The sequence below is a fragment of the Aegilops tauschii genome, chromosome 1 (genome assembly GCF_002575655.3).
Source record: "Aegilops tauschii subsp. strangulata cultivar AL8/78 chromosome 1, Aet v6.0, whole genome shotgun sequence".
NCBI lineage: Eukaryota > Viridiplantae > Streptophyta > Magnoliopsida > Poales > Poaceae > Aegilops > Aegilops tauschii.
Genome location: NC_053035.3, coordinates 24,877,311 through 24,949,399, shown reverse-complemented (window position 1 = coordinate 24,949,399; position 72,089 = coordinate 24,877,311). Strand labels below are relative to the sequence as shown.

At 45.6% G+C, this 72,089-nt stretch overlaps 2 protein-coding genes and 1 pseudogene across 2 annotated transcripts; 1 reads left to right on the top strand and 2 right to left on the bottom strand.

Annotated features, from left to right (window-relative positions):
* Nucleotides 1–25,458: 25,458 nt before the first annotated feature.
* On the bottom strand, nucleotides 25,459–26,714 carry LOC109787349 (uncharacterized). The gene has a single exon (XM_045228847.1). The coding sequence runs from the start codon at nucleotides 26,430–26,432 to the stop codon at nucleotides 25,860–25,862; it is 573 nt and encodes a 190-aa protein (XP_045084782.1). The 5' UTR covers nucleotides 26,433–26,714; the 3' UTR covers nucleotides 25,459–25,859.
* Nucleotides 26,715–34,304: 7,590 nt separating this feature from the next.
* Nucleotides 34,305–35,614, bottom strand: LOC109787350 (uncharacterized). Its single transcript, XM_045228836.1, has one exon. The coding sequence runs from the start codon at nucleotides 35,201–35,203 to the stop codon at nucleotides 34,628–34,630; it is 576 nt and encodes a 191-aa protein (XP_045084771.1). The 5' UTR covers nucleotides 35,204–35,614; the 3' UTR covers nucleotides 34,305–34,627.
* A 270-nt stretch (nucleotides 35,615–35,884) lies between these two features.
* LOC109787352 (uncharacterized) lies at nucleotides 35,885–36,609 on the top strand (annotated as a pseudogene).
* Nucleotides 36,610–72,089: the final 35,480 nt, after the last annotated feature.

Below are 72,089 nucleotides of genomic sequence, written 5' to 3'. Positions count from 1 at the left end.
CACGGATCGTACTCGGTGCCGGCTGGCTCGCACCGCCCTTGTTATTCTTTCGTTTCCGTCCCTTCTTCCTCATCTCCTGTAATGGGATCGAGTTCTGCTCAGAGACCGCCTTCTTGAGTGTGTTGGGGCTGATAATATTCCGCACCTCGGCTATCTGAGGCTCGGTGAAGGCGGCAGCTGGAGGCGTCTCCTGAGAACTGAACGCCAGACGACGCCTGTTGCAATTGGGTTTCTCCGCGGTACCAGCTCGATCGCGGTCGTCTTTTTCAGGGTTGGGTTCTTGAGAAGGAGGCTCGAAGAATTCGTCACCGTACCCATGTTCGGCAAAGTACTTATCGACGTTGGTAAATGTACCGTCGTCGTTGTAGTCGTCGTCCGGATCCTGTGCCATATGCATGTCCGGATCCTGTGCCATAGGGATGTCCGGCATGTCCGGTAGCATTGCGGCGGTCTTGCCAAGGCTTGGCGCCGGCACGACTGGCGGTGTTGTCTGTGGGGTGGTGTCCCCCGCCCCCAAACGAATCTGGCTCTTCGGCCAAAGCAGGGGCCAGCTTACGCAGGCGCTGAGGGTCATCACATCATCTTCGTCGGCCCCAGTGGGTCGAATCGGAGGTAACAACTCATCGCAGCCTGGCAGCACCCGAACCAGTTCAACCCTATACACGGTGGGTGGCATCGGATTACCGTGGAACACGGGGTTGCCCGGTTGAACGATTCTGCCCTTGGCGAAATCGATCAACTCGCCGCCCACGAAGTGCAGGAGAGTGCATGGAACGTCGGCGGCGCCCTGCGAAAACATGTAGGGCGTCAGGGATGCCCAGTCAAAGGCAAGGAGATGAAGTCATCGGCCGAGAGGCTTAGTTACCGTGATGGCATCGAGCTCGCTAATGTCAAGGCACCGCCAACGGCGGGCGTGCAACTGACGGAGGGGCCGCTTGCTGGCGAGGTGCCGACCGGCATACACCCGGGTGCATTAAGCTCCAATGCCCGTGCCGGCCCCGGAGACACCAATACCGCCTCCGCCTGAGACACCAATGGCCCCGCCTGTGCGTTGTGCGAGTTGCTGGCCGTGAAGCTGGGAACCGGGGGCGGCCCCTATTGGCCGCCCGCAATCCACGCCTGCAGCCCCTCAATCAAGATAGGCACAATGGCGGTGAGCATCGTTCCCAGTTGTTGTTGCACTTGCTCTTGGACAATCTCCGGAATCCGCGCCACTTGTGCCTTGAGTTCTTGAACCTCGCGCGACTGGCTTTCCGAGCTGGTCTTTTTCTCCTTTCGCCCACCAGCGTTATAGTATGACGACCATTTTGTGGACAAGCCTTTGCAGGCCACACGACCAGCTGACGACGGCTTACTGAGCTTATCCTTGTTTTTCATTATGTTCAACGCCCTATTTAGAGTGCTGTCCCAAGCTGGGGAGCTCTGAGACGACCCCGCGCTACTGCTTTCAGTCTCCTGCGGAAGGAATGTGAACCATTTAGAAATTTGGCTTCATTAACTAGAATGCAACCATATTTGTAGCTAATTACGCGGGGGTGTATACCTTACCAGAACTTTCTCAAGCGCCATGGTCTTCGGATCCGTGGTAAGCTCCTTTGTTACCGGGTCCTCCTTGTACCGGGCCCTGACATAGTTCCTGGTCTGCTTCTCACGGTATTTCTCGAAGCAGGGCGGTAGGCCTTGCTCGGCACGCTCCGCGTCCTCCTTGTCCCATATAGGTTCCGCCACTCTGTAACCGCCGGGACCGAGTTTGTGGACCCCTAAGTTCAAGTCCCGCATCTCTTTCCCCCACTGACTTGATTCCTCGGATGCGCCGCTCTCGCACTTGATCTTGAACTCCTTGTAGTCATCTTCGCTTATCGAAGGATTTTTCGCCTTGATCTTCTCATAACTATCACCTTTGTTAATCATTCTCTTCACCGCGCTTCTCCAAGTAGACAGGGCCGTGCTCATCTTCGTGAGGGCGGCACTGTTCACTTTATTCCCTGAGAGGCGTGTGCTTGCAAACTCAGCGGGGAACTTGTATCGTTCGTGCAGCTTCGTGAAGAGGAGGTTGCGCAATTTCCCTCGGTCTTTATGCCTTAGGTTCTCGGTGTTGATCGAGACGGTGCTCCGGAGAATGCACCCGAGCTGAACCGAGTACCCCTTGACTAATTCTTTGGGCGCCGTTGGATCCCCGTCACAGTTCACTTCAGTAAATTCCTCCTTGACGGTGTCGAGCACGTTCGGGCGCCGGTCCTTCTGTTGCCTCTTTGGTTGGCTGCCATCTGTGCGTGCGCTGCCATCATCAGTGCTGGCATCCTCGACAGCACCATCAGTGGTGTCATCCCCGACACCACTAGGGGTTGTGTAGTCAGGATCGGTGTCTTCCGCGGCGTCCTCATAGCGGTGAGGTTCTTCCTCCATCTCCTGGGACAGCTCCCAGAATGCCTTGCCGCCCGAACCGCCGGCCTCATCGTTGTGGGCCATGTTTCGCTCTAAATAGGAAAAAAGTTTGGTCAAAAAGTTGGTTATTGTCAAGGAACAAGATCATGGTCTCATCATTTAGGGTTTGTCGACACCGAGGCATCCTAAAAGCTACGCTTTTATCATTTAGGGTTTGTCGACGCTGAGGCACCCTAAAAGCCTAAGCTTTCATCATTTAGGTTTTTATCGACACCGAGGCACCCTAAAAGCCAAGGTTTTATGGGTTTGTCGACTCTAAGTTGGGCCTAATCACTTGGCTCTATTGCCACCTATGGTTTAATGCAGCAAGAATAAAGGGGCAGTTGATCCTACTTAATTAAGTACTAAGATACCCCGGCCCATGCATTAGTCGCAAGTACCCCATATGTCCTATTTTTAGCAAAGTCATGCTAAAATTCACGGAAAATTTCAGCATGACCTTTGCTGAAAATAGGACATATGGAGTACCCGAATTTGCCGGAACGGAAGTTAATCAACATTCCGGCAAACTCAAGGGCCTCTCGGGGTACCTGCAAAATCATCTCTTCCTTTCTTTCTTCAGTTTGAAATAGTAGTGGCCATGGTGATGGACACAGAGGGCCAAATTGCCAGCCAGATTTGCCTTAAAGATATTGCTGGACACAGAGGGCCAAATAGTAGTGGCCATGGTGATGGACACAGAGGGCCAAATAGTAGTGGCCATGGTGATGAACAGTACAGGTACACCAAAAGCAGTGTTTTTGTCCCAACCAGTACAGGTTGTACTACTAGAAAACAGAAGAAATTTACAGCTATCCTAATAAAAACTTACAACCTGCAAGGAAACTAGAGATGCACACAAGTAATGGCTTCGTAAGGTGGATGCTTCATGAGGGGCACCGTTTTATAGGATCTCAACCACAGGGGAATTCTTTTTTAAAAGAAGGGTACAGTATCATGCTTATTAATTGATACTCATGGTAAGTGAACTACTCGAATGTTACATTTCAAGATATTCTTCAGTGCTATCCATCATGTGACAGAACAGTATGTAAGATTACTGAAAGTTCAGTGTGATAAGCCCACACAAAAGCTGGGTAACCAACTTACAGCTGACATGGTCAAATTTCAGTTAAGATTCAGTTAAGATACATACAGTAAAATCAAAACAAAAATGGACAGTAAACTGTAATTTGTTACACAGATTTTCCTACTGAAAATATAACTGAATGGATAGAAAAAAGGGTGAAAAGATAACTGAATGCTAGGCTAAAATGAACAGTAAACTGTAATTTGTTAACAGTTTACTGTGATTATCAGGTGTCATAATCTACTGAGTAGTCATGTCCCAGTCATGCATCCATGCATCCAGTGGCAACATCTTGCATACATGATCAGGAGTACATCAAAATCTATTGAGTAGTTCTTGTGCTCATCCAGTAGCAACATCTTTCATACATGATCAGTAGTCATGTACCAAATTTTTATTTAAACTGAATTTGCAAATCACCAAGAGCTCTACTAGTTTCAGACTAGATTTACACTAAATACACTAGAGTATTTGACCAGTAGTCATGTGAACTCTTTGAATTTGTAAACACTTCCAGACTTGAGCATTGAGAGTTCACAATTGCAAAAAATGTCCCTTGTTCCTGAACTTGTATTGTACTCCCCAATATTTGAATATGATATTCTACAGTTTTATAGAAAAACACAGTCCATGGGAAGGCTACAATCACTTGATCAAACACAGAATGTTCATGCAGAATGTTTATGCAGTACAGAGAAGTGTTGAAAATTCAGTTACCACTGTTGCCTTGTTGATCTGTTGTACTTCTTTGATCTATTGTTGCTATTTCCCCTGCTGTTAATCTGCTTCTTCACTCTCTAGTTGATGTAGTTCTTGATCTGCTGCGGAGGAACACAGGCAGGGCAGTGAGAGGAGCAACTCAGGTAGAGGAACAAGGTACTAGATCCAATTCAGGCCACGGTCGAGGGGAGCGGGGGAGGGAATGGGGAGGAAGGGGGAAGGAGGAGAGGTACCTGGGCGGTTGCGGGTTGGCGGCGGGATGGTTAGGGGCCGCGGCGGCTTGCTGCCCGGTGGGCGGCGGAGGAGCTGCAGTGGTGGGGGCGCAGGGGCGGCAGCGCACGTAGGGGCGGCGGCGTCGTGGGTCGGGGCTGCGGGGGGGGGGGGGGGGGGGAAGTGTGGCGAGGGAGGGACGAAGGGATCGGGCGAATTAGCTAGCTAGGGGGGAAGAGTACTAATGGCGCACCCCCTAGCGGTGCGCCACTAGTATGTTTTTTTTTATAGCAATGGCGCACCCCCGAGCGGTGCGCCATTAGAAATCCTTTTTTTAGATAGCAATGGCGCACCACCCAGCGGTGCGCCATAAGTAACCTTTTTTTTTGCACAGCAATGGCGCACCAGCCAGCGGTGCGCCATAAGTAATTTTTTTATTATTATTATTTTTTGTTGCATCTAATATTTTTTAGAAAATGAAAATGAAATAGTAATATTTTTTTATAAAAACAGTAATCGGCGGCGGTGGAGCGGGCCGGGGAGGGTGCGGGGGGTCGTCGGCGGCGGTGGAGCGGGGAGGGTGCGGTGCGTCGTCGGTGTTGGTGGAGCGGCGGAGGGTGCGGGGGGGATCGAGATCGAGATGGAGGGGGATGGCGATCGAGATGGAGGGGGATCGAGATCGAGATGGAGGGGGATCGAGATCGAGTGTCCTCATGAATATTCAATATTTTTTCATATTGAATATGAAAAAATATCATAAATTTTGAAAAAATATTCATGAATTCAAAAAGTGCCCATGAAATTTAAAAATATTCATGAGTTCAAAAAGTGCCCGTGAAATACAATCAAGAAATGAAGGCTACAATTTAAATACAATCGATCTGAGCTAGCTATCTGTTCACAATCTTCTTGCCCTTATTTTTCGTAAATGGAGTTCTTCTCTTGAACGGAGGTCCTTTAGGTAGGGTGGTCCTGCTTCTTTTTGTGGTGTATGCTGGTACTTCATCGTCGCCGTCATGTTCCATCTTCGGGTCGCCGTACTTGTCGAAGTCTTGCTCATTGGCGAATCCATCCATTCCGATGATCTTCCTTTTGCCTCTCCTCACGACAACACGACTGGGCTTTGACGGGTCCGTAATAAAGAAGCATTGGTCCACTTGGGAAGCCAGTACCCATGGCTCATTTTTCGGGGTGACGTTTGCGCCCGCGGTCTTGGATTTGGCTTCGGGTATAACCATGGTGGTGAAATACCGGTCTTCTTTTAGGACGCTCTTGGCCCATCTGACACGGAACATCGGGACCTTCTCTCCAGCGTAGCTCAGCTCCCAGGTCTCCTCGATCCTTGCGTAGTATCTGTCCTTGTCGTTACCGGTGTAGGATTCCATCGTTACCCCGGAGTTCTGATAACCATCGCTCTTCATGTCCTTTCCCTCGGTGTAGAATGTGTAGCCGTTGATATCGTACGCCTCATACGTCATCAGGTTGTGATCGGCGCCATGTGACAAGGCGAATATGAGTTGTTCTTCCGCGGAAGAATCCTCATGTAAAGGGTAAGACAGAAGCTTCTGCTTGAACCAACACGTGAAACATGAGTTGTGCTCTTCGATTATATCTCCGTCCGTCCTCTGTTGGCCTCGGTCATTGTACGTCTTCTCAATAAAGGTTTGGTGCTCTACCACCCAAGGATCGACCACGTCTATGTGTTGTAGTGCGACTAGGTTTGCTCTTTCAATGTCGGCGAGTCGACCTTCGAAGTCGACATGCATTTCGCGGCGACCAAAATATCTAGCTTGGAGGAGGAGGTGGAGAGAATGAAGTGGGGAAAGTGAGTGTGTAGGTGGCTATCCAAAATATCTAGCTGGTCCCAGGTTACTAATGGCGCACCACCAAAAAATGCGCCATTAGTAACCCTGGTTACTAATGGCGCACCAGCTGGCGGTGCGCCATTAGTAGTTTTGCAACAAAAAAAATGATAGTAGTGGCGCACGGGGTGACTGGTGCGCCATTACTAGTACTGCGCCCCGGTGCGCCATTAGAATTTTTGGAAAAAAGAAAAGAAAAAAATGTTAGTAGTGGCGCACCATGGTTGTGGTGCGCCATTAGTGTGATAGACACTAATGGCGCACCGCCCCACGGTGCGCCATTAGTATTTTTGGAAAAAAGAAAAAAAATGTTAGTAGTGGCGCACCATAGTTGTGGTGCGCCATTAGTGTCTATCACACTAATGGCGCACCAGCACACGGTGCGCCACTGCTATATAGTAGTGGCGCACCGCATGTCTGGTGCGCCATTAGTGTGCATATTGTCTATAGCCCTTTTCCTAGTAGTGATATTTCCACCGCCGCAACCTTCTGTACCTGTGAGATCCCATCTTGGGGCCTTTTCCGGCGCTTCGTCGGAGGGGGAATCGATCACGGAGGCCTTCTACATCAACACCATAGCCTCTCCGATGAAGTGTGAGTAGTTTATCATAGATCTTTGGGTCCATAGTTATTAGCTAGATGGCTTCTTCTCTGTCTTTGGATCTCAATACAAAGTTCTCCTCGATCTTCCTGGAGATCTATTCGATGTAATTCTTTTTGCGGTGTGTTTGTCGAGATCCGATGAATTGTGGGTTTATGATCAAGATTATCTATGAACAATATTTGAATCTCCTCTGAATTCTTTTATGTATGATTTGTTATCTTTGCAAGTCTGCTCGAATTATCAGTTTGGTTTGGCATACTAGATTTTGCAATGGGAGAAGTGCTTAGCTTTGGGTTCAATTTTGAAGGGGAGCCTGGGCGCAGTGGTAAAGCTGCTGCCTTGTGACCATGAGGTCACGGGTTCAAGTCCTGGAAACAGCCGCTTGCAGAAATGTAGGGAAAGGCTGCGTACAATAGATCCAAAATGGTCGGACCCTTCCCCAGACCCTGCGCAAGCGGGAGCTACATGCACTGGGGCTGCCCTTTCCCAGTGACAGCAGGGGCAGCAAGGCACGTATTGTATTGTTGCCATCGAGGATAAAAAGATGGGGTTTATATCATATTGCTTGAGTTTATCCCTCTACATCATGTCATCTTGCCTAATGCGTTACTCTGTTCTTATGAACTTAATACTCTAGATGCATGCTGGATAGCGGTCGATGTGTGGAGTAATAGTAGGAGATGCAGAATCGTTTCGATCTACTTGTCGCGGACGTGATGCCTATATACATGATCATGCCTAGATATTCTCATAACTATGCACTTTTCTATCAATTGATCAACAGTAATTTGTTCACCCACCGTAATACTTATGCTATCTTGAGAGAAGTCACTAGTGAAACCTATGGCCCCCGGGTCTATTTTCCATCATATAAGTTTCTGATCTATTTTATTTTGCAATCTTTACTTTCCAATCTATATCATAAAAATACCAAAAATATTTATCTTATTATCTCTATCAGATCTCACTTTTGCAAGTGGCTGTGAAGGGATTTGAGTGTAGCCTCCTACTGGATTGATACCTTGGTTCTCAAAAACTGAGGGAAATACTTACGCTACTTTGCTGCATCACCATTTCCTCTTCAAGGGAAAACCAACGCATGCTCAAGAGGTAGCAATTACCAACAGAATGTGATATAGTTTGTATGTATATATTAAAGACGACCCGGTTACGATGATGGATGAAAAGAACTAGGTCATAGATTGGGTTACAGCCCAAATAATGACATGCATTATTAGAAGAATTTAGACGTGGTAATGCCTTGTTGCTCATAGATGTGTCTCCCATGGACTACACAATTCGAGGTGTGTATCTCATGGACTAAACAATTTAAATCATTCAAATAGATCAACCATCTCGTGATTTATAGTTTATTTGGACTATGTCTAAAAACTTCTTTATGAGGCTAGGAATCTTAATTGTATAAAAGGTAGACTATTTGGAAGTTAGAATACATGAATTTCTACCCTATCCTTAGTGAGAGACACCACGGGAAAGTGTCGATGACTATGTGGTAGACCACAAACCATTTTTTCCCTAAACTCATGTTAAGCACAATATGTTCAGCCAAGTTTTCAATATACCTGAAGCAATGGTAGACGAGCAAACATATGCTTCTTCCGATGTATGTCAGATAAGGAAAGCACCTGGCCAAGTACTACTAGAGATGTGGTATTTGATTGAACTCCACCATCAAACATCATGTTGCTACTTTGCTTCTTCCTCGGTAGGTTATTGCTTATAAGACATAATGGTTTTTTCTGGTCATGTTTTTACTTTAAATACACATAATCTTGTCATTTCAAGGTAAAGACCAATCCCACAATGCCAAGACAAACAATTTTCGGCTAAAAATAGAGTACCGGCAAGATTTGATAAATATTTTAAATTAAAATTTATTTTGAGTTGTAAGAACATACTTACCTATAAAGAAACAAATACTAAAAAAGTAAACATAGCATGTGATACGCCTCCAATGTATCTATAATTTTTTTAATTGTTTCATGCTATTATATTATCAATCATGGATGCTTTATATGCCTTTATATGCTATTCTATATCATTTTTTGGGACTAATCTATTAACCCAGTGCCTAGTGCCAGTTCCTGCTTTTTTACTGGTATTTTAATTTTGAGAAAATCAATACCAAATGACGTCCAAACATCATGAAACTTCCTATTTGCATATGCTTGAAGTTGCTTGTCTTCCTATTTGCATATGCTAAAAGTTGCTTGTCTTGATAATTTGTTTACTTATAAAATGCCTACGCATAGGTAGTATGTTAGACTTTAATGTGTTTTTCACATGCTTCCTGATGCTCTCTTTTTGTTTCAATTACTATCTTTCTTGTGAGCATCGATGAAATCTCAAGCCTATCTTAATGGGTATAAAGAAAGAGCTTGTTGGGAGGCAGCCCAATAGTTTTTTTTTTTTGCTTTTTATTTCTGTTTTGTGTTCTTACAAAATTATTTCTACTATAATGATTGCAATTTTGTGTTTTATTTATTGTTTCTCCCAAGTCAAAGCCTTTGGGATGATTTGGGTAACCGTTGACTTAGTTCTGTGACAAAACTGAAACTTTTGCTCTCAGTCCAGGAATTTCTATAAATATCTGCAATGTGCTTTTGATATGAATTGTTTTACACATGATTGATATAAAAATTGCCCACGTTTTCCAAAAAAATTAGAATTTTTAGAGTTACAGAAGTATGATGTTTATTCGGATCATTGCGGACTATTCTGTTTTAAACAGATTCTGTTTTTATTGCATAGTGTGCTTATTTTTATGACGCTATGGATTATAACGGAGGGTATACGTCATGGAGAAGTTAGAATACGATAGGTATTATGCAATAATAAATTATGAATGAGTGTACAACAGTACCTAAAGTTTATGATATGTCTATTATACTAGCGGATCTCACGAGGTTTCTGTTGAGTTTTGTGTGCTGAAGTTTCATGTTTTGGGTGAGATCATGATGGATGAAGGAATAAGGAGCAGCAAGACCCTAACCTTGGGGATGCCCAAGGCACCCCAAGGTAATATTCAAGGAATACCCAAGCGTCTAAGCTTGGGGATGCCACAGATGGCATGCCCTCTTTCGTCTACAATCTATCGGTATTACTTGAGCTATATTTTTGTTCATCACATGATATGAGTTATATTTTTATTCATCACATGATATGAGTTTTACTTCGAGCGTCTTGTGCTATAGTAGTCTTTGCTTTGGTTTTTAGTTTGCCAAAATGATTATTTGTTGGACACACTTTTTGAGATGGATACACATATATCGTGATTTGTTATAATACTCTATGTGCTTCACTTATATCTTTTGAGCTAGGAAGTTGCTATAGTGCTTCACTTATATCCATTGAGCACGGCGACGGTTATATTTTATAGAAATAATTGCACTCTCATGCTTCACTTAAATCTTTTTGAAGTCTAAAAAACAGTAATGGCAATATGCACGTGTTACAAGACTAGGCCAAAAAGGATAGGTATTGAAGGGGAATATAATTAAAAAAATCATGTAGATCACTAAATATGAAACATATGGTTTAATTGTATTGATATCGTAATAAGATAGGATATTGGTTCATGATCACTGGTTAGTAGAAATATTGGTATTAAAACTTGTATTAACTTCTTATCTAAGTGTTGGTCATAACATGGTGGGGAGGTTTGAGCATTTTTATGTCAGAAATGAAATCCTTAAGTGCTATCATAATCAGGGGTGCGTGGTCGTTAACTCCTACCAACCTCCTCCCTACGGGCATGCGAGTAGTACTTTGCTTCGAGGACTAATAGGCTTTCACAATAAGTATATGAGTTCGTTATGACTAATGCGATCCCATGGATTATACCCACTCCTACCTTTCCGCAATTTACTAGCCTCTTCGGTACCATGCATTGCCCTTTCTCACCTCGAGAGCTGGTGCAAACTTCGTCGGTGTATTAAACCCCGTGATATAATATGCTCTATCACACATAAACCTCCTTATATCTTCCTCAAAATAGCCACCATACCTACTTATTATGGTATTTCCATAGTCATTCCGAGATATATTGCCATGAAACTTCCATCATTCCGTCCCATGAGTTGTGTGTTCTTCATCATATTGCTTTGCATGATCATATAGAGCTGACATGATATCTGTGGCACAGCCACCGTTCATCATTGTTATACATGTTACGCTAGATCATTGCACATCCTAGTACACTACGAGAGGCATTCATATAGAGTCGTCTTGTATACTTTTTTCTTATCGTTGTAATATCGAGATGTAAGTAAATAAAAGTTCGATGATCATCATTATTAGACCAATGTCCAAGTGAGGAAAAGATGATGGAGACTATGATTCCCCCACAAGTCGAGATGGAACTCAGGACAAAAAACAAAAATAATATAAAAGAAGGGGGAAAAAGATGCCAAAAAGAGCACCAAAAAAGAAAAAAGGGAAAAAAGAAAATATAAAATGAGGGAAAAGAGAGAAGGGGCAATGTTACTATCATTTTACCACACTTGTGATTCAGAGTAGCACCATGTTCTTCATGAGTCTCCTATGTTATCACTTTCATATACTACTGGGAGTTTTTCATTGTAGAACTTGGCTTGTATATTTTGATGATGGGCTTCCGCAAATGCCCAAAGTCTTCATTAGCAAGTTGGATGCACACCCACTTAGTTTCAGTTTGAGCTTTCATACACATATAGCTCTTAGTGCATCCGTTACATGGCAATCCCTACTCCTCGCATTGATATCGATTGATGTGCATCTCCATAGCCCGTTGATCGTGCATCACAACTTAAATGGATCATTTATTGTTCCTTGGCACGGCCCATTAGCAGATATTTTTTTCGGTCCACTCATCATTAATCACTTTGAAGATATTAATTTTTGGATACGATATTTAATACATCAATAAAAATGCTTCATTTGATTTAAAGAAAATTTTATATTACTTGGGGGATTTGTATATGCATACTGAAAAATAGTGACGCCACTAGTGAAAAGTGATTTGCAAATTCCCACAATAAGATTCTGAATAAAAGAATTGTGTTGTACTACAATTACTTGTTCATCCTAATTTGAAAATGTTCATGTGTTGTTGCGATCTTGAGCAGCTAAAGTGAGCACATGATACAAGTTGTTGTACCACTGGCATTCTACTAGTACTTCAAAACGGGCAGGAGTCACTCACGTCAAGTGAGATGGTATAGTTCCAGCCAAAACCTTGGTTGTGTATGGGCTAAGTTCTTGATTGGGCATATTCTCTCTGTAGGTCGCCATGTTTGGATACTACAACCTCCTAATCTCAATTGTATTCCTAAAAACATTCTTGAGTAATAAATAGAGCATGTGTTTAGCCTAAAAACTTCTCCAATTTTGTGTATGGTTTTTATCATAGCCAATTTTATGGTTGGTTTTTATCGGATTCAATTTTGTGTCGCAACTCGATATTTTTTGCCTTTTTATACCTTTCTTTGGTTTTTCTTGTATTTATGTGTTTTTTCGTTCCCTTATTCATTTTTCTTACTTTTTATTTTATTTTTGTGTTTTCCTATTTTTTATATTATTTTTTCTATTTGAATAATACTCTGACATTTTCAAAAATTGTAACACATTTTCAAAATACACGTACGCACTTTAAAAATTACATAAAAAATTAATTACTCGAACATTAGTCAAATGCATGATCAACAATTTTTACCATAGACATGTTTTCAATTACACTAAAAATATGTTTTAAATACACAATGAACAACCAAAATAAAAAAAACATGAAAAGGAAAATTTTAATGAAATGTTAAATTGAAGGAAAAATAAATAAAAACATTGAAAGAAGAGGCAAATAGGGGAACAAAGCAAAACGGAAAAACAAAACAATGAAACCGGTCCCCGACCATTGTGGGCTTTTGCTACCTATCTAATGCAGTGGGCATCAGATAGGATTTATCGTTCTCTTGCTGGTTCACAACCCCCCGCCCCCCTCTCTCATCATGTTTCCTCTGTTTTCTTGTTCCTTCGCTTCACAACTGCAGTCTTCTGCTATTCCTATAGATTCTTTCAATCCTCTGTTTTCAATACCTGCAGTCCGAACGGAGCCTTAGTTTCTGCAGAAACACGTGCGGTACTGGTCTGGCCGACACGTGTTCCATGCAGGTGAGCCTTGCTTGGTACGACACGCACCAGGTAGCACATACCTGCATCCCACAACTATACCTCGCTTCATGCGAATTAGAAGTGAAAGTCCCCTCAACGGACCCTCTAAATCGGCGTTGCTTGTTGTATTGTTACATTTGTCTACGTTCATTTTCTTTTTTTTTTGTTTCTTAGCTATGCTTATAATTTTTAAATATTTTAAAACCAAAAACATAGTAAATTTGAAAAATATTCACCATGCATTTGAAATATGCTAACACAATGTAAATGCATTTGAAAAATGTTGTATTGTTACATATTAATATTGTATATGTATATGGAAAATTTCACTAACAAAACGTTTACACTGTGTTATAGTTATGAAAAATATTTACACAGTGTAAACATTTTGTTAGTGAAATTTTCCATATACATAAACAGTATTAAAAATTATTTATAAAGTTTGAAAAAAATTGTACCATTTAAAGTAAATGTAATTCTTGTATTTAGAAAATGTTAAACATGTAGAAAAAGATTTTCCTTATGTATACGAACAATATACTATGTATATGTAAAAAGTAGACATCAAAATATGTATTTGAAAAAAAAATCATGTCTTTAAAAATTGGAACTATGTATAAAAAGATGTTCCTTATGTATACGAAAAATGTAAAATGTATATGAAAAATAGAGATCAAAACTTATATTTGAGAAAAAATGTTAATCATCTGTTAATTTTTTTTTGATACATGTATAAACATAATGTTTGTTACGTTTATGAAAAATAATAAACTTATAAAAATATGTATCTGATGTATATGAAAAATATACAATGTACATGAAAAAATTAGACATAAAAGCATATATTTGATAAAATTAGACATAAAAGCATATATTTTTGTAACATATGTTTGTTACAAAAATTGTACATCATGTATAAAAAATATATATATCAAAACATATATTTCCAGAAAAAGGTAATCATTTATTTAAATATTCCAGATGTATATGGGAAATATACATTATGTATGAAATAAAGTAAAAATTAGTTGAGGAAAAAGAATAAAAATGAAGACCAACGAAAGCTAAGAGAGAAAATAAAAAACAAAAACCCAAAGGAACCGATGGATAAGAGACGAACACATTGAAAATCGGCGAAATCTAATGAAAGCCAAGAAAGAAATAAAGAAAACCGAGAAAAAAGAAAAAGAAACAAAAACCCCAAAAAGACAAAGCATGCAAAACAGTGCAACACGTTGAAAGAACAGTGCATTAGTATTGTGCCTGCCCAGTACTGTGTGGCGACCCGATAAAGCTTCACGCCAGGTTAGGGTACATCCAATGGCGTAGCCTAGGGGACGAGCAGGAGCCTCAACGACGGAGCGAACTTGGAAGTATGTCACTAGCGATCCAATCGCGGGCACACTTGTACTTGGGAGCTCCTGCGTGACACTCTTTGCATCAAAAAGTCAACAGTTCGCACAGGGCATAGCCACTCGTGAGGTGGAAAAACACGAAAAAAGCAGCGCTAGCGCTGGGGTTCTATCCCCTAACTTCAAGGCAAGGCACAAGTAGGGGTAGCCGCTACGCCACATTAGCTTTTGTGCCAAACTAGCAGCGCAATGCTAAAAGAAGTAAACCGCAGTGGTAAAACTTAAACATTCAAAAACTCCCAAAAACAAAAACACAAGTGAGAGTTTGAACAGACGACCTCCTACTACCGAACGAGGTCACTAGCAACCTTAATTCCTAGGAATCTGTGTCTAAAATCTCAAACATTGCACGAAAATGTGAACATTTTTGGGTATTTGCAAGAATGTTGAATTTGTGAACAAATTTTATAAACAGGAACATGTTTTAATAAATGCAAACATTTTTCTTCAAAATTAACAACTTTTTCAAAACACAAATATTTTATGTAATTTCCCAAACATTTTTTGAATTTGCAAACAAATTTGGAAAACGTGAACAGTTTAATAATTTGTGATTTTTTGTAAACAGGAACAATTTATGGAATCCGCGTACATTTTTTAAATTTTTGTACAAAATTAAAAATACTAACATTTTCAGATATTTTAATCTTTTTTCAATTTTCAAACGTTTTCTAAAAGAAGTGAACAGATTTTGATGTATTACAACATTTTTAGAATTTCATAACTAAATTTGGAAACAGGAACAAAGTTTAAAAAATGGACAAATTTTTAGAAATTCTAACATTTTTTAAATTCCAGATTTTGTTGAAAAATTAAATAAACATGAAAAGGGAAACTGAAAGAAACAGAAAAAGATCCATAAAACCAGTAAAAATGACAGAAGAAGAAACAGAAAAAAAATGACAGAACAGAAAAAAAAACAGAAAAAGGAAATTAGAAAGGAAAGATAAAAACCGGTTCAGGAAGTTGTAGAAGATTCCCAAAACCAGTAAAAACCGGCTGGGAATGACCTAGAAGGTTCCAAAAACCAGAACCTGCAAGTACGATACAGTTAGGCCGGCCCAAGTCACTCGCTAGGTCACCTTGTGCGAATCGCCTACTACTCCCTCCGTCACGGTTTAGAGGGCATACATTTGGAATCGCTCGGATCTAGGTGAATCCCGATTGGCCCTGTTTTCCTTTGGGCGTGACTGAAAAAAATCCATGCAGTAACACCCCGGTGCCTAATTAGTTGAGATATTAATGCGTGGTAAACTCCAGAGCCACTAAACGAGGAGTCCCTCCCGCATGCACTGGTGGAGACGTTCACACCATGCATGCATCAATTACACCCCGACCTGAGCAGCGTAGGATTCACACGGTCGCATGCATACAGTACTGGGAGTAATTGCATTGGCGCCTCAAATCTTGTCTATTTTGGAAACGCACGTAAATCTAACTGTGCCTTCTAAACCGTGACGGAGAGAGTATTTGATACAAGATGCATCAAATAGGGTAATTACTAGGGAAAACCCTATTTTCTCAATGTGTAAAAGCCATGTAACAGCCCATTTAACAACGTGGAAAATTAGCCTCCGCCCTACTCTCGTGGAAGTTGGGTTCACGTGTGATCAGGCGCGGTTGCCGCCGTCCCATGCCCTTGTCGCCAGCCTGCCTATGCTCTCCCTGTACGCGGAGCTCAACTGATTCATACGGCGAGTGAGCGATGCAGCCTAATTCGTCAGTCTAGCCAATGAACTAGCCAAGGTTAACACAGCACACACTATTAATCTCTTTCAATTTTCATCCGGTGTCGGTGTCGAAATTATACAACAGATTTTGCTTGTTTTGTTGTGTGATCTAAGATGCTATGAAGAGTTCATATCTTCTATGTGTCCCATAAATTTTCATGATAAAAATTATCTTATACGATTTCATATCTGTTTGTCATGCCAAAAATTTATATATCCAACTTGTACAATATAGCTAATTCTAAGATTGCAATTCAATAGTTATGAACAAAAAAACACCCATTTTTAATTAGCCATTATTCCACATGTGGGTTGAATTTGGATTTGAAATTTCATGACAATGGAAGTCACGTGTTGTATATCTATTTTTGAGTATGCACGCAATTGTCAGGTCAATGCTGGCTCTTCATTGTCCATTTTCTGTGGCAAAGTTCAGTTAATTTCCTGGATCAATAATTCTACGCGTATCATTGCCACCTGCTGACAGAAGTAAGCCGGATATTGATATGAGCAAAGTTTCTCCTGATCAGCTTTCAAAGGATGATGATAAGAGCCTAATGAAACTTTTTCTTTGGACGGCAGAATAATGAAACTTGCTGATCTCTACTTCTCCCTAAGAATTAGTTACTAGCTGCAACAGCCAACAACCTAATTAAGACGTCACACACTCAATTGATTAGACCATTTCAATTGCTTTCATAATCTCTTTCCCACGCATTAGAATATATTTTGTGTCGTTCTCTGCTTGAGCAGCTGCAGTTTGCTACGTATGAGCAGTATATTTTATTATATACTAATTTTATACATGCACCTGCAAGCAAGAAGAGTTGCGTTGGGATTTTGCTTCTTGATCATTTACACTTGTTTAGTAAACTTTAAAAGTTGAAGTTTTTTTAGGACACTTTAGAAGTTCAAGTTAGTAACAGTAGAACTGCTCCTTGTTGGAGATGACACAGCATGACGGAATCATTCATATCTTAAGAAGAAGAAAAAATTCAAAAAACCAGGGATGCTAATTTGCATTTGTCAACAGATCGACGTGCTCATGTTAGCCCCATAAAGCTTAATATAATCTTGTGGAGCAAGTCCTTAGTGTTGCTTCATACAGGGATGCAGGACATAATTTCTACTACGTACTCTTGATTGTGTAGTTCACATGTATGACACCCCAAGTTATAAAATTACGAGTAAGGCGACCACACTGTTTTCGATCTTATTTGTTTTCGCTACCCTCAGTTAATATGAAGGTGTTCTTTTCTTGGAGGCGGTGTGTTTCCGCTGTAAATATGGATAAATCTCGCAATTTCAATGTAAAAAAGAAATCCACATCCCACCATGTAAAGAGAAGCATGCTATTTTAGCTCATAGTGTCATCATTGCCTGATAGTGGATAGTGGAGTTAGTGGATGCCATCAGCGAGCAACAGCTGGTTCCTGAATTTCATTGCACACGGTCAAATATAGCGTCACCACGCATTAATATTTCAAAATTACCACTACTAATTAATTGGAACAGTTTGACAAAACTGGTCAATCCTTGATATGTTCCGAACATGTATCAGTTCTCGTATACACTACCTCACCTTTATTCTATTGTTGTGACAAACTATAATCAACGCTAAATGGCAGAAGATGTCTAGTCGCATAGTCCCCAGACGGTTTCAAAATAGATGTCCTTTTAGAGTTTGGCACACAACTAAGTTGAGAGAGAGAGAGAGACTCAATCTTCAATTCTTTCCATGTTGGTTTCCTTTTTTCTCACAAAGATGTTAAATTGCCTCTTTTTCCTGCAACACATGTTAAATTCCATAGCATAACAATGTTTTGTTCTATACTGTTTCTTATGTGCATGCAATTTGGACTATCTTTTGAGACCTCAAAATGCAAAATAGTGTTTAAAACCATGTTGTAATTCGTGGAAAATGGTTTCAAGAAACTTTAGTGTTTCTTGTAACTAGTACCATACTTTTCGACTCAAGTTGGGCCAAACATATTTCATGGTTCGAAGTTTAATAATTCAAGATTAAAATTGTCATGGAGAATAATACTAAAATAGGGACATGGAGAACCAACTGGAAAAAAAACTACAAACTACATATAGTTTGCACTCTGCCTAAATATTTAAATTTATTCACTTGACCAAAGGTTATTTTTCTAAATAATAACCGAAACTCTAGGTCAATTAGCTATGGTTGGTCCCCCCCCCCCCCCCCCCCCAAAAAAAAAGAAAATTTGTTATAATTATTTGTCTTGCAACTATATTCAAATGGTTTGGAACTATTAATATTTGGTTCACCTCATTATGAAATTATACATGTATTCATGTATGCATGGAATTGTTTTACTTGTTTACCATCTAACTATTACTTACTGGAATGTACTTAAGTATTATATGCTTAAGGAAGCTACTCGGGTGTCAATGGAATGCAATATACTTTGGATGCACATTGGAAAGATTACTTGGGTACGTTGATAATTGAAAGGAACTAGGTTTCTAGGTCATGGGTTAAGTTATAGCTCTAATAACGAAATGCATGATTAGAAGAGTTTAGACATGATCATGTCATATTGCTTAGAGGTGTGTGTCCCATGGATTACACAATATGAATGATTTAAATGTATCGTGCTTGTGTAGTTTGATCTGGACTCTGCCTAAAAACTTGTCTATGAGGCTAGGAAGTCTTAATTGTATAAGAGGTACACTCTTTAAAAAGTCAGTATAAGAGAATTCTTAATGTAGCCTCTTAGCGCACAGCACCATGGAAAACGCCGAAGGATAGATGGTAGACCACAAACCAGTTTTTCCTACACCCATGTTAAGCACAATATGTATTGTTAGGTGTTCAATATGTCGGAAGCGGAAGTACATGGGCAAGCATACGCAGCTTTCTGCATATCACATGCATGAAGAAGCACCTGGGCAAAATACAACTAGAGATGTGGTATTCGGTTGAACGCCGCCATCAAATGTCATGTTGCTACGCTTGCTTTTTTCTTTCATAGGTTATTCTATGCTTAATTTCAGAACATTTTTTAGGGTCATGTATCTAATTTTAAATATATAAAATCTCAAGATATCACGATAAAACTCCAATCCCATCAAAGGGAGCTTCAAGTTTCTCTAATTTACTTAAAAAGAACGTAAGGTTCCATTTTACGTCAATTTTTCTCCCTACGACCTCTTCGTACGTCCTCCCATCCACCACCAATTTTTTTGGTTTTCCATCCCGTTCTGGTTTTCATCAAATCAATCTTCTGTAAAACAATAAATCAAATCAATCTATGGTATACAATAAATTCATGGTCCATAAACAAATTATTTCTTATGCTGATACTAGTCAGACATCTTTTGTACCTAATAAATAATAGTAAATTCACATTCCATAAGCAAATAAATAGCAGATCAATCACATGCAGCTATATATTTTATCAATTTAAGCAATGGTAGGAAAATTTGCACTTTTATAATAAGAACATAATCTTATTTTGTCTACCTGGTTTGCATCAAGATTTGTCCCGTATGGTCCTCTTATTGCGTTAAAAAATATTTACCACCCCCTGTCGGTAACACGGGAGCACATACCTACTACTACTAAAAAAATAGGATACCAGCTAGATTTGATAAATATTTTAAATTTACATTTATTTTGAAGAATAAGAACTTACTAGAGAGGCAACATAGCGTGGTGCCCCAAGAGAAAAAAAATAGAAGCTCAGTATATACTGAGCTTAGATGGTTAGGTTCCTTGTGATGAAACCAGACCAACAAAGTTCCTTGACTTGGCATAGGTGGTCGCATATTTCCTGCATTTATTTCAAGTTTGTCGTCTCTTGGAGGTACTCATAAAGGTAAGGAGTGTGCGTACATTCATAGGGATGAGTTTGTATGTAAGCATCTTCGTTTGTACCGTGTTTCTTTAAAAAAAATCTTCAGTTCATTAGATTTAGTGTGTTGTGCAGAAGGGGGAGGATATGTAGAAGTAAGGAATGCTACGGGGTTTACATTTTGGGTTTACATAAGTGGACCAGGTAAAAAGCCACGGATTTGATCAATTGGGCTGGAAGGCTCAAAACTTACTTTCCTGTATGTCCTACGTCCGTGCATGCATGCAATGCGTCATACTCCCTCGTTCTTAAATATAAGTCTTTTTAGACATTTCAAATGGGCTATCACATACGGATGTATGCGGACATATTTTAGAGTGTAGATTCACTGATTTTGCTCCGTATGTAGTCACTTGTTGTAATCTTTAGAAAGACTTATATTTGGGAACGGAGGGAGTATATGCGTTACATGTATATGCTCTTTCCATGCTACTTCCTGTATGCCCAAGTTTGAATACTTTCTTTCCTTATTAATCAATTATTCTGCACAAATCATTGGTACCTGCTCTTTCTTTTTTTGCGAAAAATCATTGGTACCTGCTGACGCCATTGACAAATTGATAAGAGCAAGATACTTCTCAATCAGCTATACTTCAACGGATAATGATAACTGATAAGAGCATAATGCTATCTACTTCCCGCATATCCGTATGTTGCGTCACAAGTTATTTAATTTTCACCTGTCGCAATTGCTCACAAGTTTCTTTTCGCGATGAATATAGCCAACAACTTAACACGTTATATGTCCAATTGATTTGGGATATGTTGCAGCTTTTTCTTTCTTTCTTTCCAACAAATTAGAATATATTTTGTTTCGACCACTGCAACACTGCTTGAGCAGCTGCAGTTTGCTATGTATGGGTAGTCCGTTCGTGTATATATAATACTTCCTCCGTTTACAGTTATAAGATGTTTCACTTTTTTTCTGATTCGAATGTATATAGACACATTTTAATGTGTATATTCACTCATTTCAGTCCGTAAGTAGTTTATATTAAAATATCCAAAGCGCCTTATAATTGTGAACAGGGGGTGTACTAATTATACATGCACTTGCAAGCAAGAAGAGTTGAGTTAGAATTTTGCTTCTCGATGATCAACACTTGTTTATTTAAAGATTCGATCACTTTAGAAGCAACAGCCAGTAGTATTGCTCCTTGTTGAAACTGACGCACAGGATCACGCACGAGAGTAGTGGTAAAGCTATACGGAATCAATCATCGAGCAATATATTCGTGTGTTATTAGAAAACTAGGGGTGCTAGCTTGCATTTGTCAGTACATCGACGTGCTCTTGTTAGATTCATCAAGGTTATAGTCATGTGGGAAAATACCATTTATTGTGTATTACAAAGTTTTTACTCAGTGGTCGAGTTTTCATTTCATATATACCCAATCTTCCAAAACATTAGAACAAATATTGCCATGTCAAGGGAAGCCGTATTTTTCCTTATGTTTTACTAGGTATTAATGGTGGATACCATTGGCCAGCAACAGTTGATTCCTGAATCTCTACGCACATCGAGGCTTACAAGTTGCCAAGTCAGCCATTTTGAAACAATACAACACTGTCAAATACATTATCCTCACACATCAATATTTCAAAACTAGGCAGACAAATTTTCGAAAACATTATACCACCTCTAAAGATCCCATCACTTTACAACGGTGAAGCAACACTCCCCCCCTCCCCCCAACCCACCCACCCTCCAACGGCCTCTATGCATAGCGTCGTGAGGTTTGGGGAAGCTGACTATTTTTTGTCATTCTTTTAGGTGTGTTTTTGTTGTTCGTCTCGGCTCTGACGATGGTGATAACATCAGCTTCTCAATTGTTCTTCTTTTCCTTAGATATGGCGACCTTGCTGCTAGGCGCCGATCATGATGTGAGTTTATGTTGTGTCAATTTGAAGTTCTAGGTCACGTGTTCTGGTAAACGATGATAGTACTTTTCTTCATCTTCTTTAGGCTTGATGATCTATGGTGTGGATCCCAGTTTCCGGGAGCGGGGACATGATCCTCAAACTCGGATGATGCTCTAGAACATGTGCCCAGATTGTTTTCTTGTTCCGCCCGACTCTTCTTGTTGTGGATTTAAACGGACCTTCTGTTCTATTCCGGCTAGAATGTGAACTCAAGAAGGTTTGTTATGTTGATAATTAAGATTTCAACTTTGAAATTAGTTTCGTGTTTTTCCATGTTTGTTGTGGGTCCCCATGTGGAAATTATTTCATTGTCTTATAGACAGATGATTTTGGAGCTCTTGTAATTCTATTGCCAACCGGTGTTTTCCGCTTTATCAGTTTAAAAGAACCATAAAAGGTTTGATGAAACTAAACTAATATTCTAACTTAATTTCATCTCCTAGTTTCATAGCCTTTCTGTTTTTCTCACAATTATCAACACACTACACAAGATTGTGTTTGTTGTGATGAGCCTTAATTTGTACACCATTGTAACTTTCTAGTTGCATGGTCTATTGGTTTCGGTATAGAAGGAATTTTAGGATTGTCACAAAAACTAGGAGTGTGAGCAAGAATGTATATAATATTGCCCGTCTGTTATTTGTCGTTGGCATCAACATCTGGTGACTCCCTACCGCAGTTACAATAAGTCCTTGCCCCCCGCAATGTGGAGCTGGTACCACACGAAGTTAGGGTCATGGTTTGCCATCGGCTTGTGCTAGACAGAGACAGTCGCGAATTCCCCTTGTACTTATTTTGTACAAAATTCGTGAGGGGTGTTCTTGTAAGGTTTGCCTTTGGTAAAATATGTAGCTTTTGGACTTCGCAGAAAAAATGTTAATGGTCATCCTTTTTATCATGAAGGCAATAAGTTAGCTCTTTTATCTCTCGAAAGCAAAACCATGAAACATAACATGGGTTAAGTACATATTGTTACCTGGTGGCCACAATGACTTCAAACGCACTGTAGTATTGCATGAAAAGTACATTTAGAAGATTCAAGGACGAATTCATCTTGTGATACTAGCAATGAGTAAGATTCCATCACTATAGTACCAAGCATTTAGTCTATCCTAGGCTCATTGAGCTCTAAAATTAAAAAACTTGAAAGCACATATAAAAATATCAAAGAAATTAACAAAATATTATATTTGCATGTAGGTGTACATCTCTATGTAGAATACCATTTAGAAATGCCTTATTTTTTGGGCTTGATCTATAATAGCAAAACTGGTAGGTATATATATTATTCATCGTAACATTTCTTTCTTTGGTGCCCCCCAATAAACAATTATTAGTTCAGTTCTATTCGTGCATGGTTCGCGTATATAGTACTTACATGTTAATTTATTTTCCATATTTTTCTTTCATAAGGGTCCACAAGAGACTAAAATCCATATGGATTTTCCTGGTAATGCGTATGTACTACATCAAATTAAACAATACGTTCTTAAAGGAAGGAAATATTGATGTATTTTTTTATCATTAAAAACAATTACAGACCCGTGAATTTCTTAGATTGTCTACAGTCGAAAATAATTCTAAACATGCAATATATAATTGCACATTTTTTCAATTTACTAGTCAAAGTAAAGAAGACATCAATAACTTTGAAGCATTTTTTCCTTTAAGAACGGAGCACCAGCTTGATTTAGTATGTATATCAAACTAATATTTTTGGAAGAATAAAAATGGAGGACCAGCTATATTTAATATGTATTTCAAACTAAGATTTTTGGAAGAACAAAATAACTTTGAAGTTTTTTATTTTAAAAACGTAGCACCAAATAGATTTAATATATGTTTCAAAATAATATTTCTTCGATTGTCTGCAGTAAAAAAATCTAAACATGCAATCAGCTTTTGCATATTTCTTCAGCTCACTAGTGGGAGTAAAAAGGACCCAAGCAACTTTGAACCGTTTTTTATGTTTTAAAAATGGAGCACCAACCAGATTTAATATTTATTTCAAACTGATATTTTTGGAAGAATATAAAAATATAATAAATGATGCAACATTACATGCACCAAGTTAAAAACCATAAGCTCTATATAAACTGCACTCTAGTTAAGTAATTACATTGGGTTTGTTGTGAAAAAAATGGAAAGTGGTATAAATTTATGAATGCTACAGGATTACTATGCAGAAGACTACTTGTCATATTAATGGATGAGTTTTTATAGGCACCCAATATGTAGCATCTGATGTATTTGCTTTTTTATTGTTCAACTTTCTGAAATATTTAAGGTGTGAACCCACCCTAAATAACTAGGTTATGGTTTGCAGGGTGGTTTGTCTTCCTAAATATGGGGAATCTATATTATCTTTAATATGTAGAGAATCTATTAAATGAGAAGGTCAAAAAAAATCAACCAAGTATGATTATTTGTGTTCCATGCAAACGTATTAGAGATAATGAGTTTTTCTTGTCATTTTTCCATAACAGTATATGGTAATATATTTTTTGATGGTTTCTTAACCAGTTCATAGAATTTCCTATATAAATGGAAATTTCCACCTAATTCGGAAGACCTCAAATGCAAAGCAGTTTTAAACAAGGGTTGAGCTCATGTTAGCTGCTATCAGAGATTCCAGTGCTTAATGTCAAGAGAGCTCTAGTTTAATGTTCATGTTCAGCAATAAAATGATTTAGGGTTAAAATTGATCTTTTTCTAAAATTAGCCGAGTATAGTGGATACTCAAATTTTAGTGTTATTCCGTTAGTGATTGTTGTGAGAGAATAAGAATATACTAGAAGACAAAAGCATCAGCTTGTTTTATTACGACGGTCATGGTGTGCTACTGTCGGTTCAGGTTCGCTTCAGCTTCCTCTTTGCTGGAAATGGTTGGAGTGCTTGCCTAGGGTAGCTGGAGGGGCTTAGGGCTCTAGGAGAAAGCCTTGGTTCAATTGGGATGGAAGGATACCGGCGACGATTCTCTTGGTGCTGCCGCCGAAGGGTTCCTTCTCTCCACTAGATCATGGCTTGTTGGTTCGATAGTTGTCGTGGTGGTTATTGGTGTGGCCGAACTTTTCCCGGGGTCTGGTGGGGCTGGTGTGAGTGGCTCTCGGCGAAAGGCCTTCTTGAAGGTGTATTCGAAGAGCTCGCCCACACATCTCCGGATTGTAATCATATTTGTGGTGGAGTTCGAGTTGGCCGATGTCGTCATGGTTGTGGGGATTTTACACGATTGTCCCTTAATCAATCGCGTGGTCGGGTTTTTCTTTGGCATGGTTGTCCCTTGATCATCATACGATGTAGGTTTTCGGCCTAGTTTCCCTTACAAACTAGGCCACTCTGTTTTTTGTTTTTCTATCTTGATGAAAATTGGCAGTGCTGCTGGTTTGCACGTCAAAAAAAGAAGGAGAAAACATATCATCCTCACTTGCACCAAATTGAAAAAACCATAAGCTTCACGTGTATTTTACAATGATAAAATAATTACATTGGGCCACTTGACCAAAGGTTTTTTTCATCAATAATAACAGCAAAACCCAAGGTAATTAGTTTTGGTGGGCCTCCAAGCCACCAAATTGAGCACACTGTCATCTCAAAAGGAAATGATCTATGTGCGTCATGCCCTTCCATTAGGCACATCTACTACTACAAAATACCCCTAAAAAAGTTACTATTACAAAATCACCTTAAAAAAACTACTACTACAAAATATGGATTAATGTCTTCATCCAATCCAGGAAGAAAAAAAGAGAGAAAAGAGAACCTAAAGTAGTAGTAAGTACACACACAGATATTAATTGCTGTCCGGCAAAAACCCGGGAATAGAGGGAGAGGAGCGCTAGTAGCCGACGCAGTCCACCGCCATGGTGCCGGCATCCAAGAACTGGTGGAACGTGTACCCAGCGGCTGCGGCGTCATGGCCGCACTCGCCGTGATCGACGTCGCTGCCACACAGATCGTCACACGGCGGTTGGTTCAGGTCGAGCCACAGCCCGCGCTTGATGCCGCCTGCGCTGCCAACAACCACAACGGCGTTGCTATTGTCATTAGGGTTGTTGGTCGTTATCGCCGGCCGCACCGCCGTGACGCCATGGCCTCCAGCAACCATGGCACGGTGACGCCTCATGTGGCCGCCGAGCGCCTGGCCAACGGCGAACTCAAGGCCGCAGATGGAGCAGCCGTGCATCTTGGGCTTGAAATCGCCGTCGCCATCCAGACGTGGCTTCTTGTGGCTGGCACGGTGCCCGCCCAGCGCCTGGAACGACGGGAACACGCGGTCGCACGTCTTGCACACGAACGCGCGCTCTGGAGCGCGGTCGCCGCGCGCGGGCATCGGCATCGCCTGCTCCCGTGATACGAGCAGCAGCACGCGCGCCATCTCCCTCTCCTCGAACGCAAATCTCTTCATCATTGCACCTCACTGGATGAAAAAGAAGCAGCACAGATGGACAAATGGATGAAGAAGAAGAAGCAGAGATGGACAAATGGATGAAGAAGAAGGCATCGGACTGCATCTGAATTTATAGACAAGGAACTAAGCCATAAAGTAACCAGCCAGTAGCAAGGCAGCAGTGACTCTAACCATCTCTGCATGAGTTTCTGATTAAACAAACAGCACAAGCTACCCCTACAACAAGACCAAGAAGCATCTGCCGCCTTCTGCAAGTGCACGTAACGCGGCGCCATGGAAGTATTGAACTATGATGCACCTCTTCTTTTCTCTTGGGCTAGCTAATGGATAAATATGCAGCAGCTAGCAGTGGCAGACGATCGTGCATGATGATGATGATGCATGATGCAGGCGGCCAATTAGATTCTGGGTCAACTGTTCCCTCTTCTAGAAACATGTCCCGTTCCAGAGAAACTGAGAAAACAAATTCAGTATCCAATATGAATTTGGATAGACACCACTTGCAGATTCTTGCCAAGATTCAGTGAAGCCTGGCACAACAACAATCAAACTTCATTTCACGTAATTGCGTTTGAGCCCAGGCTCATCTGCTCCCCATGAATAGATCCTGCAGAGCTTGCTTGTGTTAGGTCCATGAGTTTGGCCGTGACTCATGAATGACTAGACCAACATCGCAATCTGGAAAGACAATTATGCTTCATGAATAATTAGTTGCTGCTTGATGAATGATGAGCTCATTCAAGAAACGCCTCATCGCTGTCCCAAGTAGCCACATGAAACAGTATCTTGAATCTGATACGTAGCTTGTGCACTCACTCAGTAACCAACAATGCTGGCTGGCAGTACGAAGAAAAGGCCTCTTCCAGTTTGTGGCTTCATCCAGCCGAAAAGCCACCTTAATTAAAACTACTGTTAAATAACCATCGGAGTAGTAGTAATACCTAGCCGGATCTATATGTATTATCTGGCCCGTACCAAGCTGCACATCTTAACCTAATTTTATGCGCTTTCCAGAAGTTGTCTGTGCTCAAAATTAACTTCTACAAGAGAGCATTTCCGTAAAAGAAATTCTACGTCAGTTTTTATTCCTGGTGAAGACTCTTTCACTGCAAATTCAGAATTTGTCCCTTCAAGTATCTGAGTTTTCCTATCCACTTAAAAAAACTCCGGAATGCTGACGAAAAAGAGACCGGATCGCTTTCAGACGTACACTTTAGGCGTTATACAGACTCTTCATGTTTTTGTATCTCGCCTTTTTATTTTTTGTTTGTGTGAGAGGACCTTATTTGGCTGTGTGCATTGTAGTTATGCAGAGGCCGGGTGTAATGCTTAAATCTTTTAAGTAATAAAGCGCCCCTTTTCAAATAAATATCTTTTTTCGAGATGCCAAGTGGTACATAAAAGGCTCGATTACTTTCATCCAGGTTTCAACGGCAAAATGACATGCATAAATGATATACTCCTTATTTCAAAATATAAGGTGTATTTTGTTCTATTACATCCTGTCAAACATACAAAAGTTTGACTTCTGAAGAAATGCATACACCATATATTTGGAAAGGTGGAGACTATATATAAACTCGCAGATTGGAGTATATTATGTAGACGCCGATATCATGTTGGCTTGAGAAGGCTGCTTTGCGATTGATTTCTAGGCTCCTCAATGCTCAGTATAAAGTACCTAAAAATAAAACTCGATCGCGAGTTCACAACTCAATGACAAGCCTGGGGATGCCCACTTCTGGGTGGGCTTACGAAACTGAAATCCGCGCCATTCTGAAATGACTCCTTTCATATCCATAGTGAACCAAAATTAATTTGGTTTTGGATGGACTTGGTTGGGATACACTCCACTTTCTAGACAATATTTACGCCTTCTCAACCTGGCGAGAAAAAAATATACGTAACTACGGCACACGCCATAAGCACTGCTCCCTGAGTAGTTCCATGAAACCTTTGCTCCATTTATACAATCTGGTCACAGGATTGCTCTAGTGCATTTAACCGTGAACAACACCAATGTAATCTTCGTCAAAACGGGGCTTTCTACACGAAATTACTCTGGCATGCCGAGAAAGTTTCCAGAGTTCTATTTCCCATGAACAAGGTTTCTTTTAAGGTACAGGTAGGGCTTTATTAGCCACCATCTTTGCATGGCATCGACGTCACTTAGTCTATTAGACAGTTCATGCATCATGCAGCATGCAGCTTTGCATTGGTTTGGTAATTGGTAGCATGTGTGATGTGTGAGCCTCTGGACCATACCCATCTCAAGCCAAACCTGCAGCTGAGTTGAGCCTGATCTAGCTCCCTTCGACGTTAGCAGCCAACAGTTTATTAATCACCTGGAGCATGCTTGAACAGCTTCAGTTTTCTGCATACGTATGTACACCACCATTATTAATCATATATATAAAGCCGCAAGGAGAGTTGCAATGCAAATTTGCTTCTTGACTAACACTTGTTTAACCTTGAGCAAGAAGGTATACTTATTTGCATGCACACATGAGAAGCACTACGTACTATGGACTAAACTAAACTAGCTAGGAAAATTCAGGCCTCAAGATTCGATCGCTTTAGTATAGTAAGTAACAGTTCTACGCGCTTCTCCTTGGTGGTGGAGTCACCAAGGCATCAATTCTTGTGTTAGAAATATTTAGGGATGCTTTGCATTTGTCAACATTTGTGTGCTCATGACAACCTCATCAAGCATTACATGATTAAGGGGAATAAGAGCTTTCTTTACTAGTACATGCAACTACCTAGCGACGGGAGAAGGGTAGGATAACTACTACACTCACCCGGTATCGAATTATTTTTAGGAATCTGTCAAACACTGTTTCATGGAATATCAATTCTTCATATCCCACAACGTGTCCATTCCTGACTAATATGGAGACAAAATGTGAGTTATCTGCCAAAATAAATAGAATAAAGTCAGAAAGTATTATTTTTTTAGAGACCAGGTCTCAACTATATATGTATACCATAGCACATTTAAAAAAAATTGCTCAACTAATGTCCACGATAAGAAAAAACTAGCGAATCATTTATTTCTTTAAACTGGTGTCATCACTGAATATTGTCTCCGTAAAATGGTGTAAAGAAATGGCCTAAGGTCAAATATATATCCTTCCACCACATATACTAATCCTACATAACTATTAATGATAATTAATTCATGAAGATTTAGCCAAATTATCTAACCATTAATATGTTTTGAACTATGTATTAACTCTCATTCACATTATTCAACATAACTTTATTCTTGAGACAAGACATGCATAAGCCATGTGTCATTGTGGAACTATCCATAGATTACCGAAAAAAGGCTTTCGCCCCGCTTTATATTATAAAGCCAACCGCACAACAAGCATCCAACAAGGTCCAACACACACACACGCACACACATACGGAGGTCCATAGGAACAAATAGTACACGAAAGGGTCAATGCTGAGGGCACAGCACAATAAGCCCTAAACCCAAAACACACACGCCACAAACCACATAACCGCCAGGCGGTCTAGTCAGGCTCAGGTGGAGGAGGCGGCAGCGGGGGAGCCACGCGGAGCGCCATCGAGCGCCATCGAGCGAAGATCGGGGGAGCCACTCGGTCCTAGGGGCGGCTAAGCGGCCGCTAAAGCTGCAGGTAACTACACAATTTGAAGATTGAGTCAGTCGCACGACGGAGGGGCACCTTCTGAATAACAAGCTTATTTCGAATGTTCCAAAGCGTCCAGGCGAGAACCCCAACGCACAGCCATCTAATATGGCGGTAGCGAGCAGGGCAGGCGTTAAGCTCGGTAAGCAGGTCGGGAAAGTTGGTATTACACCACTGTCCGCCAACCGTTTCGCGGAAGCAGGCCCAAAGGAACTGGGCAGAGTGGCACGAGAAAAAGATGTGGTTAGCATCCTCAATCGTGCCACAAATGGGGCACATCCCATCACCCGGGCCATTACGCTTGAGGACCTCAACCCCAGAGGGGAGGCGTCCACGGATCCATTGCCACAGGAAGATCCTGATCTTCAGCGGGAGACGGATGTCCCAGATCAGGCTAAAAGGTTCCGGGGCCGTCGAGGGAGCAATGGTGCCGTACAGGGACTTCGTGGAGAAACGTCCAGAGGGCTCGAGGCGCCAGGACAGAACATCCCGGTCCTCCGCCACGTCCATCGGCATAAATGCGATGTCTTGGAGGAGGGAGTCCCAGGCGGCCACCTCAAGGGGGCCAAAGGGGCGCCGGAAGGCGAGACGCCCTAAGTCAATAAGGGCCGTCTCGACAGAGACCCGAGGGTCAGCCGCAATGGCAAAAAGTTCTGGGAAACGCGCCGCCAGGGGGGCGTCCCCAAGCCAGCGGTCGAACCAAAACAAGGTCGAGGCTCCGGAGCCAACTGAGATGGATGTGCCGATGCGTAGTACGGGCAGAAGCTGGATCACGGACTGCCAGAACTGGGAACCACCCGTACGTTGGCAAAAGGCAAGAGGTTGGCCACGGAGGTACTTATTACGGATGATGGGGAGCCAGAGGCCTCCCTCCCCATTGGCAATACGCCACAGCCATCGGGTCAGGAGGGCAATGTTCATGCGTCGGGAGGACAGGATCCCAAGGCCCCCTTGGTCTTTGGGTTTGCAGATGTCGGGCCAGCTCACCATATGGTACTTCTGCTTGTCGCCCTCGCCAACCCAGAAGAACCTCGACTGGTATTTGGCCACCTCCTAATGGAGGGTCTCATGCAGGCTGTAGAAGCTCATGAGAAACCAGAGAAGGCTAGCCAGCGAGGAGTTGATTAGGATCACCCTGGCAGCCTTCGACAGCCAGCGTCCCCTCCAGGGTTCGACCCTGTGCTGCATTCTAGTCACCGTAGGGCGAAGATCCGCGACGGTGAGTCTGGAGTCACTAATGGGCACCCCAAGTAGGTGGTGGGGAAGGTGCCCAGGCGGCAGTTAAGCCGGTCCGCAATGGACAAAGCTTCGTCCGGGGGGTAGCCGAGGACCATCACTTCGCTCTTGTCGAAGTTGATGGTGAGTCCCGACATCTGTTGGAAACACAGGAGGAGGAACTTCAGGTTGGCGATGTCGGACACGGAGCCCTCCACCATGACAATGGTGTCGTCCGCATATTGGAGGAGGGAGACCCCTCCTCCGTCCACAAGGTGGGGGACAACGCCCCGGATATGGCCGCAGGCTTTGGCCTTATCAAGGATGACCGCAAGGGCATCGACAATCATGTTAAAGAGGAACGGGGAGAACGGGTCACCCTGGCGAACCCCACATAAGGTGGGTAAGTAAGGCCCGATCTCGCCGTTAATGTGGACCGCCGTCCGGCCGCAGGTGACGAGTTGCATAACCCGTGTCACCCAGCGGTCGTCGAAGCCCTTCCGAAGCAATACTTCCCGAAGGAAGGGCCAGTGGACCGTGTCGTAGGCCTTGTGAAAGTCGAGCTTAAGGAACACTGCACGGTGGTGCTTGGATCGAACTTCATGGAGGACTTCGCCGACGTCGGTGCCTCCCCCCGGATCCCCCCCGATGGACCCCCCTGGGGCGGATGCGCCGCCGCCTCCCGCCTCCCCCCCGGCTCCCTCCCCGGCCCCGGTTGACGACGCGCCGGCCCCGGATTCGCCGGCCCCGGACCCGCCCTCTCCTCAGGCGGGGTCTGGTGCCCGTATGATCCCTCTGGCGCCTGCTTCCCCGACTCGTCTGCTGCTGGTGGCCTCCGAGGAGGTGGTCACCCCCGTCGCCTCCCGCCCGCCTCGGTCGGTGCCCTACGTCAAATTGTAATCATATGTACTAGAATATCTACATGTATAATTATGTGGAGAATTCGGCTTGTAACAACAGCTGCCAAGTTAAGATATCCTTGCTACTATAACAAGCATTTCATATAGAATAATAGCTAATGGGCGCTACATCAAGATAACTTGTTAAAAGAAGGAAAAAGAACACCTAGGCAATGTTCTCATCATCAAAAACAGCTTAATATATATTTTGTTTAAATAATACAGTACCAGCTAGCTAGCCTTGATAGTGCACCAAATTTCCGTTTTGATATGCATTTCAAAGTTCAAGAAGTTTATCCTGAAACTCAAACTATGGTGCTAGGTCCAACTTGAACCTAAACTACGAAACAATACATATTACCCTAAACTTTCTAAAAATTGTTCCGTTCCAACATAACTTTGTTTGGATAGTATTTTGGCATTTTGGGGTATTCGAAAAATGTGAAAACAATTCATAAATTTAACAAATGCCACGAGATCTAGGAATTGTGAGTAGTAGTTTATCTAAAAACTATGACCATTTATGTCATGTGCAGAAACAACAAGAGATATAGATTCCTTTTATTGTATGTAGAATATGAATTTAATATTTTTTGGATGACTTTATGCATGCTCCCAATTCTTAGATTTGTCATGTTTCATGTTTTTAATTCATTTTCTTGCAAATCCTTACGTGTAACTTCTTCCAAAAATATTCCTAAAAATCCAAAGATATTTAGGATATACATAATTAATGCTAAATATGGAAACTTGGAAAACCAAACAACTAACATGATTTTTTCCCATGGAAACACACAAGATAGTAAAATTTTCTTGATTTTTTTAGATGACATAATATTCATAATTTTTTAATGAATTTTTGCAGATTATCGTGTCATACCATTTTTTTAACGTATGGAACCTACCACCCTTTTTAGAAGGCCACAAATACAATCAACTGTTCAAAATCAGGTTTGAGTTCCTGTTAATTTTTTTTAGTATCACAGGGGTTATTGTTGATAGTGTTATATATAGTTCTCGAATATGGACCACACAATAGTTTATGGTTCATAGTGGAAATTTATTCAAATCTTTTTCGTAATCATCAACACCATACTAAAAGAGGCAACTGATAAACCACAAGCCACTTTTCATAACCATGCTTTAGTTGATTTTAAACAGCTTTAGAATTTTTATTTTTTACTGTGGTTAGTTTCAGAGCTCATGGTTCATTTGACGTTTTGGACCACATGACAATTTATATTCAAAGTGGAAATTTATAAAAAAAAACAAATTAGTTTGGTAATACTGAGCACATACTAACAGAGGCAAGATAATATTGAGCCACTTGACCAAAAGTATTTTTCATTAATAATAACCGGACAAATAATAACTGGAAAACCTGAGGTAAATAGCTCTGGTGAACCTCCAAAACCACCAAATTAAGCACAAAATTAATTATCAAAAATAAATGATTTATGTGCTATGTCATGCCTCCCATTAGGCACCCATCTAGTGCTACAAAATATGGATTTATCGTGCACGAAAAAAGATTGAAACAAGTTACTACCAAAGCACACTAAATCATCATGAAAAAACAACTAATTAACTAGAAGAGATCCTAAAAGTAGAAAGGAATTTAGGGCATATAGAATTAATGCTAAAACGTAAAACATGAAAAATCAAGTAACTAGTATGATCATTTGTGTTCCATGTAAACACACAACTAAACACAATAGATAATGAAATTCTCCTGATTGCTTCACATGACATAAATAGTCATTTTTTTGGACGAATTTGTGCAGACTATCAAGTTATAGTGTTTCCCAAATATATGGAATATTTTGCCTTTCTGAAATGCCTCAAATGCAAGCCACTCTTCAATACTAGGTCTGAGTTCATGTTAAATGGTTTTAGAATTTTCTGGGTTTAATGTGGTCGACAGTTGCATAGTTCACGGCTCAATTTGGACCGAACAATAATTAATGGTTCAAAGTAGACAATTTAAAAATATCATTCTGTAGGTAATAATGAACACCTACTAAAAGAGGGAAGATGACATGGGGCACCAATTGATAAATCACAAGCTCTATATATACTTTAATACAGTTGGATAATTACATCTTGAGCCACTTGACCAAAGGTTTCTTTCTCAATAATAACCGGACAAATAATAACCGGAAAACCTGAGGGAAATAGCTCTGGTGAGCCTCCAAAGCCACCAAATTAGGCACAAAATTAATCATCTCAAAGAAATGATTTATGTGCCGTGGGATGCCTTTCACTGGGCACTCATCTACTGCTACAAAGTATGGATTTATCCATGCATGAAAAAGGAAAAGAAAAGGGGTAAAAAAAAAAGGTTACTGCCAAAGTACACACAGGAAAATATTGTACTATCCGGCAAAAACCCGGCAACGGAGTGGGAGAGATCGTGTTGCTAGACGCAGCCAACCGCCATGGTGCCGGTATCCAGGAACTGGTGGAAAGTGTACCCAGCAGCAGCTGCGTCGTGGCCGCACTCGTCGTCGCTCTCACTGCCGGCTCCGTACTCGTCGCAAGGTGGATGGTTCAAGTCGAACCACAGCCCGCGCTTCATGCCGACAACAGCGTCGTCGCCGCTTTCGCCGTGCTTCTTGATCACTGCTGTCGGTGGCGTCATGGCCATGACGCCACCGCCTCCGCCTCCGCCCGCGGCCATGGCACGGTGACGCCGCATGTGGCCACCGAGCGCCTGGCCGATGGCGAACTCCAGCCCGCAGACGGAGCATCCGTGCAGCTTAGGCTTGAGGTCGCCGCCGTTGTCCAGCCGCGGCTTCTTGTGGCTGGCCCGGTGCCCGCCCAGAGCCTGGAACGACGGGAACACACGGTCGCACGTCTTGCAGACGAACACCCGCTCCGGGGCGCGGTCACCGGGCACCGCCACCGGCATCGGCATGGGCATCGCCTGCTCGCGCGAAACGAGCAGAAGCATGCGCGCCATCTCCTTCTCCTCGAAAGCAAATCTTTTCGTCATTCCTCTGAACCCAACTGCTTGATCTCTAAAACTCTGAAGATGAAGAAGCTGATGAAGAAGAAACGCATCAAGCCGCACTTGTATTTATAGGCCATTTGCACCATAAACAAATCACCCAGTAGTAGCTAGGCAGTAGTGACACTTAATCTAGTATATGTTTCTCCGGTTAAAGAAATGCACAACTTGGCCCTAGAGATAGATGAAGAGGGAAGCAACGGCGGCGTCGAGTATCTCCTCGACGCCGCTGCTTAGATGCAACCATGCAAGTGGTTCGAGATCGAGCCGCTCTAGAGCCACACGCGACGCGTCACGAGCTCAGTGCATCCCTTGGATTAACAGAAAATATATGTAGCATGATGTTGCACGTACCTGTGCACGGCCGCTTCAGTAGTTCAGTTCAGATCAACCAGATGGGCTTATTCATGTTTGACCTGTGCACATGACTCATTAGGGCCTTTATATATTCTCAAGGTCAACAGTTTCCTCCTCTAGAGACCTGTCTGGTTTTGGAGAGGCTGAAAATTTTCAAGAGCGGTATCACTGCAACTTAAACAAAACTGTCCGCCCCCCCCCCCCCCCCCCCAAGCCCCCGCGTCGCTCCCAGGGGCGACTCAGGTGGCGAAACCCTAGCCGCCACCCAAGCCCCCTCCCTCCCCTCCCTCCCCTCGCCGCCGCCGGAGGATGCCGGCGGGCGAAGCTCACGTCGGTGCACGGCGGCGGCGGGGCCCTTGTTCGCGTGCTCGCGCACAGGTGTTGGGCGCTGGAGCGGCGGGAGCGTGCGGTGGCGCGGCAGACGGCGGTCTGCGCGCAGGGGAGGTCGAGATGGCGCGCCGCGCGCGCGGTGAAGCTGCCTGGCGACGGCTGGCCGCTGCAGCGAGCGGCAGAGCTGCAGGCACCCAGATCTGGGCCGCGCGGGCCCGCCCTAGCCCGTGTCAACCACTCTGCCCCTGCCCGCCCTAGCCCGTGTCAACCACCCTTGTCCCTCCTTCCACCCTTCCCGGCCGCCGCCAGTGGTCGCCGTTGGGTTGGTGAGCACGCGCGCGACAACTCTGACGGTTGCTGCGATGCTGTGCCCCGGCGGACCCTGGTGGCGGAGGCTGCGGGCCGGCGCAGCGGCGGCGCGATGCAGGTGACTGCTGTCGCCTACTGGACGCGCTCCCGGCGGTGGCCGGCCTGCTGGCGCTGCGCTGGTCGGTGCCCACTTCTGCGACTGTCGACGTTCCTAGGCTTCCCTCCTCCATGTGTGTCTGTCTTCTCCGGCGTTCTTTGCCATGTCCAGTCTGAATCTGCATCTGAGGTCCTTGCTCATGGGTCGGGGCGAAATCCCCGCGCGGCGATGGCCTGCGCTGTCAATGGCGACACCCGAGGGTGCCGTCACCTCCTTGGAGGCGTTGGCACGACCCTAACCGGACCTCCTCCTAGAGCACCGGGAGAAATCCTAGGTCCGGCCTCCCAGACCGGGCAGCGGCGGCGTCTCAATGCCGTTACCCTCTTGATGGCGCTGCTTTGGCTGCATGTGGAGTTTGATGCAGCAGATGGTGGCTGGTGATGCATCGCTCTGGCGTCGACGGCTGCACAGGGAGCAGGTCGCAACGTATGCCAGCGTCAGCGCTCCCCCAACGAATGTTGCGCCAGTTCCTATCGGGCCCTGCCTTTCACCCGCCGACTCCTAGGCACATGGGTGTGTGGTACGTTGGTCTGGGCAGTCCTGGAGCTGCAATCGTCCTTGGTGGTGTCTAGCAATGGCGGTGATGCTGCCCTGTTGCTCCGAGTCTCGGCGCCTCGCTGGAGGTCTGGCTGGCGAGGCCTAATGTCGTTGTGTGTTGTAGTTGAGGGCACCTCCTTACCTAGTTGTAGTCGCTTGGCGAGGACGGTCGTGTGTGTGTGTGTGTGTGTGTGTGTGTGTTTGTGTGTGTGTCCCTCCTTCCTGGAGGTTGTACCCCCGATGTCTTCCTGTTCAATGCAATGAAACGCAAACTCCTTTGCGTTTTCTCGAGAAAAAAAATTCAAGAGCAGAATCTTTGAAATGTGGTAGGAAGGATATCAAGTTATCAACAAGTGCACTGCATATCAGAAAGCAAAAAAGGATCAGTTGAGAACTGAGATGATGAGATTATGACATGGTACTTTGTGTCTACACTTATTCTTTTTTTTTTTGTGTGTGTGTAGATTATGACGGCATGGTACTTTGTGTCAACGAAGATCCCATTTTTCTTTTCTTGGGATAAATTGTGGCCCACTGAATCCTGCGGAGTTTACTTGTGTCAGTCCCATCAGTTTTGGTGATGACTAACTAGGCTGATTAGTAGGGAAACCTGGAATGACAATTAAAATAGTATCACAACGATGATCGATAAAGATCGCCTTCTTAATGATGATCTTATCAAATATCTCATGCCTGCTCCAAATGCCACATGAAACCAGATCTCTTCTTGTTTTCCTTAAAAAAATTGTGAGGGCATCTAATACCTTTCGCACTTACTTGCAACACTGGTATAGTGTCACAGATGGCTCTTCCAGTCAAAAGTAGCCAGGCTAAGGTACCATCAAGTAGTGGCATCTGAGACTGGACATTAAACAAATCCAACTCTTCATGTTAAAATTAGCGGTTATCGACGATGATTGGTTCTCGGGGTTGCTTGCGTCCACACCGCACTAGCTGATTGGACTGAACTGATCAATAATTGCTGCTTGATGTCAGCAGGAAAGTAGCTTGGCTTAGTTGTGCATCCTCTACTTTCTAGTTTTATAATTTGCAACTTGAGTTAAATAGTGCCTTCTGTTGCTACTTCAGGACTTAGAGTTTGTGGCGTCTCGGTTTGTTCCACAGTGGGAGTGTTTGATGGGGATTAAATGGAATCTTGCCTCTTTTCACATTTAAGAGATAAGAAAGGTAATTTACTAAATGTAGATTCTATGCTATGGATCTCATCAGAACTCTTGGTTATGTGATGTCTAAACCTCTACCGACAGTAATTAGTACTTAAGGCTAAATTAAAGAGTCTTTGGGAAATCCATCACTGCTTCTCAGTACTTCAGATTCTTCATATTAGTAGTAGCACTGCTAGTAGTACACAGATGACAACACACATTTTTTCGAATCTGTTCGCTGCGTCTCATAATGTTGGATGCAATGCAAAAGAATTCGCAAAGGCCAGTTGGCAAGATAGTCCTTTGTACACCCTCAAGCAACATGATCCCTCGGTGTCAACGATACGCTCAAGCCGGTATTATAAAAGGAGCAATTATTCTCTGCTCACCAACTGTCCAGTTGATATAGAAGACTCAGATAACTTGCTGAGCACACATTTGCCCGAGAAACAGAAATGGCCAATTTGCTGTTTGCTATACAGGTAGAGCTATTATCTAGACCTTGCCGATGATTGGCGTTTCGAGGCTGGAGTTCTATTCCTCTCGGCAACTTAAGCCCATTGGGTTAGTAATAATAATCACCCTGACAGCACATAACATGTTAACATAAGTTACTTCTGTGTCCCTCCCAAGTCTGAATCTGATCTTGAAGCTTGCGCTGCGTCTGCCGTTCCCCGCATAATTGAGCAAAGATACAACCTTGCTTCCCTCTCAGCATAAACAACAAGAACAGACCCGCTATTTGCCGCATAAAATGGTCAAAAGTAGAAGTTTGCTTCTTGCTTTGCCTCAAGATTCAGCAACATCTGAGATTCTCAAACTCCTGTATCATCATGTCAAACCTCTGCGGATTGTTTAACTGGCACACAGCTTTAGCGCCCAATGCTCTGAATTGCTTGTGTTGACTTGCTTGCTATGCTGGTTATATCTGATTTCTTGGTACCGCGGAATCAAAGCAAATGTTTGGTACCTTTGCGGTAATTGTTTTTTCACTTGGTGAAGCATGCCGGACACAACATACATCAATAAAACATAAATTGGAGAAGCAATGTCAACCATCATTTGTGAATAAAAAAAATACTAAAAAGGCGGTAAGAGCGATCGAGGCGTCGAGCGGTTCCAGTTTTCTGCATCTACTTATTTGAGTAAGCAGTGTGCTGACCACCGAATGCATAAGAATCTTCCAGGGAAGGGGCACTACTTTAGATACTGCTGACTGATTCAAAAGGTTAGCCAGTACACAATATGATATTAGGCGTGCGTCACCGCTTGAGATTGCGGTTTAGGGTCGTGAAGGGGCGGCATATTCCTTGATGATCCATGGGGGGCAGAATTAGCACCAGTAATGCAACCCCTTGCTACTTAAGAGCCAGCACCCTCCTAATTTTCTGAAGAATAAGATTTGAGGGGTCAGGACAGCTATAGTTCTCATTGATTTTCTCCAAATCTTGAAATTTTGAACTGGACTGGCAAATCAGAAAACAATGACCTGCTATAGGCTAGGCAGTAGTGCCCTGTTCAGAACCCTAAGATACTATTTTGTTGATTCAGTTAGCTTGCCACGTTCTATCCACTTCATTTCTGTGGTCCAGTTCTACTCTGCACCAAATAAAATAAAATAAAATAACAAGTGTGGGAGTTTTAAAGCAACTGTGAGTTGTATAGTTGGGGCTAGTAGTGCTGTGATGCAGCTAAGCATCAGTGCAATTGTTTTATCCGTTGAAAGAGAAATATCTGATTAGCACAGCACAGAGGATAACAGAGATGCATGACTTTTTTTTAGTAGAATCAGCCGTAAGCAAGGATTCCATAACCGGTTACAAGAAAATACCAGTTAATTATGAGCGGTAACCCTTTTGTTTGTACCGAATAGTTTCAGCAATCAAATTTAAACTCAAAATATGGGTTTCTGCTGTACTGTTCAGAATTCAGTTCCAAATATATTTTTTGGGGTGTGTTTGTGAACACAGTGCCTCTGATCTTTGTAGTGTTCGGAACTTCCAAAATAAATTCAAGTCATTCGAACTAGCTAATAGCTAAGATTAATAACTAATATCTGAGATTTTACAGATTTCCTATACTATGCCTATTTCTATTTGTTACATCTTTTCCGTTATGTAAGCCCACTTAGCTCAGAGGTCTATTTTCTCACAATCACAAGAAATTTGTCCCCCGCCATATTTTCTTCCTTTCTGTTTATCCACTACCACAGCTGAACCTAAACATACATCTATCATGGCATAAAATTTTGAAACATAACATAGCATGAAAAACGGAACGAATCCAGTGCTAACAAGGAAAAATAGGACAAACACTGCGTGATTGGGATTAGCTAGTATTCACACAAGATTTTCCTCTTTTTTTTCTCGAGCTATGTTTTAAATTGAGATTTGAAATCTTGTAATGTTTGCAGAAATATGTATTTTCTACATCCATGATTTTTTTCGGAATTTTTGAACACATGTAAATAGTGCACCACAAGCCCAGACGCACCCGATATGTTCTTGGCACCCCAAATATGCTCTCCAGGAAAGGATCATGATCCTTCTTTTTTCTTTATGGCGGCTTAGGGTCCATCTCACCTCATTACAGCAAAGTGGAATTACGTGCAATGTTTATGAGGCGTCGATAACCCCACGGGTTAACCGAAACCGTCTACCCAAGTAATAATCCAGGGCAAAAACTATTCTTTTGCCCCGCCAATGGATTAAGAAGGCAATCGAAATTTGACAAACAACACAAATCATTGTCATGAACAAGCTGTTGCTGTCATGAGTGACAAACTGAAACTTGCTTTTTGAGAAAGAGTTCAGTCACTGTCAGAGAAAAGAGCAGCAGCGGGTTGCTGCGTGCAGGGCTGGAACTCACACAGTTAGAGCCTCCCTCCCTGCCTGGGAGAGGGAGAGAGAGCACTTTGCTTCTGCCTGGTTTTTCTAAGGCTCTTGTCGCCCTCGCCACGTAGGTCGCTGCCGGTGTGATGCAGACGGCACTGCATCAAGTTGGAGTATCATGTATAGTTAGTGCAATGCACCTACATATACATACATGTCATCACACACACACACAAATCAAGTGGACAGTAGTGATTGATTCAGTCAGCATCCAGTAGTAGCAATCACATTTATGTTGACATCCTATTGCTTTGTAAGATCTCACATTCTTATATTTCTGTTTGGTTCTCCATTTGAGTTAATGAAGCAATTCACACGTCAGCATCCAGATTGAGTAACAATCGAATATAACTGCTTCATAACACAGGCAAAATTTTCCACAAAAGATGAAGCACTCATAATTTGACAAGGGTAAATGGAAGATACAAAATGTGTCTACTGCATACAAGATTTCCCTGTAAAAATTGCGGGAAAACTCTTGCATTACTCAAATCCCACAGTCCATACAGTCAGCTTTTGCTAGCTCTAAAGAATCTATCGGGCCAGAACCAATCCAGGTCATCGTTCTCAAATCCCACAGTCCATACAGTCAGCTTTTGCTAGCTCTAATGTAGCAAATTTAGCTAAGATATCGCCAACCTTATTTTCATTGTGATTTACATGAGTAACACAAGAATCATGAACAATCATAATTAAGGTGCCTAATCTCTTTAACTATAGAAGAATAAATCTATCTATCAAGATTCGAAGCTTGAATCAGCTTGAGTGCGACAACAGAGTCCATTTCAATTATAATTGGTAAGTCACTCCTCTGAATGGCAAAAGACAGTCCTTTCATGCAAGCACAAAGATCAGCTTCAGGTGCTTCCTGGCGGGAGAAGAGTTGTCTACATGCTGAGTACATAATGCGACCTCTATCATCTCGCAGCACCATTCCAGCTCCAGTTGTGCCATCCTCTGCAAATGAACCATCAGTATTCAGTTTCACCCATCATAGCGTTGGCGGACACCACACGAGAGGGGGAACAGCATCCTTTATCACATGTTGTGTTTTCAAGACTGTATCATATGTCACTAGCGACTTCCCTTTAATCTTATCAGGGGTGAGATTGATCTTCATGCCTACCAACGGGTCTAAGTAGCTTACCAAAAACCTTATAGAAGCTTCCATGGGGGGTGCAGGTTTATGGTGCAACAATTTCGCGTTGTTCCGAATGGTGGCAAGATCAGGGATGTTCCAGACATCCGACATAGTTGCTCACAACCCACGAGCATAAGTACCGCGACAAAGGGGGTGGAAATTATCCTCGGCCTCCATGGCACAAATCAGGCATATATCATCTATCTCCAATCCCCTAATGTGCTTCTTTTGCCAAGTTGGCAAGGCATTCATCGCAGCCTTCCACGCAAAGTTAACAATGACTAGAGACCAACATCACAATCTAGAAAGGCAACTATATATATGTGGTGCCTGCTTCATGAATAATGAGCTCATGCAAGAAATGCCTCAAGACCGTCCCAAGTAGCTGTTGGAAATATAGCATGTACTACAATTAATATAATTCCGAATTTATGTGATACTGATGACAAGGACAGATCTAACAGATTTATACATGCAATCACGTAGATGAAATCTAACAGAGTAAATGAAAACGACATGAACTGAAGTCCCACAACAAGATCACATAAAATATGACCGATCTCAAAGGATTTCTTACAGCGGGGTTGATGAAAAGATCGCAGTGCAGAGGGAGATGTCGATGGAGAGTTGATGATGAAGAGATCACAGTGCAGACGGACATGTCGATGGAGAGTTGATGATGAAGAGATCGCAGTGTAGACGGACGTAGTGGAGGAAGATGGAGCAGCCGTGCGGAAGCACTGCCTAGAAACTTTATCGCCCGGCTACCCGTGCAGGTCGCCGATGCCGTAGAAAGTCCGGAGACTACTGCTCTCCTCGCCCTGCTGCACGGCAGGGAGAGGATTGGCGAAGGTCGACGGCGGCGGCGCAGATGAAAACGGTTTAGGGTGTTGATATTAATCTCAGTGTATCTGCACTTGATTTTTTCGCTTTATTTCCTTCATTCACATAAGGACGGTCATATGCACGATGGATGTTTGCATGCTGATCGTCTCTCACCAGAAACGTGCTGAGTTCACTTTGCGGTGGTTAGTTTTTTTTGTTCCTAGTTGATAGGCTTAGCTGGTAGCTTATGACTCGGCACGATTCAGGCTCGTGGGATGGCACGCGCATTAGTTGGATCGTGGCGAGCTTTCCGTTGTTTTCAGTTGCACGATGGATAAAAGGAAAACCCCAGAAAAGACGCAGATTAGCGCGTCGCAAAAACTCTCTCTCTCTCTCTCGTGACTGCGTTTCCTCTCTGTTCCCTTCCACCTCCTGTGCGTGTGTTGTGTTCTTCAGCGAGAAAATTCCGAGAAAAGTGAGAATAGATCACAGCCAGAAAACCAACAATTGGTATCAGAGCTTTAGGTTTAGGACCTTGGGCGTTTGGCGGCGGCGATCGGAGGAGGTTTGGCGGCGGCGATGGGGGATACGTCTCCTAAGAAAAGCGACGGGAAGAGCAGCGGCAGCGGTGGCGGAAAGTACACGCCGCCGGTGGCCAGGATGTCGACCACAGGCGACGGTGATGGTGCCGTGGTGCTGGCTGCTCCGTCGAGAGCCACCAATGTGCCCATGCAGTATCCTATGCTGACGGACACGAACTACTCTCTATGGGCCATCAAGATGAAAGTGCTGATGAAGGCGCTCCGCGTCTGGTCGGCGATTGACGGCTCCGGTGAGTACGACCAAGCAGCGGACGAGGGGGCTTTCGCGGTGCTCTCCCAATCCGTCCCGGATCATGTTATGCTGCAGGTTGCGGACTGCGAAACCGCGCAAGAGGCGTGGGAGATGATCTGATCTGCGCGCGTCGGGGAGGATCGCGTCAAGAAGGCGCGCGCGCGGCAACTGAAGAGGCAGTTCGATCGCCTCGACATGGCGGATGGGGAAGCTATCCCGGAATTTGCCAGGAAACTCACCACGCTAGTGAGCGAGATCCGCTCCCTTGGCGTCATCCTTGGGGAAGAGGCCGTGGTGGAGCGTCTGTTCAGCGCCGTGCCGGATCGCTTCACTGGCATCGTCAACACCATCGAGCAGTGGGGCGACGTCACCACGATGACGGTGCAGGAGGCCGTCGGACGCCTCACGGCGTTCGAGGAGAACCAGCGGGGGCGCCGCCAGAGCCGTGGCGACAACAGCGAGCAGTTGATGCTCGTGACCCGCGCGCTGGAAACCCTTATGAAGGGGAAGAAGTTCGTCGACAACAACGGGGCCTCCAGCTCTGGTGCAAAGAAAGGAGGCGGCCAGAGCGGTGGCCAAGGCGGCGGGCAGGACAAAGGCCGTGGTGATCGCGGTCAGAACAATGGAAAGGGCAAGCAGAAAAAGCATCGTAAGTTTGACATCTCAAAAGTAAAATGTTTTAACTGTGATGTGAATGGACACTTTGCCTCGGACTGTCCGGAGCCGAAGCGTGAGCGTGCAAACCTGGCGCAGAAGCAAACTGATGAAGATCCAGCCTTGCTCATGACCGAGGTGTGTGAGCTTGTTGAGAACACCGAAATCACAGGAGACAAGGTCATGTTGCATGAAGAAAAAGTTATGCCGAAACTGACAGGGTCATCAGACAAGTCTTGGTATCTTGACACTGGAGCAAGCAACCACATGACAGGCTGTCTGGACAAGTCCGCCGAGCTGGACCGAAAGATCACCGGTTCAGTTCGATTCGGAGATGGATCAGTTGTGGGCATTGAGGGACGCGACTCAGTTCTCTTTGTTGCACACAACGGCGAGCACCGGCTGTTAACTGAAGTTTATTTCATCCCGAAGCTGAAAAGTAATATAATCAGTCTAGGGCAGCTGGATGAATTTGGTTGCAAGTACTCCGTCGATGAAGGTTTGATGACTGTGTTGGATAAAGAGAGAAAGGTCCTTGCAAAAGTTAGAAGAACACCAAACAGGCTCTACATACTGAATATTGAGCAGTCTGACCCAGTTTGTCTATTGTCCAAGACTTCAGAGGTTCCCTGGTTGTGGCATGCACGCTATGGGCATATAAGCTTTCATGCTTTGAGACTGCTAGCAAAGGAGGCCATGGTGCGTGGCTTACCAATGATTGATCAGATTGATCGTTTGTGTGAGAGCTGCTTGGTTGGCAAACAAAGAAGAGCTCCATTCCCTGCTGAAGCCTCATACCGAGCAGATTGAGCACTTCAATTGCTGCACGGGGACCTTTGTGGTCCTATCTCCCCTCCAACCTTTGCCGGGAAGAATTATTTTCTGCTGCTAGTTGATGACCACACAAGGTACATGTGGGTTGTGCTGATCAGAAGCAAAGATGAAGCACTTGAGGCAGTTAAGAAGATAAGAGCAGCAGTAGAGGTTGAACTTAATCTGAAGGTGATGGCACTCAGGATAGATCGTGGAGGGGAATTCATGTCAAAGAATTTTGCTCAATTCTGTGAAGGCCTTGGGATCAAGCACTACTTGACAGCGACATACTCTCCACAACAGAACGGCGTTGTTGAGAGAAGAAATCAGACTGTTGTTGGAATGGCTCGAAGCCTTCTGAAAGCCAAGGGAATGCCTGGACAATTTTGGGGTGAGGCAATAGCTATAGCAGTCTATCTACTGAATCGTGCACCAACAAAAACCGTGCACGGGATGACACCTTATGAGGCCCTATACAAACGAAAGCCTAATGTCGAGCACCTTCGTACATTTGGGTGTATAGGGCATGTGAAGAAAGTTGGACAGCACCTCCCAAAGTTGGCCGACCGGAGTATTGAAATGGTGTTGATTGGGTATGAACCAAATAGTAAAGCATACAGACTGTTCGACCCACACATGAAGAAGCTGTGTGTGTCTCGAGATGTTGTGTTCGAGGAGGACAGACGCTGGGAATGGACCACCGACGATGCTGAGGGGATCTCGGAGACTTTCTCAGTACAGTATAATGTACACCTTGATGATGCTTGTCATGTAGCCCAGCCAAAGCATACTGTTCACCATCCGACAAGAACAAGTCTGAAGGAGAACAAGCTGACAGATGAAGAAATAGCAGCAGGGCTCAGACCAGAAGACTTTGTTACCCCAGCTAGAAATGAAGCACCTACTGGACCTCGGTTTGTGTCACCTCCGACCGGTGCCTCGACGCCGACGAGCACCGAGGGACCACGCAGGTATCACCTCATGGAAGAAGTCATCGAAGAAGCACCATTTGCAGCTGTGCCGGACACATGCCTTCTTGGTATAGAAGAACCTGAATCTGTATTAGAGGCAAGAAAGGAAGAGGCATGGAGAGAAGCCATGGACTCAGAACTCAGGTCAATCGAGAGCAATGAAACCTGGGAACTCACTGACTTGCCAAAGGGACAGAAAGCAATTGGTTTGAAATGGATTTACAAACTAAAGAAAGATCCCGATGGCAAGGTCATCAAACATAAAGCAAGACTGGTTGCAAAGGGCTATGTTCAGCGTCACGGTGTAGATTATGAGGAGGTGTTCGCCCCTGTTGCACGACTCGAGTCAATCCGGCTTCTCATCGCAGTTGCAGCACAACAGAAATGGGAAATACATCATATGGATGTTAAGACCGCATTTCTGAATGGTGAACTGAAAGAGGAGGTGTACGTCGCTCAACCCCCTGGATTTGAGATCAAAGGGCAAGAGCAAAAGGTTCTGAAGCTACACAAAGCCCTCTATGGCTTAAAGCAAGCGCCTAGAGCATGGAATGAGAAACTGGACAGAACTTTGATTGATTTGGGATTTCAGAAATGTCCACTTGAGCATGCAATGTACAGAAGAGAAAAACTTGCTGTTGGAGTATATGTGGATGATCTTATAATCACAAGACCAAGCTCAACTGAAATAGAAAAATTTAAGGAGCAAATGAAGAACATGTTCAGTATGAGTGACTTGGGGCTCCTGAGTTATTATCTTGGCATAGAAGTGAAGCAACTGCCAAATGGAATTTTTCTGAATCAATCCAGTTATGCGGGCAAGATCTTAGAGAAAAGTGGGATGATTGACTGTTACTCTGCTCAAACCCCCATGGAAGCCCGGCTGCACTTGAGCAAGTCCAGCACCTGCAAGCCAGTTGATCCAACAATGTATCGCAGTATTATTGGGAGCCTGAGGTACCTGACACATACTCGTCCTGATATAACTTATGCAGTGGGCATAGTTAGCAGGTATATGGAGAAGCCTGCTACAGATCATTTGGCTGCTGTTAAGCACATCCTACGGTACATAAAAGGTACTTTGAACCTTGGTTGTTTCTATGGAAGAGAAGAGGGAATGACCATGCAGCTCTGTGGATATAGTGATAGTGATCATGGTGGTGATGTGGACGATCGAAAGAGCACCTCTGGAGTATTATTCTACCTCAACTCGAGCCCTGTGAGTTGGACATCACAGAAGCAGAAAGTAGTTGCGATATCTTCTTGTGAAGCAGAGTATGTTGCTGCTGCTTCGGGCGCCTGTCAGGCTGTGTGGCTGAGTAGATTGCTTGCAAGTCTGACAGGAGATGAGGCGGATCAGGTGACACTGAAGGTGGACAACCAGTCGGCTATTGCATTGAGCAAAAACCCGGTGCACCACGAAAGGAGCAAACATATTGATATTAAGTACCATTATGTTCGTGAATGCGTCGAGAATGGAACCATAGCAGTTGAATATGTGCGCACAGTTGATCAGCTAGCTGATGTGTTGACGAAGCCACTTGGAAAGGTGAAGTTTCTGGAGCTCAGAGACAGAATTGGGATGCGCACACTTGAGCAGATACTACAAGGTTAAGGAGGTGATTGTTGATATTAACCTGAGTCTATCTGCACTTGATTTTTTCGCTTTATTTCCTTGATTCACATAAGGACGGTCATATGCATGATGGATGTTTGCATGCTGATCGTCTCTCACCAGAAACGTGCTGAGTTCACGTTGCGGTGGTTAGTTTTTTTTGTTCCTAGTTGATAGGTTTAGCTGGTAGCTTATGACTCGGCACGATTCAGGCTCGTGGGATTGCACGCGCATTAGTTGGATCGTGGCGAGCTTTCCGTTGTTTTCAGTTGCACGATGGAATAAAAGGAAAACCCCAGAAAAGACGCAGATTAGCGCGTCGCAAAAACTCTCTCTCTCTCGTGACTGCGTTTCCTCTCTGTTCCCTTCCACCTCCTGTGCGTGTGTTGTGTTCTTCAGCAAGAAAATTCAGAGAAAAGTGAGAGTAGATCACAGCCAGAAAACCAACATAGGGTTGTGTTTTGCTCGAGTGTCTCTGTCGAGAAGGACGTCTCCCTCTTATAGACTCGGATGGATAATCCCCACGCAGCACGATCTGCCTATATCCTAGGATCTGCCCCCGGGATATCTCCATCATGAACGAACCTGTAATTGCACGTAAACGTGCGAGTCTATCCTCGGTTCGTGCGCGATACAGACGCGGGTGGATAAGAGTAAAAACTGCGTGATGAAAATAACAAAAAATGCATTTTATCCACGGTCGCTCGCCCAAAGTCACAAGTCACGCGTAATTAAACGCGAATAAATGTGAAATGCGAGCGAGCACGGGCGCGTGTGTGGTGTACACTTTGCATCTTTAGTCATCCTAATCAAGAGAACCATGAAAGGCCCCCTTATATGCAGGTCAAACTCTTGCTCCCTTAGCAATGTGGGACTAAACTCCCACATGGCTGTCCACCCCCTAGACTTCTCTCCAATTCTGAAATTAATTTGGGCTCAATCTGAGTAGATGGCCCATTAATTCCAACAGTCCCCACCAAGAAGTCAAGGTCTGCAGTTTGTTCTCATCTGGCTTTTATATACTAGTTTTAAAGTATAGACCTGTCTCGAGTTGAACTATACCTAGCACTCCATGATCCACTCATCTTACAACTAGGCAATGGACAGTGCCTTGAATTGCCAGTCTTGTGTAGAAGAGATTCACCTGAAGGCATCACTGATACTAGGCCGCCTTGATCCACGCCTAAGGTTTGGAGCGTTACGGTCGTGCTCCCTAGTCCTTTAATGAGCTCATTAGAGATCACCCAAATCTCATGTATTGCGACCTCACAGCTAAGCTCACATAGGTGTGTTCTTTCAAGAATACCCTGCATGACGGTATCCTTCCGAAGTGTTTCGGCCTTAGAACATATTAAGACAAAAGTCAGCCTCCCATGCAGTACTTAGAGTACTCATCTCTGCGGGAAATGGAAGATACACACGTCATCTCTCATGTTGCTCCAACAACTTGTTTTCCCCTTTTCCTAATTCACGGGATCTCCGATCACATAGGCCGGGTTTCTGTAGTTGTGCAACTCAGGTGGGTCTCAAGCCCATTTCCCTTGATGCTCCATCTATCACTGAACGTGATAGTCCCTTTGTAAAGGGATCCGCTAGGTTTTTAGTAGTGTTAATATAATCAACGGCGGTCACTCCTTTACGTCTCAAATTCCTGACGAATTTGATGCGCCGTTTCACATGTCTTGATGACTTCAGGTTATCCTTCGAACTTTTAACCTTAGTGATCACGGTTTGGTTATCGCAGTTCAGAAGGATGGTCGGAATTGGTTTTTAAACCATTGGCACATCACTCAAGAGTTCACGCAGCCACTCTGCCTCAACAATGGCTGAGTCAAGTGCTACAAGTTCAGCCTCCACAGTAGACCTCGTCAAGATAGTCTGCTTGCGAGACCTCCAAGAGATTGCAACATCTCCACAAGTAAATATATATCCACTAGTGGCTTTGATCTCATCTGCATCTGAGATCCAATTAGCATCACTATACCCTTCTGGTACATCAGGGTACCCTGTATAGTGCAGCCCATACGTTGTGGTTCCTCTCAAATACCTCATTACTCGTTCTACCGTAGTCCAGTGATCATTTCCGGATTTGAATTAAACCGGCTTAGTTTGCTAACTATTTGAGAGTATTTCTAGTTGCACAAGCAAGGTACATGAGAGAACCAACTATTTGAGAGTATTTTAGCTGCTCGACCCCTTGTCCTCTGTTCTTTCGAAGCTTTAGACTTGGGTCGAGTTGGAGATGTTCTGGAGTCCTCAAAACCAAACCGCCTCAAGATTTTCTCCACATAATGAGACTGGCTTAATGTAATCCCATTCTCATTCATTTGAGGTTTATGTTTAGAATAACACCTGCCTCTCCCAAATCTTTCATATCAAAGTTTTGAGACAAGAAGGATTTAACATCATTTATAACATTCATATTATTCCCAAAAATTAATATGTGATCAACGTATAAGCATAAGATTACATCATTACCCCCACCATATTTATAGTACACATATTTGTCCCCTTCATTCACCACAAAGCCTGCCAAAGTGAGAGTTTTGTCAATTTTTTCATGCCACTGCTTTGGCGCTTGCTTGAGGCCATAGAGTGATTTCTTTAATCTACACATCATGCTCTCTTGCCCGGTTGCTACAAAACCATCAGGTTGCTGCATATAAATTTCCTCATCGAGCTCTCCATTTAGGAAAGCTGTCTTCACATCCATTTGATGGATTAGGAATTTATGTGAAGATGCAAGTGCAATCAACACCCGAATTGTAGTCATCCTAGCAACTGGTGAGTATGTATCAAAGAAATCCTCACTATCGGAGGGATTGACCACGGGTAGCCTCATTGGCTCCTTATAGTATTTCATGACATCAGGGCTAGCTGCTCCCCTCACACCTTCCGGACGAACGGCCGACTCCTTGGGCCGGCTGGTCCAGGGGCCGGCTATTAGAAGACGGCGCCCCCCCCCCAGCAGGTGGCTTCAGGGGGGCGGCATCCCACAGGCGGCCCCTCGCCCCCTCAAAGCTTGCACCTATTTACGACGACGAGACGGGGCGTGGCTACAGTGCTACCTGCCACCCTCGAATCCAGGGCGAACGTGGCCACAGTGCGGGTGTACCAAGCGGACATCGCTCGCCCGACGCAGCACTGTTGCCACGCAAACCACGTCGCCTCCTACGTCAGCAGGAGCCATGCTCCCACGATGGGCGGTCGGTACGGCCCGCAGGCGGCGGGCCCTACCTGTTCGCGAGCCACTAGAAGACGGCGGAACCCGAGCAGGCGGCATCGAGGGCGGCCCGACTCCTAGCAGGCGGCCCTCCCTCCCCCCGGAGTCTGCGCATGATTAATCTGATGAGACGGAGCGTGGCTACAGTGAGCGCCCGCCAGGCGGCAGGACTGTAGCCATGCGCCCCCCGACAAAGCCTCCATCATCGAGGGCAGGGCTACAGTATAAAGCAGTCAGCATGGCCCGCAGGTGGCGGGCCATACCTATCGGCCGAGTTCACGGCAGCCGGCGGGACCCACCCAGCGGCGGGCCCCAGCAGCCAGCGGAGAAGCCGGCGCCCAGGGACATTGACGGCCGGGTCCTACACCCAGCCGGATTACCATTGTACCCCTGGGGGGTAGGCCTATATAAACCTCCCAGGTTCACCCATGCAAAGGGTTCAGAACCCTAGGCAACCTACACACACATAGAGAGAGGAGATAGAGCTAGCCTTGCCCTTCTTCCTTCTCTAGCCGAAACAGCTCAAGGAGCACTCTTGTAGCTACTCTATTGACGATAGTCATCATGCGGAGAGCCCGCAGAGCAGGACTAGGGTGTTATCTCCACGGAGAGCCCCGAACCTGGGTAAGACTCATAGGCGTTCGAGATCTTGCTCACTCCCGCTTCTAGGACCCGACGACGTACTCCTGTCCCCATCCATGATAAGCCACCCCTAGCATATGTCGCTAGATATCCCCTACGTACTCCCGTGGGGCTAAGTGCACCGTCGTCCGAAAACATGTTCTGGACGGGACCCTTTTCCTTCCTGGCGAGCGCAGCTAGCCCGGCACGCCTGATGGCGTTTGCGTCGACGCGCTTCGCGGCGTGGAAGCCGCTTGCGCCGCAAGTTGCCTCGTTGATCTCATCGGCGGGATCCGCCTCTCCGACGAGCCCGCGCCCGATGCCGGAGTGGCCAGCTCTGAGAGCTGCCTCGTCGACCTCCTCGGCAAGCTCTGCATCACCAACGAGCCTGCCTCCGACCTGGCGTCGGTTGGCTCCACCGACCCGCCCGTCGAGATGCTCATCGGCTCCCACGCGGCGTTCACCGATGCTTTCCCTGGCAACATGCTGATCATCGACGACCCGCTCCCTCCCACGGTCAGCAACGCCAGCGCTAGCACCATCACGGAGGTGCTGGTCACTAGCCATGATGGAGCCTCTGACGGGGTTGGCCAGGAACCGCTGCAGGCGGCAATGCGGGGCTTGTCCACGCCCGTGGTAGCGAACGCCGATGGAGCGAGCATGGAGTCATTTCGTGTCTCGCTCCTTGACAGCGCCAACAAGTTGGCCGCCATGAGGCGCCTCACTGAAGCCTACCAGCGCGAGATCGACCGTGTAGTGGGCGACCCTCCGGCTGCTGGCAAGCCTAGCTGAGTGGGCACGGTTCGGCAGTGCGGCGCGGCCATCGCCAGCATGCTGGGAGCTGGACGCCCAGTCTACGCCACCCCGATGGAGAACCTGCGCGCTGACCAGGCGGAGGCAGACGAACTCGACCACCTAGAGGGCGACGAGCATCGCATCCACATGGCCTCCAGCAGCTCCTCGACGCGGCTACCGCGCAGCAGGAAGCTGGCCGCCGCGTGGTGGAACCCAGCGAGCAAGACGAGAACCATCCCCCCCCTCGCCGCGAGCATGGGGCGACCTCCCGGTCCCCGACAGGCGGCGCTCGCGGTCGGCGAGACCAAGAGCCGGCTGCTAGCCATAGGCGGCACACCCATATCACGATTGTGCGCGACCAAGACGGCCGCCCACGAGCAGAAGAACGGCGGGACGATCGTCCGCTTCCCCCTCGCAGGGAGAGGCACGCTTCTCCGCCGCCTGTTGATCATCCGACTCTCAGAGGCCGGCTGGGCCCCCATGAAGGAGTCAGAGAAAATGACGCCTGCCACCGGATCTACCGGCTTGCTCGATCCCTGGCGGTAGAAGAAGAAGATGCCATCGGCCCGGCCTGCTTTGGCCCCCGCATTCGCGACAAGCCCTTCCCCAGAGGGTTCTCGCTACCTCGAGATACTCCCAAGTACAACGGCTCCATGAAGCCGGAGGACTGGCTGGTCGACTACTGCACGGCCGTCAGCATCGCAAACGGCAACAAGCTTGTTGCCGTGAAGTATGTTCCGCTCATGCTCCGGGGCACGGCCCGGACATGGCTGAACAGCCTCAAGCCGTGCAACGTCAACAGCTGGCCGGACTTCGCCGATGTCTTCATCCGCAACTTCACCAGCACCTACAAGCGGCCACCCAAGCCTCGTGCAGGCCATCGAGTACTTCACCGCCGGGTGTAGAGAAGGCACTTTGCTCAAGCACAAGCTCTTGTGCGACGAGCCGGCCATGCTGGACGAGCTCCTGGTCGTGGCCGACAAGTACGCCACCGCCGACTCCTCCATGAAGTCGAAGATCCGGGTGGACGCATCTGGGAAGATGCTCCCGCCTGCCCCTCACATGCCGGCTGGTGACTCCAACCGGCACCAGCAGCCGAACGACAACAAGCGCAAAGCCCAGCAGCCGGCAAGCGGCTACAGTCGAAGATCAGCAGCCGGAGGGACAACCCGGCCCCAAGCGCCAGAAGGGCGGCAAGCCTGCTTAGTTGCCCGCCTTCTCCTTCGAGCAGACCCTTTACGCTCCCTGCAAGTTCCACAGCGGGGCGAAGCCGTCCAACCACACCACTCGGAAATGCCACTGGCTCACCCGAATCACCAAGGGCGAGGGCCTGCCGCCCCCACCAACAGGTCCGCCGGCTCCGCCTCCTCAACAGCCGGTGGTCCGACCAGTCGGTGCAGTCCAAGATGAGTTCCCCGAAGAGCATGGCACCTACGTCGTATTCACCAGCATGGCCGAAGCACAACCGACGACAGCAGCACCGCGAGGTGAATGCTGTCGCCTCAGAGGTCCCTGAGTTCATGCACTGCTTCGAGAGGCCCATCAGCTGGAGCCGCGCTGACCATCCGGCTATGATGGCATCGCCAGGTTCCTATGCCAAGGTGCTGGACTCCACCTTCTCGACAGAGAGGCGATCTTGCCGCTTCTCCCGGATCCTGACAGACGGCGGTAGCAGCATCAACATCCTCTACCGCGACACCATGGAGAAGTTGGGCATCAAGGAGAAGTAGCTCCTGCCCAGTCGGACTGTCTTCCACGGCATTGTACCCGGACTTTCCTGCTCTCCGATCGGCAAGATCAAGATAGACGTCCTATTTGGCGACAAGGATCATTTCCGTCGCGAGCCAATCTGGTTCGAGGTGATTGACCTGGACTGCCCCTACCTTGTGCTCTTGGGCCAGCTCGCACTCACCAAGTTCATGGCAGTGCCGCATTACGCCTACCTCAAGATGAAAATGCCGGGTCCCAAGGGCATCGTCACCATTGCTGGCGACTACCAGAAGTCAGTCGCGTGCGCCGCTGCCAGCAGTCAGCTGGCCGAGTTCCTCGTCATTGCCGAAGAGAAGCGTCTCCTTGACCGGCGGTGGCCATGGCCAGCAAGCAGCCGAACATACTATCCGACCCCAAGGACATGGAGGCTCAGGGCTCCTTCCAGTCAGCCAAAGAGACCAAGAAGATTGCCTTGGATCCGACGCACTCGGAGAGGTTTTCTGTCGTAGGGTCAAACCTCGATAGCAAATAGGAAAGCGAGCTCGTCGATTTCCTCCGTGAGAATCGGGACATCTTTGCATGGTCCCCCAAGGACATGCCGGGTGTTCCAACGGATTTCTCCGAGCACAAGCTACATGTGAGGCCGAATGCGAAGCCGTTCAAGCAACCCCTCCGCCGCCTGTCAGAAAAGAAGAGAAGGATTGTTGGTGAAGAGATCACCCGGCTTCTGGCAGCCGGCTTCATCGTGGAAGTATTCTACCAGGACTGGTTTGCCAACCCAGCCCTCGTGCTGAAGTAGAACAACAAGTGGCGAATGTGTATCGACTAAACTAGCCTCAACAAAGCCTACCGCAAGGATCCGTTTGCCTTGCCTTAGATAGACCAAGTGATTGATTCCACAGCCGGATGCGAGCTGTTGTCTTTCTTGGACGCCTACTCCGGCTACCACCAGATCAAGTTGAGCACGGATGATCGGCTGAAGACCGCCTTCATCACACCAGAAGATGTGTTATGGCGTGTACTTCGCCGCCAAGAAGCTCAAGCAGTATTTCCAAGAGCACTCCATCACGGTCGTCTGCATCGCCCCACTTGCCGAGATCATAGGCAACCTAGATGCATCAGGCTAGGTGGCGAAGTGGGCCATCGAGCTGGCCCACTACACCATCCTCTACCAGCCCCGCACCGCCATCAAGTCCCAAGCGCTGGCCGACTTCCTAGTCGACTTGGCCGAGACCCAGTACCTGCCGCCAGCGCCGGATTCCACCCATTAGCGGATGCACTTTGATGGCTCGAAGATGCGCACCGTTTTGGGAGCGGCATCGTCCTCACCTCTCCCAAAGGCGACAAGCTCAAGTACACGCTGCAAATACACTTCACCGCCTCCAACAACGTGGCCGAGTACGAGGCGCTCATACACGGACTCCGGCCGGCTGGCCAAGGAGATCGACATCGCACTACTAGGAAAAGGGCTGCTAGTGGCACACCTGTTTTCGCTACTAATGGCGCACCACAGGTGCGCCACTAGCACCACGCCATTAGTATAGCCCACGGTGCGCCATTAGTATCTGGTATACTAATGGCGCACCACATAGAAGTGCGCCATTAGTAACAATTTTTTTTCAAATTTTTTTTTCAGAAATTTTTTTATTTTTTTTTTCAAATTTTTTTTTCAAATTTTTTAATTTTTTTTCTTTTTTCCTTAATCTCAGGTCACTATGGCTTAATCTCGGGTCAATATGCTTAATCTCAAGTCAAATCGCACTCTATGGTCAAACTTCCCGGAAGGTCACCCATCCTCACACTACTCCAGCCCGAGCACGCTTAACTTCGCAGTTCTATCCAACCCCAACACCAGCTCACTTCACAGGCACTTGTTGATATATCTATCATATCAATCCTATTAAACCTTCTTGATGTCTAGGACTTTGTTTATGTTCATGAGTATGATGAAATTTTAAAAAAATATTTCAAACTTCCCGATCATATTACGTATCATATTTTGAAAAAAAATCGATTTTTTTTCGAAACCAATTGTTTTTCTGTTACTAGTGGCGCACCTAGCAAACGGTGCGCCACTAGTAAGTTTGAAATTTTTTGAATTTTTTCCCTCTATATCTTAAATGCCCCGTAACTTTTTTCTGTTAGGTTTTTGGGGATTTTGAAAATGTTTAATGGGGTTCCCTCGGTTAAATTCGGATGTAACTTTTAGAGTAGATGATTTTTCATATAAAAAACTTTTTAATCCGAGTTCGTATGCAAAAGTTATGCCCATTTTACAAATTCCAGAGAGATTTTGCAAATAAAGTCGAAATTCATATTTGTAAATTTTCCCAACAAGTAGACCACATATCACATGGGAAACTTATTTTCTTTTATTTTTTTGACATTTCCATCATTTTCTTTTATTTTTTTTAAAACTGAAAAGGCGGTCAGGGGGGGTGCATTCGGTGGAATTTTTGGGCCAAGTTAGTAATGGCGCACCGTGGGAGTAATGGCCAATTTTTTTTTTAAATTCCAGAGAGATTTTACTAGTTCAACTAGTAATGGCGCACCACACACACGGTGCGCCATTACTAGTTTTGAAAAAAAAATTGAATTTTTTTTGAAAAAAACTTACTAGTGGCGCAACGTGTATGTGGTGCGCCATTACTAGTTTAACTACTAATGGCGCACTATCCACTGGTGCGCTATTACTAGTTTTGAAAAAAAATTAAAAAAAATTTAAATTTTTTTTAAAAAAATTGAAAAAAAATTACTAGTGGCGCACCGAGGATGTGGTGCGCCATTACTAGTTTAACTAGTAATGGCGCACTATCCATTGGTGCGCCATTACTAGTTTTGAAAAAAAAAATTAAAAAAAATTGTTACTAATGGCGCACCGTGGATGTGGTGCGCCATTAGTATTTGGACACTAATGGCGCACCAACACATGGTGCGCCATTAGTATATACTAATGGCGCACCACATGTCCCGTGCGCCATTAGTGGTCATATCATCTATAGCCCTTTTCCTAGTAGTGTCGGCCGGATTCTGTGCTACGACGACTCAGACTTGATGGTCCATCAGCCATCAGGTGACTGGGACGCGAAGGACGCAAACATGGCGACCTACCGCTTCCTCGTCCAATAGATCAGTGGGTACTTCGACGGGTGCGAGCTCCTTCATGTGCCACGGGCCGACAACGAGCAATCTGATGCCCTGTCACGGATTGGCTCCACCCGGCAGGCAATATCAGCCGGCGTCTCCCTCCAGTGCTTGCGCAAGCCGTCTATCAAGCCTTCACCGGAATCAGAATCCATCTTCGTGCCGGCTGACCCCGGAGCAGTCGGATCCGGCTAGGGGACTGCAGCAGCGAACCCGGGGACTTCGGCAGGCGGCTCGGGGACTGCAGCACTCGAACCCGGTCTGGGGACTTCACAACCCGGCCCGGGGGCTGTAGCAGTCGGCCCGGGGACTTCAACGATGCAAGCAGCAGCCGGCTCCAACCCGCCGCCTCCCAATCCAGCCGCCCTGGTACCAGTGGCCGTGATGACAGTGGTAGAAGCACCATCTTGGGCGCAACCCATCCTCAACTTCCTGGTGAGCAGAGAGCTACCATCCGACGAGATTCTGGCCAGGCAAGTGCAATGCCGGGCAGCAGCATACACAGTTGTGAACAGAGAGCTTGTCAGGCGCAGCGTGACTGGCGTCTTCCAGTGCTGCGTAGAGCCGGAGAAGGGCATGGCAATCCTCAGAGATATTCACCAAGGCGAGTGCGGTCACCACGCCGCCTCCAGATCCCTTGTCGCCAAAGCTTTCCGCCATGGTTTCTTCTGGCTGAATGCTTTGGACGACGCCAAGGAGTTGGTCAAGAAGTGCAAGGGGTGCCAACGCTTCAGCTCAAAGCAATACCTACCGGCCTCTGCACCCAAGACCATCCCCCTCACTTGGCCTTTTGCCGTCTGGGGGTTGGACATGGTGGGCCCGTTCAAAACAGCACGCGGCGACATGACCCATCTATTGGTCGCCGTGGACAAGTTCATGAAGTGGATTGAGGCGAAGCCAATCAAGAAACTGAACGGTCCGACTGCTGTGACCTTCATCGCCGACATCCCTGTCCGGTACGGCGTACCGCACAGCATCATCACCGACAACGGCACGAACTTCGTCAAAGACGCCTTGGCCTATTTCTGCGTGACACAGGGCATCCGACTGGACTTAGTGTCCGTTGCCCATCCGCAGTCAAATGGCCAGGTGGAGCGAGCAAACAGCCTGATCCTGTCTGGCATCAAGCCCTGACTAGTCGAGCCGCTGGCGCGCTCGGCCGGCTGCTGGATCGAAGAGCCGCAGGCCGTCCTTTGGAGTCTCCGGACTACGTCGAACAAAGCAACCGGCTTCACTCCCTTCTTCCTCGTGTACGGGGCCGAGGCCGTCATCCCAACTAACATCGAGTTTGACTCGCCTCGCGTCACCATGTACACGGAGGAAGTGCGAGAAGACGGTGTCAACTTGCTGGAAGAGGCCCGACTGCTGGCACTCAACCGGTCCGCCATCTACCAGCAGGGCCTGCGTCGCTACCACAGCCGGAAGGTCAAGATACGATCCTTCCGCGAGGGGGACCTTGTGCTCCGGCTGATCCAGCGAACAGCCGGCCAGCACAAGCTCTCGGCCCCGTGGGAGGGGCCTTTCATCACCAGCGAGGCCCTGGGCAATGACTCCTACTACCCCATCGACGCACAAAAGCCCAGGGCAAGCAAGAGGAACGATTCCGTCAAGGAAACAGAGCGCCCATGGAATGCGAATCTTCTCCGTCGATTTTACAGTTGATGCATTGTATGTACCACGCTACCTTTTGTATTATGCAAAGACAACGGGTCCCTCGAGGAGCACTCGGGGGCTACCCTTTTATCTATATGATAAGATCTCGCCTATGAATGTATTATTTCATTCTTTCGCCCTGCACCGGGTCCGGTCAGCCGGCCCGGGGGCTTGCCACCTTGACCTAAGCTGGTACCACCTGCAGTCGGACAAGTAGTGTGCCGACATCTAAGCCCTCTCTTGCCTCAAGCCGTTGCTTGTAGAGCGACTGCCTCGCTGGCAAGAGCTAAAGGCAGGAAAGGATGTCCACATGAAAAATGACTAAGGAAGAATGCCAGCATAGGGAAAGTCGGCTCTTCACCTCACCCGTCCGGCTACTGAGCAGCCGGCCGGCCGGCTTCTAGCTTGACTAGCTACGTTCTAGATGGCCGAAGTACTTGCCTATTCTAGACGGCCGAATTTATGTGATACTGATGACAAGGACAGATCTAACAGATTTATACATGCAATCACGTAGATGAAATCTAACAGAGTAAATGAAAACGACATCGACTGAAGTCCCACAACAAGATCACATAAAATATGACCGATCTCAAAGGATTTCTTACAGCGGGGTTGATGAAAAGATCGCAGTGCAGAGGGAGATGTCGATGGAGAGTTGATGATGAAGACATCACAGTGCAGATGGACATGTCGATGGAGAGTTGATGGTGAAGAGATCGCAGTGTAGACGGACGTAGTGGAGGAAGATCAGCCATGCGGATGCACTGCCTAGAAACTTTACCGCCCGGCTACCCGTGCAGGTCGCCTATGCCGGGGAAAGTCCGGAGACTACTGCTCTCCTCGCCCTGCTGCACGGCAGGGAGAGGATTGGCGAAGGTCGACGGCGGCGGCGCAGATGAGAACGGTTCAGGCTGGTACGGAGAGTTTCAATGATCTATGGATCAAAAGTAATTCTTTAGCCACTTAAGGGAATAATTCTTCGAGTCACCTCTCCCAAGGTGCCCCGTTACGGGATCATGGCAATTATTTCCTCGCTACCTTGGAACACTCGTCAAATTCTTTCTTCTGTCCTTCCCGATGTGTGTTTTGCCTCTTAGCTCAAGATATGTTTCTACATCTCATTCCATGAATTGATTGTGAGTTGCTCGATCTTCGAGAAGATCGATTCCTGTAGAGTTTCTTTCTGTCGTCGTCGTGTTGGATGAAGTTTTCGAAAGCAAAGACGTGAAGATCAATTTGAAGCAATGAATCAACATCTTCGAGAAATGCAATGGATCGTGAAGATTGTGTTAGCTTTGTGTCCCCTCTGTCTTCTTACCTCACGTCTTGAATCTCGGGACGAGATTTTCTTTAGTGGGGGTGAGTTGTCACATCCCTAGCTTCTGGCGATGCACTAGGCTAGCTTCATGAGTGTCATCATGTTTAAGTTTCAAATGAATTTGAAATGGGGATTGCCTAAACCCTAGCATTATAGGAATTCACTAGGTTCAACTAAAATATTCTCAGTGACTCCAAATGGCTTTCAAAAATGTTCATCATTTCTGCAAAATGCTAGAAGCAATAACCAGAGGTGTTGCACATTTTTCCATAACATATTTGGGCTCTGAACTAAATCATATAGTATTTGCATTTGGGCATTTAAATGCTATTAAATATTTTAAATGCTCAAATAATCATGAACTAAAATGTTTGCTGTTGGTTATATTCCAAACAGTGGCATTGAGCAGTTTGATGATTTTTGGATCTGTTTAAGTATTTTAATAAAGCCCTAAAGAGTACAGAACAATAGAAAACAGAAACTAAATTAGGAAAGAGAGAGAGAGAGAGAGAAGTACCTGGCCACTTACCTAGCACAACCCACCTGCCAGCCCACCAGATAGCCCAACACTGTGCGGCTAGTGCTAGTCGTCTTCTTCCCGGCGCCAGTAGGAGCTGCTGCGTGTCGACGGGCGCAGCCACCCCTGGCCACCTCCTGCTTGCCACCGAGGCGCCCCCGAGCCTACTCGACGCGTCTGGAGAACGCCCTGGCCCCTCACGCTATTCCCTCCTCTCTTTGGACCTCCCTTCCCTCCCTGCTCTTTCTCCCACGTGACCATCGAAAGCAGCCGGAGCCCGCCGCTCGCCGTAGCCATGGCTACCGGCCACCGCACCCCCTGCCGACATACCCATCGACTCCGCCGCGACGCCTCGTGCCTCCAAGCAGAAGAACGCAAGCCCGGACGGCCTTCTCCCCTGTCAACGCCGCCGTCCTCGACCTCGGGTGCCAGTGATCTGCACCGTCGATTCGCCGGACCCCGTGCCTCCCCTGCCTTGCCAGCAGCACCAGCAGATCCGCGGTGAGCCGCTGCTTCTTTTTCCCCTACTCCCATGGTCGCCCGCGTCCTATAGGCCGTAGTTGTACGGACGCAGAAGCTCCCCGCCGCCAGGCCTCATTGCCGTCGCACCAACAGCAGCCATAGCTCGCGTCCGAGCACCGTCGCACTCTCAGCATGCTCCCAGGAGCCGAGTGCAGCCACCCATTCGCCCTGCCGTGCACAATAGCGCCGAACCCGACCTTGCCGAGCTCCGGCCGCCGCCCAGCTCGTCGCCACCGCCGCTACATGCTGCCCCAGCACACACCGTGGCCACCGCTAGATGGGCCGCATCGCGGGCTTTCTAGCGCGCCCAGCCGCGCGTCCAGCCGATGCCAGAGTTGGCCGGACGAGGAGCGCCACCGCGTCTGCTTACCGCCGGCGATTAGTCGCCTGATTGGATGACATGGCGCGTGCTTAATTAGCACTAACCACTGATTAGTTGACCCCAACGGTCATTGACAGACGGGCCCCACCCCTAAATTAACCACAGGGTTATTCCCTGTTTAAATTAACCTAATGCCCGTGGCCCCACCGGTCAGTTTGACCTTGCCACCTCAGCATTGACCTGGCCCCACAGGTCAGCCTCTGATGCTGACCCTGTTACACAAACATGCGGGACCCACAGGTCAGGTTTGACCTGCACCGGGTCCGTTGACCTGCTGAGGTCAGCATGACCTAATGCTGACGCAGTTAATCATTTTCTGGATTTAAAATAATTCAGAAAATTCCAGAAAATGCCCAAAACTTCTAAAATTCATAGAAAATTATCTGTAACTCCAAATAAGATAAATTATATATGAAATATGATCAAAAAAATTCAAAGAATCTGTTTATGGAATTATCATGCATGTTTGAACAACTTAAAGCTGCTGTATACAACAATTTGAATTAATGGCATTTGAAATGTCATATATGGAGTTTGAATTTTAATCTTAGATTCAAACCAACTCCATCTAACTTGCTGCTAGTTGCATTAGCTCAAACCACAGCATATTGCCATGTCACGATCATGCATCATATTGTGCATTGCATTGATTGTGTTCTTCCTTGTTTGCCTGTGTTTGCCCCCTCTCGATAGACGTGGTTCCGACGATGAGTTCGATGACACTAATGAAGAGCTATATTATCTTAGGAAGTGCCAGGCAAGCAAAACACCCTTGTTCATTCCGATACAATCCCACTCTCTCGCTCCTGCTCTCTTTTACTGCATTAGGACAACAACGATCCAACTATTTCATGCTGCGGTAGTTGAACCCCTTTCCTCTGCATGACCTGTCATTGCCACAGTAAATAGATGAAACCCACTAGCATGAGTAGGAATTGTTTGAGCCCCGATGTGCCTACTCATTCATGCTTGTTTTTCATGCCTGCTACTGCTTAGAGTTGAGTCAGGTCTGATTCATCGGGGATGAATTGGAATGTGGTGAACATGTCCTACTGTGTGAGAGCTAAGTGTGTGAACACGATTTGGTAAAGGTAGCGGTGAGAGGCCATGTAGGAGTACATTGTGGGTTGTCTCATTGCAGCCGTCCTCAGGAACTGAGTTCTGTGTTTGTGATCCATGAACAGTTACTACCACACATTGGGTTCCGGTAACTCGACCCCTCTCGACTTATTAATCAACATGATCTCTGTCCAGGAGTTGCAACTAGTTTCTGGTGTTTGTAGGTAGTGCTAGTAGTCTACTAAGTGGCACACGGTACAGGCGGGCTTGGGACAGACTAGGCACAGTGGCCTGGTGTACCAAGTGGCACCCGGATGGTGGGCTTGGGAACCCTACACACATCGTTTGGGGCCGTGAGCGACACCCCGGCCGGATCTCCTTGCGGATGGAACCCGAATAGGCGATAAACCTGCACGAGAGACTTGTGTGGTTAGTCAGGTCGTGGCCGACTCCCTCGCCAGGCTTCCGCTTGAAGGTTGCCGAGATACACGATGTGTACATGGTGGTAAGTGGCGAGAGCGTGTGTGAAGAAGTACACCCCTGCAGGGTTAACATCATCTATTCGAATAGCCGTGTCCGCGATAAAGGACTTCTGGGTTGCCTGTACAGTTCATAGACAAGTGAAAGTGGATACTCTAAAATGCGCAAGATAAGCGTGAGTGCTATGGATGGCGTTCTCGTAGGGAGACGAGAGCGGATCCATAGTGGTGTATTGATATGGTGAATATGTGGACTCATGTGCGCCACCTCAAAAGAGTTGCATGCAGTACTAGTTCAGGTTAGCCACTGAGTCAAAGCTGGCTTGCTGCAGTTAAACTCCACTACCCCCTTTGTTGATACCGATGCATATGTAGTTAGTTCTGATGTAAGTCTTGCTGGGTACATTTGTACTCACGTTTGCCTATTTTATGTTTTGCAGAGAGACGTCAGTCTCGCTAGTAGTTCCGTGTGAACTTCGACGTTTAGCTCGATACCTCAGCTACGATCTTGTGCCCTCAGCAGGATCTGGTAGATAGTCAGGCTTCGCAGCCTTTTTCATTTGTAGATGTCTGTACTCAGACATGTTAAGCTTCCGCATGTGCTTTGACTTGTATGCTCTGAATGTTGGGTCATGAGACCCATGTTTGTAATATCACGCTCCTCGGAGCCTAATGTATAAGTACTTGAGTCGTAGAGTTATGTTGTGATGCCAAGTTGTATTTACACATATCGAGCATATTGTGTGTATGATTGAAATGCTTGGTATGTGTGGGATCCGACAACCTAGTTGTTTATCCTTGGTAGCCTCTCTTATGGGGAAATGTAGTCTTGTGCTTCCATGAGCCATAGTAGTCCGCTACAGCACGGTTCACCGGAGTCCTGCTAGCCCAGCACTACTGCTCCGGAACACTTGACTGGCCGGCATGTCATTCACTTCGTTCCTGTGTCTGTCCCTTCGGGGAAATGTCACGTGGTGACATCCGGAGTCGTGCCTAGCCTGCTACAGCCCGGGTTCCCGGAGTCCTGTTAGCCCAGTGCTACAGCCTGGATTCGCACGCTGCTGACCGACATGCTCGATGTTGATTCATGTATGCCTGTCCCCGTAAGTTAGTGCCACTTTGGGTTCACGACTAGTAATGTCGGCCCGGGTTCTCTGTCATATGGATGCTAGCGACACTATCATATACGTGAGCCAAAAGGCGCAAATGGTCCCGGGCCATGGTAAGGCGACACCCGTGGGAATACCGTGCGTGAGGCCACAAAGTGATATGAGGTGTTACCGGCTAGATCGATGTGACTTTGAATCGCGGTCCTGAAAGTTTTGGTATCAGAGCCTGACTGCCTGTAGGATTACCAAGCCAAACTGGTCGAAGTTGAGTCTAGAAATGCTTTAGTTATATAAGGGAATTGATTGTGGAAGGGAACGTAAGGCTCTTTTTACTCCTTTACCTTATGCCCTTCTGATCTGAGTCAACCTCTTCTTTTCTGCGGGGATTAAGAACTAGGCTTCTCATCTTTCCATTAGGATCACGTGTTGCTAATCCGTAGACTTATAGGATTGTTGGTTTCAAGCCTCAGAACAGTCCCATTCCGGGTCTGCTACCTTCAGAATTTCTAGCAAAAGGGTCTTCCTCTCTTGGAAGCCTAATGCAGATATGTCTGATCGTTCCGGGCTGTCAGGATCGGTATCATCAGTAATCACTTCGTCATCCTTTAGTCTTTCCGGCTTTTGGACGACGTATCTTTTTGAGCATTTACAGCCGTTATGCTGTCCGAGTCATCCCAGGTTTCCAAATAGTCTGATGCATTTGCAAATCCCTTCTCTCCGTTCCCGATGTCCCTTTAGGCCAGTTCAACCACACTAATCAGTGAGTTGAGGTACTTTGTTGCCTCGGCATATATGTTGGAACTATTTTTATGACCCTAGGTGTTTTAGAGAACCACCTAGTACTCCATCCATATTCTGTGTTCTAGTGTGATGATTCTGGCCATTATTCTCGAAAGCATCCCGTGATGCCATTTAGTTAGTAGGCATTCTATTTTTGGGCTCTTGAGCCCAAGATTCACTCTACTTACCTCGTGTTGATAGTTTTGCTAGTTTCCTTAAGATATTAGTAACCTTTGCGATAGTCCTCGAGGTCCGTGGTATCTCATTCTTCCAATACCATGAACCATCATGGCAGAAGTTCCTTTGAACCAAAAGATAACAACCGGGGTGCTCTTGAGGAGTACTCCATTCATATTGTGACTCTGCCAATCCTACCCTTCCGCATGGGTTACCCGGAAGAAATGTTGAGCTTCGCTCGGCATACTAATCTATGCATCCACAACTCAGAAAGATATATGTCCCTTTGAGTTGTCCCTCTTTAGTTGTATTCCGACCTTCATCTATCAATTGATAGCCAAGAGTATGTGTGCGATCATGTCATCGATTTCTATTATTCTTGTGGTCCGTCAAGCCATTCTATTCCGGAATGACTAGGAGAAACAAACTCCAGTACCTCATCCATTTCTTGGACTGGTCAAAGTAGTTGTATTCCGCAGATCAAAATGCCAATCCAGCTTCTGGTCTGTTCCACCTTGGAGTATTACCATCTTCGATATCAACAATAACATAGGAATTGCACACCATCCTATGAACTCTTGATATGGTGATACTTCTCGCCCTCGTTATTCATTTCTCGGTTCCCGTGTTGTTGCAACCGGAATGCCGACAAGTGAACCATGATGTGTGAAATCAATACTCCTAGCAACGGCGTTGCTTGGTAGTTAAAGGACAATATTCTCATCCTTAGCGTGTTGGTTATTAAATCATCATCCTAAGATTGATCGTGCTACCTAGTCCATTTTTGTTGGTACACTCTTTGATCGATGAGTTAGGATTTTGTCAAACCCTTGCTCTTTTGATCACATCATTTTGCCTTGAAAAGCAAGATTGTTCTCGAGCTTAGTAACATATCGGTGGTTCGTGATTTGCCGAATATCTTCTCGGAAGTGTTACCAGGTCGTCCCCTGACCGATATGTTGAGTTCGTGATCAAGTTGGTTTTCCTCTAAACCAGCCATTCTCCAAGAACCTGTGTTGGATATCCCTGAGCTAGTTGGTTAAGCCAAACAACAACTTGGAGAGTTGGAAGATAAAAGCTTATCTGACTTAGTTCATTCCAAAGGGATATCCTTGGGTGTGTGTTGAAGAAAGATGATATCTTCATCGATTTATCCCCGTGATCAGTTGTTGGATCTATTGTCTTGTCCAATCTTTGATTTGAGTATGGGCTATCGTCAAGTCAAATCAGAACCAATGATGTTCGTAATGTTGTCTTACTCATGGTTGATCCCTCGAGCATACACCATTACATCTTTTGGTCTGACCAATGCTATCACCGTGTTCACATGATGGTGGAAGTCCAGTGATATGGAAATTCCGATGAGTTGCTGTTGAGCCCATCAGCAGCATTTTGTCTCCCCCATGATTCATGTTGAACATCAAAGCTAGCATTGGAAACTTTGTAAGCATTGCCTTCATGTTCTGCTCATGAGGTATATGTTCGGATGGAAGGAGTGACTTCCTCTAATTCACGTGCATTTGGTGTAAGTTGCCACCGTGAATTTGAGAAAGTTTGTTTTGCTTCCGTGGGATCATTGCAAGTCAGTCACGCACATGTGAAGTATTCTGTGGTTTGACAGATTAGCTACCTTCATCCCATACGTATCCCTAGCACACCAAGCCACTGATTGATTTGTTAAAGGAGAAGAAGTTCCTTCCTAGGATTTGGACTTATGCAAGGGCTTCGATATCCTCGAAGATGGTTCCCAACCAGAACTTGGTAGTGTTTTATTGTAAGACTACTCTGTGGCCATGCTTATCTAGGACAATGTGTTCACATGTTTGTAGCAGAACCCGCTCATGTTTTGGAGCTTGCTACCAAAGTTCATCTCCCGAGAACCTCGCAACGCCATCCCGTCGGTTTGTGTAGCAAACTTCCTTTTTCCGGACATGCTGTCTGAAATATCCTATTACCAGCCAGATCTGAATCTCAGGCAGATATGATGGTTGGAATGCCTCCCAAGAACTATAATATTGGTCTCTGTAACTCGGTAAGTGGATGTCGTGGCCAACGCACCCAGCCGGAAGACCTATTATTGTAGTATCCTGATTGATAAAGTTGGCCACCTCCCCATAAGGATTCCGTAGGATTTACTTCCGTAGTTATTCCTTATGGATTCTTGCGCTCCCGAAGTACGACCTTCTACTTGATGTTCAAGATATCAAACCATATCGAATGGGTTATGCTAGTACATCAAGAAGAACATTAGAAGCGGAGTGCTAAATGTCTCTCGGTCGATCATCTAGATTTCGTTTCCTTGGTGTCGTCAAGGTAAAATCTGAGAAAGTGTTGTCCTCCTCTGCACCTGCATCCTCCATCGTTATTCATCATGGTAGTACAAGGTGTCACCAGGATCTTGGCATAGATGTTGATAGACCTTGATGAATATGGAAATGCTTAAGTTCTCGAAAGAACGGTCAGTCACTAGGTTATATCCTTGGTATCAACTGGAATGTGCCTTCCATTTGCCGAGTTGTTCTGTAACCGTAGTTTCCTTTCCAAACTGAGTATGCCATCCTCTTAAACTCTTTCAAACGATCAATTGTGATTTGCCTCAGGCTGGTACGGAGAGTTTAAATGATCTATGGATCAAAAGTAATTCTTTGGCCACTTAAGGGAATAATTCTTCGAGTCACCTCTCCCAAGGTGCCCCGTTACGGGATCATGGCAATTATTTCCTCGCTACCTTGGAACACTCGTCAAATTCTTTCTTCTGCCCTTCCCGATGTGTGTTTTGCCTCTTAGCTCAAGATATGTTTCTACATCTCATTCCATGAATTGATTGTGAGTTGCTCGATCTTCGAGAAGACCGATTCCTGTAGAGTTTCTTTCTGTCGTCGTCGTGTTGGATGAAGTTTTCGAAAGCAAAGACGTCAAGATCAATTTGAAGCAATGAATCAACATCTTCGAGAAATGCAATGGATAGTGAAGATTGTGTTAGCTTTGTGTCCCCTCTGTCTTCTTACCTCACGTCTTGAATCTCGGGACGAGATTTTTTTTAGTGGGGGTGAGTTGTCACATCCCTAGCTTCTGGCGATGCACTAGGCTAGCTTCATGAGTGTCATCATGTTTAAGTTTCAAATGAATTTGAAATGGGGATTGCCTAAACCCTAGCATTATAGGAATTCACTAGGTTCAACTCAAATATTCTCAGTGACTCCAAATGGCTTTCAAAAATGTTCATCATTTCTGGAAAATGCTAGAAGCAATAACCAGAGGTGTTGCACATTTTTCCATGACATATTTGGGCTCTGAATTAAATCATATAGTATTTGCATTTGGGAATTTAAATGCTATTAAATATTTTAAATGCTCAAATAATCATGAACTAAAATGTTTGCTGTTGGTTATATTCCAAACAGTGGCATTGAGCAGTTTGATGATTTTTGGATCTGTTTAAGTATTTTCTAATAAAGCCCTAAAGACTACAGAACAATAGAAAACATAAACTAAATTAGGAAAGAGAGAGAGAGAGAAGTACCTGGCCACTTACCTGGCACAGCCCACCTGCCAGCCCACCAGATAGCCCAACACTGTGCGGCCTAGTGCCAGTCGTCTTCTTCCCGGCGCCAGTAGGAGCTGCTGCATGTCGACAGGCGCAGCCACCCCTGGCCACCTCCTGCTTGCCACCGAGGCGCCCCCGAGCCTACCCGACACGTCTGGAGAACGCCCTGGCCCCTCTCGCTGTTCCCTCCTCTTTCTGGACCTCCCTCCCCTCCCTGCTCTTTCTCCCACGCGACCACCGAAAGCAGCCGGAGCCCGCCGCTCGCCGTAGCCATGGCCACCGGCCACCGCACCCCATGCCGACATACCCATCGACTCCGCCGCGACGCCTCGCGCCTCCAAGTAGAAGAACGCAAGCCCGGACGGCCTTCTTCCCCGTCAACGCCGCCGTCCTCGATTCGCCGGACCCCGTGCCTCCCCTGCCTTGCCAGCAGCACCAGCAGATCCGCGGTGAGCCGCTGCTTCCTTTCCCCCTACTCCCATGGTCGCCCGCGTCCTATAGGCCGTAGTTGCACGTACGCAGAAGCTCCCCGCTGCCATGCCTCATTGCCGTCGCACCAACAACAGCCATAGCTCGCGTCCGAGCACCGTCGCGCTCTCAACATGCTCCCAGGAGCCGAGTGCAGCCACCCGTTCGCCCTGCCTTGCACAATAGCGCCGAACCCGACCTTGCCGAGCTCCAGCCGCCGCCCGGCTCATCGCCACGGCCGCTACATGCTGCCCCAGCACACACCGCGGCCATCGCTAGATGCGCCGCATCGCGGGGTTTCTAGCGCGCCCAGCCGCGCGTCCAGCCGATGCCAGAGTTGGCCGGACGAGGAGCGCCACCGCGTCTGGTTACCGCCGGCGATTAGTCGCCTGATTGGATGACGTGGCGCACGCTTAATTAGCACTAACCACCGATTAGTTGACCCCAACGGTCATTGACAGACGGGCCCCACCCCTAAATTAACCACAGGGTTATTCCCTGTTTAAATTAACCTAATGCCCGTGGCCCCACCGGTCAGTTTGACCTTGCCACCTCAGCATTGACCTGGCCCCACAGGCCAGCCTCCGATGCTGACCCTGTTACACAGACATGCGGGACCCACAGGTCAGGTTTGACCTGCACCAGGTCCGTTGACCTGCACCAGGTCCGTTGACCTGCTGAGGTCAGCATGACCTAATGCTGACGCAGTTAATCATTTTCTGGATTTAAAATAATTCAGAAAATTCCAGAAAATGCCCAAAACTTCTAAAATTCATAGAAAATTATCTGTAATTCCAAATAAGATAAATTATATATGAAATATGATCAGAAAAATCCAAAGAATCTGTTTATGGAATTATCATGCATGTTTGAACAACTTAAAGCAGCTGTATACAACAATTTGAATTAATGGCATTTGAAATGTCATATATGGAGTTTGAATTTTAATCTTAGATTCAAACCAACTCCATCTAACTTGCTGCTAGTTGCATTAGCTCAAACCACATCATATTGCCATGTCATGATCATGCATCATATTGTGCATTGCATTGATTGTGTTCTTCCTTGTTTGCCTGTGTGTGCCCCCTCTCGATAGACTTGGTTCCGACGATGAGTTCGATGACACTGATGAAGAGCTATATTATCTTCGGAAGTGCCAGGCAAGCAAAACACCCTTGTTCATTCCGATACAATCCCACTCTCTCGCTCTTGTTCTCTTTTACTGCATTAGGACAACAACGATTCAACTATTTCATGCTGCGGTAGTTGAACCCCTTTCCTCTGCATGACCTGTCATTGCCACAGTAAATAGATGAAACCCACTAGCATGAGTAGGAATTGTTTGAGCCCCGATGTGCCTACTCATTCATGCTTGTTTTTCATGCCTGCTACTGCTTAGAGTTGAGTCAGGTCTGATTCATCGGGGATGAATTGGAATGTGGTGAACATGTCCTACTATGTGAGAGCTAAGTGTGTGAACACCATTTGGTAAAGGTAGCGGTGAGAGGCCATGTAGGAGTACATGGTGGGTTGTCTCATTGCAGCCGTCCTCAGGAACTGAGTTCTGTGTTTGTGATCCATGAACAGTTACTACCACACATTGGGTTCCGGTAACTCGACCCCTCTCGACTTATTAATCAACATGATCTCTGTCCAGGAGTTGCAACTAGTTTCTGGTGTTTGTAGGTAGTGCTAGTAGTCTACTAAGTGGCACACGGTACAGGTGGGCTTGGGACAGACTAGGCACAGTGGCCCGGTGTACCAAGTGGCACCCGGATGGTGGGCTTGGGAACCCTACACACATCGTTTGGGGCCGTGAGCGACACCCCGGCCGGATCTCCTTGCGGATGGAACCCGGATAGGCGATAAACCTGGACGAGAGACTTGTGTGGTTAGTCAGGTCGTGGCCGACTCCCTCGCCAGGCTTCCGCTTGAAGGTTGCCGAGATACACGATGTGTACATGGTGGTAAGTGGCGAGAGCGTGTGTGAAGAAGTACACCCCTGCAGGGTTAACATCATCTATTCGAATAGCCGTCTCCGCGGTAAAGGACTTCTGGGTTGCCTGTACAGTTCATAGACAAGTGAAAGTGGATACTCTAAAATGCGCAAGATAAGCGTGAGTGCTATGGATGGCGTTCTCGTAGGGAGACGGGAGCGGATCCATAGTGGTGTATTGATATGGTGAATATGTGGACTCATGTGCGCCACCTCAAAAGAGTTGCTTGCAGTACTAGTTCAGGTTAGCCACTGAGTCAAAGCTGGCTTGCTGCAGTTAAACTCCACTACTCCCTTTGTTGATACCGATGCATATGTAGTTAGTTCTGATGTAAGTCTTGCTGGGTACATTTGTACTCACGTTTGCCTATTTTATGTTTTGCAGAGAGACGTCAGTCTCGCTAGTAGTTCCGTGTGGACTTCGACGTTTAGGTTGATACCTCAGCTACGATCTTGTGCCCTCGGCAGGATCTGGTAGATAGTCAGGCTTCGCAGCCTTTTTCATTTGTAGATGTCTGTACTCAGACATGTTAAGCTTCCGCATGTGCTTTGACTTGTATGCTCTGAATGTTGGGTCATGAGACCCATGTTTGTAATATCTCGCTCCTCGGAGCCTAATGAATAAGTACTTGAGTCGTAGAGTTATGTTGTGATGCCATGTTGTATTTACACATATCGAGCATATTGTGTGTATGATTGAAATGCTTGGTATGTGTGGGATCCGACAACCTAGTTGTTTATCCTTGGTAGCCTCTCTTATGGGGAAAT

What these genes read in the sequence shown, in the direction of transcription:
- LOC109787349 (XM_045228847.1), bottom strand. Translation starts at nt 26,432, where the DNA reads ATGATGAAGAGATTTGCGTTCGAGGAGAGGGAGATGGCGCGCGTGCTG.
- LOC109787350 (XM_045228836.1), bottom strand. Translation starts at nt 35,203, where the DNA reads ATGACGAAAAGATTTGCTTTCGAGGAGAAGGAGATGGCGCGCATGCTT.